This window comes from Lontra canadensis, unplaced genomic scaffold, assembly GCF_010015895.1.
Source record: "Lontra canadensis isolate GAN:19392208 unplaced genomic scaffold, GSC_riverotter_1.0 scaffold126, whole genome shotgun sequence".
Classification (NCBI taxonomy): Eukaryota; Metazoa; Chordata; class Mammalia; order Carnivora; family Mustelidae; genus Lontra; species Lontra canadensis.
This window is the reverse complement of record NW_022631120.1, coordinates 2146971-2218825: the sequence shown is the minus strand read 5'-3', so window position 1 is coordinate 2218825 and position 71855 is coordinate 2146971. Positions and strand designations below refer to the sequence as shown.

Here is a 71855-nt window from a genome sequence, read left to right as displayed (position 1 = left end):
GCCCGATTCAGGGCTCTATTCCAGGACCCTGAGATCATGACCTGAGCTGAAGGCAGAGGCCTAACTCACTGAGCCACCCAGGCGCCCCTCGTTTCTATTCTTGAAGCCAACTAATATTAACCAACTCCAGCCCCGTGTGAGTTCTTCCAAAGGTATGCTATGCATACACCATTAACACGTGTACATTGCTCCATATATTACACATGTACCTATCCATAGCTGTCAATCAGTCCATCTCAGAAGCTATCCCTTTATCGATACAGGAAGAGCTTCCGCGTTTCATTCTTTTTGTCGACTATCTAATATTTCATTGTTTCAATGGATCAGAGTTTATTTAAGCCAGTTCCTATTTATGAGCTTTTAGATTGTTTCCAGTCTCTTGCTCTTCTCATGCTCCTATGACAACCTTATACCTGTGAAATTTTGCACATGTATGAATGGGTATATCAGTAAGATAAAAGCGTAGTAGTAGGCTTGCTGAGTTAATGAGCATGTGTGTGTGAAATTTTAATAGATGCTGCCAAAGTTCTCTTCACGAAAGCTGCATCAACTTACATTCCCACCAACGTTATATGAGAGGGTCTGTTTCCCCAGGTCCTTCTGAGAGGGTCAGGAAACTTTGTGATCTTTGCCCATCTAATCGGTTTAAAAAAAAAAATAGATCTCAAAAGTACTATCTTATCCTGAAGTGTTAATTGTGTTTGTTTGTTTGTTTTTTAAGATTTTTTTTTTAAAGATTTTTATTTATTTATTTATTTTACAGAGAGAGATCACAAGCAGGCAGAGAGGCAGGCAGAGAGAGAGGAGGAAGCAGGCTCCCCGCTGAGCAGAGAGCCCGATGCGGGGCTCGATCCCAGGACCCTGAGATCATGACCTGAGCCGAAGGCAGCGGCTTAACCCACTGAGCCACCCAGGCGCCCCTGTTTTTTAAGATTTTTATTTATTCATTTGACAGACCGAGATCTCAAGTAGGCAGAGAGGCAGGCAGAGAGAGAGGAGGAAGCAGGCTCCCTGCTAGGCAGAGAGCCAGATGCGGGACTCAATCCCAGGACCCTGGGATCATGACCTGAGCCAAAGGCAGAGGCTTTAACCCACTGAGCCACCCAGGTGCCCCTTAATTGTGTTTTTTAAGAAAGAAAACATGGGTAAGAGTCTGGGTGTTCCATTTTTTGTGAACTGTGTACACTCTTTGCCCACATTTCTCTTGGATTATTGGTCTTTCATATGGCTTTGTATAAGCTCTTCATGTGTTGGATAAGTTAGCCCTTGTCTGTGATTGAAGTTGAAAATATTTTTCTCAGTGTAGTTTTGACTTTGCTTTGGGTAGTTTTTTTCCCCATGTAAACATTTTTTATTTGTAAGTGATAGAATTCATCAATTTTTTCCTTTATTTATTCCTTTATTTTTTTCCTGAGTTTTCTTTCCCTAGGGTTTGTTTGTTTGTTTGTTTTCATTTTTAGGAAGCTCTCCCCCATGTGAAGATATTAAAATTAAAATTATCTTCCTTTGGCATCTGACAGAGATCACAAGTAGGCAAAGAGGCAGGAAGAGAGAGAGGAGGAAGCAGGCTCCCTGCTGAGCAGAGAAAAGCATGTGATTCTTGATTTCGGGGTTGTAAGTTCGAGCCCCATGTTGGGTGCAGAGATGACCTAAAAATAAAATCTTTAAGAAATAAATAAATAAAATAACATTATCATCTGGTTTCGCCTAGCCCCTTTATGGGTTTATCATCCACATTGAAGTCTTTGACCCTTGTGGAATTTATTTTGGTGTCAGGTGTGAAGTTGGTGTAATAACTTTTATTCTAGTTGCTCTAAACATCCTTTTGTGATCCTCTGTCTCTATAATAGTTTTATTTTGATTTTTCATTTATATTTTTAAGATTTTTATTTTTAACTCACCTCTACACCCAACTTGGGGCTTGAACCTACAGCCCTGAGGTCAAGAGTCATGCACTCCACCAACTGAGCCAGCCAAGTGCCCCCACCCTCTCGGATAGTTTTAAATGCCATCCCTTCACCTTGTAAGTGTTCATGGATGTATTTTGGCCCTCTTCCTAGACTCCATAGTGTTTTCCATTAATCTGTCCATTTATTCACACCTACTTGTCTCACTGTTTCAATCATTGTCAGTTTATAATACGATTTAGCATCTGAGAAATGCTCTTCATTTTCAGAATTTTCTTCTCCTCTACTTGCATGTTTACTCTTAAAACATTAGTTTTAATAGATTAATGTTAAAATATGCTTATAATCCTGCAAAAGTCCTTTTGTTACTTTTATGAAGACCACATTATATTTATAGCTTAGTTTAAGGATGTTTGATATCTTGAAGATGGGTGTCTTCCCCTTAAAGAACATTTTATGCCAAAGAGGAACATGGTGGGTGCCTGGGTGGGTCAGTCATGGAGTGGCTGCCTTAAGCTCAGGTCATGATTCCAGGGTCCTGGGATCGAGTCCCACACTGGACTCCCTGCTCATCAGGAAGTCTGCTTCTCCCTTGCCCTCTGCCCAAGCCCCTGCTTGTGTCCTCCCTCACTTATTCTCTCTCTGTCAAATAGATGAATAATAATTTAAAAAGCCCTTAAAAACAACAACAAAAAGAAGCAACATAGATGTGCCATCCTGGAAACTTTTAACAAAAACGCCAACCAAGGTTTTGTGTACATTGTATATGTCAGAGTTTAAAACAGGTCTTGGGCTGGTGCACCAAAAATTTTTACTTTAGGACTTGGGAAAAACTTTTTAAATCCGTGTTTTGTGATTATGTCTCTAAAATTAATAGTAATCGCTTTAAATTTAAAAATATGAATTAAGAGAGGTGCCTGGGTGGCTCAGTTGGTTAAGTGTCCAACTTGATTTTTGGTTCAGGTTATGATCTCAGGGTCATGAGATCAAACTCTGTGTTGAGATCAAAGCCTGTATTGAGCTCAGAGCCTGCTTAAGATTTTCTCCCTTCCCCCTCTCCCCTAGCTCACTTGTTCTCTCTCTAAAAAAGAAAATTAATAAAAAGCAATAAATATATGTATTAAAAAACTCAAAAATGCCCATTCTAGGGGCTCCTGGGTGGCTCAGTGGGTTAAGCCTCTGCCTCCAGCTCAGGTCATGATCTCAGGGTCCTGGGATCGAGCCCCGCGTTGGGCTCTCTGCTTAGCAGGGAGTCTGCTTCTTCCCCTCTCTCTCTGCCTGCCTCTCTGCCTACTTGTGATCTGTCAAATAAATAAATAAAATCTTAAAAAAAAAATGCCCATTCTAGTAATTATGTTCCAAAGCAAGCAAATTATTAGAGATCTATAGAAAACATTGTGTATACTGAGTATAAAAAGATTTATTATAGTATTTTGTAATAACACAAATTGCAAATTATGTAAATGTACAGCAGTAGAGATTTGATTAAATTATGGTAATTCTTGTCTTGAAGTACCATTCCATGACTCAAATTTTTTCTTCTCATAAATATTTATTAACATAAAAATCCCAGTTATAAGCTTGAGTGAAAAAGGAAGAAACCAACATATATTTAGTATGGCCCTAATTTGCTTTAAAAGTTGACTGTAGGGGGAAAAAAGTTGACTGAGTATGTATTATATATACTTTGAAAAAAGATAAGAGTTTAGTAAACCAAAATGTTAGCATGAGCCACCTACAAGGTTGGGCAATTTTAATTTTTTCTTGGTGTTTTGTTGTATTTTCCAACTTTTTTCTAGGAAGCAATAGACTTTTATACATGATGTAATTGTACATGGAGATCTTACAATCTGCATGCGTCACAAGGTTGCAGTGGATAACGGTCATAGGAGGTGTATTGGTGATTGAAATATTTTCTGAAGTCGGAGCAGCCTACAAATGCTAATGTCCCTCCGTATTATTTATGATAGACCTGGCCTGCCTGAAGGAAATCTTATTGAAATCATGGTGCCATTAATTAATGGCTGATATGTATAAATCATAGCTTTAAATAGGGTGGCTGGCAGGAAAAAGTTTTTTCCCAGGAAACACTCTAGTAAAAGTAAATGTGCATAATTAAAATGAAGACTAGCCATTCAACAATTTTGCCAGTAGCTTGACCATGTGTTTGTTACAAACCAAAAAACAAAGAAAGAGAAATCAGTTATTTTTTAAAAGGATTTTATTTATCTGTTTGACAGAGAGAGCACAAGTAGGGGGAGCAGCAGAGGGAGAGGGACAAGGAGACTCCCCGCTGAGCTGGGAGCCCAATGCAGGACTTGATCCCAGGACCCTGGGATCATGATCTGAGCCGAAGGCAGACGCTTAATCCACTGAGCCACCCAGGCGCCCCGAGAAATCAATTATAGTTAGAGTTTTATTGTCCAAAGAAAAAATTTTAACCATCCTCAAGTCAACAAGAGGAAAAAGAAGCTAAAGCTGTGCTTTTGAGGGGGATTGTGAGCAGGGGAGGATGGCAGGATGGCTGCCTGATTTTCACTACCTCTGAAATCTCTCACATGCAGAGCAGCATCCGCGTCCCACAGTGCATCTCCCTGCTTTCGGGGTGAGTGCTGTACACTGTGGGCTCCACGTCCTGTGCTGAGGAATTACGGTTACTGTCCTCAGATAACAGGGAAACACAAGAACTGGAATGCAATGTTCGGAAATGAACATTTCTCTTAAGTTTGGTTTTATTTGAAATAGTTCTAGAATGCATTTTCCTCTTAGTCTCAAAGTATTTTACTGCCGAGTTTCTAAATGTTCTTCCTAATTTTTCTAAGAATTTCAAATTTATGATATATATGTTTTTTTTCTGGACACTTGAATGACTTCTTTGAGCTGAAATTTTGTAGACACACCACTATAAATTTAATCAATGAACATACATCAAGGTTTGAATTGAAAGAAGACTTATATACTATCAGCCTTTCCGTTTGTGGATTTGGGAGGATACAGATTTTCTCTGAACAAAAGAAGGGGCGCCTGGGTGGCTCAGTCGGTTAAGTGTCTGCCTTCGGCTCAGGTCATGATCCCAGGTCCTGGGATCGAGCCCCGTGTCAGCTCCCTGCTCCAGGTAAGCCTGCTTCTTCTTTTTCTCCCTGCTCCTGCTTTCTCTTGCTATCTCTCTCTCTCAAATAAATGAATAAAATCTTTAAAAATTTTTTTTTTCTCTGAACATATGCAGTTCCATTCAGTGCTGAGCCTCTCATGTAGATGTCCCCGTATATTTGTGATCACATATTTTTCTGGGAAGTGCTGATTTTTCTCAGGTTGAGAAATAGGACTCCTCCTTCCTAACTGTCATAGAGGGCTATTCCTACCCTCACCGCCACTCAGAGTCTTTTACTGAGCACATACCACATGCCAAACATTGTGCAAGAGGCTGAAAATAGAAAGATAAGGAAGATGTGGTCTCTGTTCTCAAGGAGCATTCCTATGAGTGGAAGACACAAGTCAAGGAGAAGTATGGCCACAGTAACAGAGGAAATGCCATGTACCAGGTACTGGGGAGGACGGAAGAGGAGCTCTTGGACTGAACAACCACCTGGAAGTCTCACCTAGCGAGTGGCATCCTTAGTGTGCTGTGGTGGTAATGCTGATGACTGATGATGAAGACGGTGATGATAACAGGGCCAGGCACTGTGCTCAGTACTTTGTACATCATCTACTTACTCTTCACCACAGCCAATGGAGTAGGTTAGGATAATAATAATAATTTATTAATAATCAAATAACTTATTTTTAATTAATTTTAATTAATCAATCAATCAATCAAATAATTAATGACTGAAGCCACTGATGAAAAGAAGCAAAGTTGAGCTACAAACCTGGGTCCATCTGACATGGCGTCCCAGCCCGTAAAGAGGGAGGGCTTTGGGATGCTACAGAGCTCGATTCGAATTTTAGCAACGTACCATCTACCCAGGTAGCTGAGGGTCCATTACTTCACCTCTTTGAGCTTGAACGTGACTCCCCTATAAAATGGAGATAATTGTAACACCTGGGAACAATGCTGCCCCTTTCTGACAGCTGCTGCCTCTCCCTCCCTCGCTGATGGAGCCCACCTCCGATTACTGAGGCGGAAAACTCTACATACTCCTCTTCTTGGTTGCCCCCTTGCCGCTGGTGTCTGGACACATGACCAAGTCCTGAGCAGTGCCACTCAGTGAGAGCAACAGTTCTTCTCTGATACAAATTAAAGCTAGAGGACCACCTGGGTGGCTCAGTCGGTCAAGCGTCTGACTCTTGATTTCAGCTCAAGTCATGATCTCAGAGTCATGGGATCGAGCCCCACAACGGGATCCATGTTGGTTTTGGAGCCTGCTTGGGATTCTCTCTCTCCCTCTCCTTCTGTCCCTCCCCTTTCATGTGGCGTGAAGCCCAGTACTATTCTAGCCAGCTTGTGGGCAAAAAGAGGGATGCCATCGACACATTGAGGAAAGCTTCAGAAAGCACAGGAAGCAAAGCCGTCCATCCTTGTTGACATCCTTGAGCCAATAATGTCACTGAGCACCGAGGACACCGTGAATGATACATTTCCTACATTTTTTAAACCACTTTTACTTGTTACTCCTAGATATAGCCTATTTATTGAGTTTTAGATGAGCTAAATTGTACAAAGCACTTAGTATAATATTTGCATGTAGTAAGTGCTCAGCAGTAGCCTTTTTTGGTCAAAATTATCTTCTCATGACTTTTATTTTGTAGCATTTGATTATTAGTATAATATGGAATTCTCTTTCTTTTCTTTTCTTTTTTTTTTTTTTTTTTAAGATTTATTTGTTTGTCGGGGAGGGAGACAGCTCAAGCAGGGGGAATGGGAGGCAGGAGGAGGAGAAGTCTCCCCACTGAGCAGGGAGCCCGATGTGGGACTCGATCCCAGGACGCTGAGATCATAACTGACTGAGCCCCCAGCGCCCCTATTCTTTATTTTTTCGTAACTAAATTGACCAAATCTAAGCATGTGTATAATGTATAAAGCAAATAGTCAATCCATCTGACTTCTTAAGGGATTAAACAGTGCAAAATAACAACTAGGTGAATTAGATGAGGACCCAAATCTATCATTCATTGCTTTCCAGACTCATTCTATGGTTGGCATTAAAGGATTACGGACATCCTAACTGATCATCAGGAATGCACCTGTAGCTCCACTCCTGCCATGTTAGGATATAGTGAGAGGTCAGCAGTCTACAACTCAGAAGAGGGCTGTCCCCCAAGTTCCACTGTGCTGATACCCCAGCTCACACTTCTAGCCCCCAGAACTGTAAGAAATATGTATCTGTTGTTTATGAGGGAAGCAAACGCTCCTGTAGTTAGTTAGACAGGTTGGACTTATTGCCTGCTGCAGACAGGGAGAACATACATTTTAGGGAGTGATGGAACATTTCATTCCGTAAAAGTGTATTTGAAAGAACCTGTTAGGGGCGCCTGGGTGGCTCAGTCAGTCAAACATCTGCTTTTGGTTGAGATCATTCACGATCTCAGGGACCTGGGATCAAGCCCCGCATGGGGCTCCCTGCTCAGTAAAGCCTGCTTCTCCCTCTGCGCCCCCCACCCCCCATCCCCACCCACTGCCCGCCGCTCATGCTCTTTCTTGCTGGCTCTCTCTCTCTCAAATAAATAAATAAAAATCTTTTAAAAGAAAAGAAAAGAATCTGTTATAGGATTGGGATTTGGAATGGGCAATTTTCAGGGGCACTCTAAAAGAAGGCAGGGCTTTGCTCTGGGTCAGATGCTCTAAGAAAGCAGGGCCTGTTCCATAATTGGGAATCAATAAATCTTACCTGTAGAGAGGGGAGGTTAAAACAAGGATAAAGTTGCCCTTGGCTAATAAGCGGCAGTCAGTCCATCTTAGCCAGTGTTTGGTATTTTCAGATGACACAGTGACTTTATTTTTATTTCTACTTAGACAAAATTACGGAGAGAAAACAAAATTACGGTGGGGTCTTATTTTGTTTCCACTCTATCATGGTCCTAGAGTGACACTGGCTGAGGTAGATGTTCTGTGAAGTGATTTATGTCTCGTAGAAGAGTAGCCCAGACCCATTATGAGTGTAAGGCAAGCTTCTGTCAGGGGCTATCATTTCTGTTCCTTCTCAGTGCCAAGTGCAACAATAGAAGACATGCCATTCTCTGTGTAATGCTGTCTTTCAAAATTCAGAATGAAAGGCAGTAAGGGGATGGTGCTTTAATATAAATAGAGGGAGGGGCACCTGGGTGGCTCAGTGGGTTAAAGCCTCTGCCTTTGGCTCAGGTCATGATCCCAGGGTCCTGGGATCCAGGCCCCGCATCAGGCTCTCTGCTCAGCAGGGAGCCTGCTTCCTCCTCTCTCTCTCTGCCTTCTTGTGATCTCTGTCTGTCAAATAAATAAATAAAATCTTAAAAAATATATAAGGAGAGGGGAATGCTGTGGTTTCTATTAATGGTTCATGCTGGGGAAATTCTGGAATTGTCTTTGGCTGGTTTAAGGAGGTAGCCTGGGGATACCCCACCAAGAGCATGAAACTTTTTCCTCGGAAGGGTATAGACTGGCCATCTCCTTCTTCCTGGTACCAAAGATAAAAAAGGAATTCCCACTATGTATACTATTCATCTAAGCTTAGTTTTTGGCAGTCAAATCTCCTTTGTCATTCCTGGTTAAAAAAAAAAAAAAATCCAGGGTTACCTTTTGGGAAATGCTTTGACTGTCTTTGGTTTCTCTTGGTATTTATTCTTGTTTATATATTTGACAAGAGATGACAAAAAACCATGGTACTAACTTGTTAATTAACATATGGGGACTGGTATTCTATATCAAGGATGAGCCTCAGTCGTTGCGAATTCAGTTCTCAGTCCTAGAAGTATTTTATTTTTTGAAGATTTTATTTATTTATTTGTCAGAGAGAGAGAGAGAGAGAGGGCACAAGCATGGGGAGCAGCAGAGGGAGAGGGGGAAGCAGGCTCCCTGCTGAGCAGGGAGCCCTATGCGAACTGATCCCCGGATCCCAGGATCTCAGGATCATGACCTGAGCTGAACGCAGATGCTTAACCCACTGAGCCACCCAGGTGCCAGGTTCTAGAAATATTCTAGAGCCACATGTCTACTTGCAAACGAAGGGTAAACTATGAAGACATAGCAGTAATCATTACAATAAAAGCAGCAGTTCGATCCTGGTTTGCAAGTTGGGAAATACATCGTGTAGGAACTATTCAAGGAGACCCTTAATAAAAGCATGTTGGCAAATGTCATTTCTGAAAAAAACATTTTTTAAAGATAGTACTTGGATAATAAAGGGAATAGAGGATTGCTGAATAAATGTGTGCAAAGTGGGCATCAAACTATCTCTCTCACGCATACAGCAACACTAATCTATGTGATTTTAACTTAGGCGGGATTTCCTTTCTTTTTTTTTTTTAAGATTTTATTATTTATTTATTTATTTGACAGAGAGAGAGACAGAGAGAGAGGGAACACAAGCAGGAGGAGTGGGAGAAGGAGAAGCAGGCTTCCCGCTGAGCAGGATGCTGGGGTCGATCCCAGGACCCCAGGATCATCTGAGCCAAAGGCAGACGCCTAAGGACTGAGCCACCCAGGCGCCTCAGCAGGATTTTATTTCTTACTTCATTTTTGTGGCAAAGACCATTTTCTTCATTCAGAGAAACTAAACAGCGCATTATAATTTTTTTTTTTTTGTTTTTCATGCGGGAGATCTCAAGGGTGAGGATTACCTTCGAGCTTTCTCATGGCTTTGCTTTTTTGTTTTGTGCCTGGCCATAGTAAGTTGCTAATTTTTCCCCCCCCCCCCCCCCCCCGCCCCCTTGCCTTCTGGATCATAATTCCGCTTAGATGTGTTCCTGCAGTAATCGTTTATGTTCCCCTATAAACCTGTCTGGAATTCATATGCATGCATTCACCTCAGTGACAGTCTGCTTTAGGATATGCTCAAGATGAAAAGAAAAATGAACAGCATCTGACTGCTGCCTTGCCCTTCCGTGTGTCCCGATAGAAAGGCTTTCATGGGAAAACAGAGGAAGCGAGGCCCGTGGCTTGGCTCTGCGGACCTCAAGTTGCTTGTCAGTGGACAGTAAGGGTGAACACACCGTTGTGTGGTTCTTAGACTTTACTGCACCCCGGAGTGCCCCAGTGGGTGTGTTAAGGTTAAAATGCCAGTTGCTGAGCCTGGCACCCAAGAGTTTCTGATTCCTTAGGTCGCAGCAAGCTCCCAAGGCCTGCTGGCACTGCGGATCCAGGGGCCACGCTTTAAAAACCTTCACTCTCTTGATAACTTTCTATCTCTTGAAACCCCCACCTCCGTGGGCTGTATGTTCCTCCTTTCAGGTCTAGCCTTCCACCATGATGAGATGATTTGGGGGGGCACCCAGTGTGAGGTCTCCTCCTGTGGCTAGTCCCCAGGTGGGCTTCTTGGACCTCCTGGCTAGAACCTGAGTCTTGAAGCCCAGTCTTCCTAGGCTGGTTCCTGACCAGTTTCGCAGGCTCTTTGCTCATGTCCCTGGGCCTTTCTTTCTCCAATATCTCACCTGGGGCTCTGGATCCTTGAAACGTCTTCTCTTGGCCTTCCCTCCAACCTGCCTCCTGCACCCACATGATTTGTGGTGCCTGTCCACCGCCCCCCCTTCTGTTGGCATGAACAATCGGTGGCCTGCCATGTTCTGCTGTCACTCAAGTCCTTCAGAAAACTTCTCACCTATAGAATGCTGACTTCGTTCAGTTCCACGGCTGGGATGATTATAACAAATTAGAATTTCCCCGAGGGATTTCAGGCACATGGGACTGTGTGCTTTGATTGAGTTTGGAAGTGGGGATAAGTGATGATTAGCTGTTGAGTCATCATAACTTCAGGACAATGAGCAATGGATGATTTGAGTAATAAATGGCTTGAGTTCTACAAAGGCAAGCTTAGATAGAGCAGAATCAATGTGGATTTAAGAATTGTGTTAGTTTTGTGGTGTCTGGGTGGCTCAAGCGTCTGCCTTTGGCTCAGATCATGATACCGGAGTCCTGGGATGGAGTCCTGCGTCGGGCACCCTGCTCAGTGGGAAGTCTCCTTCTCCCTCTCCCTCTACCGCTCCCCCGCTGCTCATTTGCTCGCTCGCTCTCTCTCAAATAAAATCTTTAAAAAAAAAATGGTGTTAGTTTTTTCTTGCTGCATACTGAATTGTCACAATGACTATTGTAAAGTAACACCCACCTGTCAGCTTCCAGGTCTGTGGGTCCGAGGTCCAGAGAGCAGAGCAGGGTCCCCTGCTCAACCTCAGAGGGCTGAACTCAAGAGTTTTCGCTGTCTGTGGCTCCCTCCCCTGGAGGAGGAATCTGCTTCCAAGCTCACTGAGAGTGTCAGCAGAAGTCAGTTCCCTTTGGCCAGAGGACTGTGGTCTTCATTTTCTTGCTAGCAGCTGGGTGCCACTATCTACTCCCAGAGACCACGGGCCTTCCCTCTCACAGGCAATCTGGGAACACGGCAGCAAAGGGATCCTTTGAGGCCAGTGAGACGCTCCCTCGAGTCACACCCTCTCTTGGTCTGACTCTCTCTGACTTCATCCCTCTCTGATTTCCACTAGCCAGAGGAAACTCTCTGCTTGGAAAGGGCTCATGTAATGAGATGAAGCCTGGTCACATCATCTCCCGGTGGATATTTAATGTCCCTTAATCATGGGAGCAACATCTTGTAGCGCTTACATGTCTCATACACACTCAGAGGTGAGATGATTGTGCAAGGTTGAGGGACACTGGCCAGGGATTGGGCTGGAGGGATTCTGTCTACCCTCCGAGCCCAGATCATTCACGTCTGTCCCACGTGCAAAATACACGCACCTCCTCCAAAGATTTCCAGGGGTTTTATTCCTTTACAGTGTTAGTTCAGAGTCCCAAATCTCGTCCAAAAATGGTCAGCTCAGAAGTCCAAAATATCACCATCTGAGTCAGATGCTGATGAACCTCCTGGATATAAGCAATTCTGAGTGTAATTCCTTTTATCTGTGGATCTGGGAAATTAAAGACACAAGTTTTCTGACCCCCACTTGCCCCAGAGATGACAGTTATGGGCATTTCTGTTCAACAAGGGGGTAAATGAAGACATGTAGGAACTATCTGTCTAAAGCAGTTTTGTGAGGTTTTTTTTTAAAGATTTTATTTATGTATTTGACAGATACCGAGCACAAGTAGGCAGAGAGACAGGCAAAGTAGAGGGAGAAGCAGGATCCTCACTGAGCAGGGATCCCGACAGCAGGACTCGATCCCAGGACCCTGACATCGTGACCTGAGCTGAAGGCAGACAGTTAACTGACTGAGCCACCCAAGTGCCCCAGTCTAAGGCAGTTTTGATATCCAAATGGGCCAATTTCATTGGGTTTCAAGGGTTGGAAGTAATCATCCCCGATTCTTTGTTTCACTCTCCAGGTTCTTGGTTTTTTCCTCTTAGCCCTTGGTTCTGCCTTCTGGGGGCAGGTCACTGAAGGTCATTCTTAGAATGCAGCCTCCCATAGCAATGATACGATTTTTTTGTGTAGCCCACACTTCAGCTACCTTGAGGAATTGATGGCAGATACATAGGAACACATGATACAGTGATAAGCATAACACAACCCAAATGTTTGTAAAGCTGATAAAATGGTCCTCCAGTTTTCAAGCACAGTGATATTAACCACCACATGTCAGATTATGAGTCACTCCCCCACCAGCAGTGAGCTCATACTCATAAGACAATAACTTCTTGAAGTAAGGAACTTCCACCAGGAACGGTCATCTTATAGGTGATTATCTCAAGAACGAAACAGGAAATCAAAGCACTTAAAGAGAAGTTTACAATCAATGCCTTAAACAAAGTCCACTCCCATTTCCTTCAGCCAGGGGTTCTCTAGAATAGTCAAATCTCATCAATAAGAAAAAGCCAACTGAATCTCATTTGTGTCTGGGTCGTTAACTTCCTAATATAAAATAAGAAATCACCAAGACCTACGCTAGGCACAGTGTCCCCACGTGGAAGGCTCTTTAGAGGGGAATTTGGGCAGTGGCATTAGTTTAATCCTAGAACGTTGGAGAGCACTTCCATGCAGAACATCTTGGGTGGGACCCTTGGACAAAGTCGTGAGAAGACTGATACAGGCCAAAAAGAGAGATCTTTAAGTATCTAAAACAGACAGAGTAAAGGGAAGGACCACCTAGTAAGTGAAACCTAGAGCATAATCACGATTCTGATTCAGAGGGAATCTTTGAGATTTCTGAATAGAGTAGAGGGGATAATGGTGTTGGAACAGCAGGCCAGAGATCACGTTCGCAACAGAACAGAAAACGGACTAGTGGACAGAAGGTGGAGAGGACAGAGAGGAGATGTGACAGTGATAATGTGGACATTTCGTTCTTCATAAAACAATGGTCTGGGCCCCCTGTCAGCACAGAATGTTCTCTGGGGCACTTCTCCAGTAGCAGTCGTGGACTGGTGCTAATATAACCATATTTTCTGGTCCAGTCTCTCCTGTGAAGGGGGGCAAGCATGACAGTGGGTCACTGTTGCAGCTACGACCGTGTGTCAGGCTCTGTAAGGATTCAGCGTGTGGTTGGAGACACACACATATTTAGCCAGCATGGACAGGACAAGAACTCTGGGTTTGGCCTTCTTAGATAATCGAATGGATACTCTTTATTGAGTCCCTCCTGGGTACAAAACACTACATTGAGTGTTTTGCAAATGTTAGCTCATTCAGTTCTCAAAGCAATCCCTTGGCAGTAGCAACTTTCAGCCCGTTGATCAGTTCAGGAAACTGAAGCTCCAAAGCTATCGCTGTTTGGCCCGAGGACACAGGATTAGTTGGGCGTGGTGGGCTCTGTAGCTCTCTGTATACTTTTCTTCATAGCTTGTTCATTAAATCCAAATGATCTGTTACATGTCTGTCACTCACACCAGACTGTCGGGCCTGAGGAGAGGGACTCAGTCTTATTTTGTACCTAGTACCCGCCATATGTGGGTGTTGACCTGAACTCTCTGCCTTTGAGGCCTGTGTTCTTGTCATCCAGCAGGTGTGCTAACTCCCCAAACTTAGTAGCCTTAGGAATGTTGTAAAAGTGTGGCAGGGACACAATTTTCAGGCCTGGAGGCAAGGAGAGTGCAGAGCTTTAGAACGCCAGCTAGAAATGACCTATGTTCTCTTCAGAGGAAGTCATTCTCGAAATCCTTCATTCACGAAAATTCTTTTTATTTATTTTTATTTTTTATTTTTTTAAATGTTTTAAAAAAGATTTTATTTATTTATTTGACAGAGAGAGATCACATGTAGGCAGAGAGGCAGGCAGAGAGAGAGGAGGGAGCAGGCTCCCCGCTGAGCAGAGAGCCCTGATCAGGACGCTGGGATCATAACCCGAGCCGAAGGCAGAGGCTTTAACCCACTGAGCCACCCAGGCGCCCCTCTTTTTATTTTTTTAAAGATGTTATTTATCTGTCAGAGAGCATAAGCAGGGGGAGTGGCAAGCAGAGGGAGAAGCAGGCTCCCCGCTGAGCAAGGAGCTCGGTGCAGGACTCGATCCCAGGACCCTGGGATCATGACCTGAGCCAAAGGCAGACTCTTAACCGACTGAGCCACCCAGGTGTCCCCGTTCATGCGAATTCTTGATAATGAGGAGAAACTGGACTCCATGAACAACACTATTTTTATAGAGACCCTGTTACAGAAGTTCTTTGTTCTTCTAACATCCTCTCCCCTCCACCTCCCAGAGCACACAGAATCACAAGAGAAATTGGGCAAATAGTTCTTTCATGTGTCCTGTGTTCTGGCATTCCTGCTCGTCACCAGGTAGCAGAAGGGGATGGGATGCAGGCCCAGGGAACGCGCAGATGAGCAGACAGTAATGAAGGCCTGACAGCAGCCAGGAGCGCTCCAAATTAGTCTTTCAAGGTAGATAAAGTACAGAGGAAAATTCAGAGGCCTCCAGGCAGCACGGTGAAGTAGGCATTCCCTCGGAAAGGGTGGTGTGTGAGGCCTGAAGCCAAGTTCAGAGCAAGAGTGTGTCAGGGAGGCAGGGTCAGGATACCAAGATTGTGGGTCCGGAGGCTTGGAGGAGGAATATGGTTAAGGACCAAGGGCGGGGGCAGATGGAGGCCAGATTCTGGAGCGCCTTGTCAACCACATTACTCCTTGTAGCTTTCTCCCTAAGATCAGCGAGAAGCCCCCGAGGAACAGCCTGATGTACGGGCCTTCCTCTCTGGGCAGCGGAGGGAAGCATGAGCTGAAAGACCCCAGAGAGCATGTAGGGAGTTAGGGGAGGAAAGCCTCCCCCTCTGTGAAGATTAATAGGACTGCCCTGGGAAGCCCTAGGACTACATTCATCACCCGGTTGATTCTCTGCCTGGCAAGACCTACTTTGCATCCATCATGAGTCTGTCTGGACACTTCTGAGGTTAGAGTGAGGTGGGTGGTGGGCTGGCTTTGCCTACTCCTGCGGCTTGTCCCATCCAGACTCTCTCCTCCACTATGTTCCACTCACGTTGGCATTCTTTGACTTTCCTGAGTGCCTTGAGCTCTTTTTCTTTCTTTCTTTTTTTTTAATTTAAATTCAATTAGCCAACATACAGCACATACTTAGTCTCAGACGTAGCGTTCAATAATTCATCAGTTGCATACAACACCCAGGGCTCTTCTCAGCTTTTCTTTTTGCTTTTAATTTTGCAACAGGCCCTTGATCAATGATGTTTGCTTACCCCCACCCCCACTCTTTCTCTCTGCTCTGCTCCTTCCCATCAGTTAACCCTCGTTCCTCCAGCTTTCTCCTCAGATGTCTTTTCCTCAGGGCAATCCACCCTGACGCCCGAGAACATGTCAGGTCCCTGTCGTGCTCGCTCACAGACATCCCGTGTTTCTCCTTCCTAGGTGCATATCGCTGTTCGTATACATTATGTTTAATTGTTCCTGCTGTTCAAAAATCTTTGAGTAGCGAATGAATGAAATCTTACTCAAATGGGCTGAAGGCCAACATAAAAGAGGTAGCAGGAGGGAGGCACTGGTTCACAGCACGGGGAGGCTGGGACAGGGATGGCATGACTGGGAGCATCATGGTCCATGGCCCAGAGCTTGGGTTCTGCGCTGAGACTGTCTGGATACCGACTCCACCTGCCACTGGCTGACTGCCCGTGTGGTCTCGTCCAAGTTACTCCACCTCTCCATCCCTCAGTTTCCCCCTCCGTGTCTCAGGGCGTCCAGTGTTAGGAAAATCAATAAAGCAACCAGCCTCGAGCTTTTCTGCACAGCCCCTTACACAGAGAAACAAGAGATAAATGCTCACTGTCGGGGCGCCTGGGTGGCTCAGTGGGTTAAGCCTCTGCCTTCGGCTCAGGTCATGATCCCAGGGTCCTGGGATGGAGCCCTGCGTCGGGCTCTCTGCTCAGCAGGGAGCCTGCTTCCCCTCTCTCTCTCTGCCTGCCTCCCTGCCTACTTGTGATCTCTGTCTGTCAAATAAATAAATAAAATCTTAAAAAAATTCTTTGAAAAAAATGCTTACCGTTTTCATCAGTGACAGCGTGTCCTAGTACTCATTAATGAGGAAGGAAACTGAGGAACGAATACCTGGTTCCATATTTCTGGAACGTCTTCTCCCATCTCTTCACGAGGCTACAACCTCCCAGCCTCATTTCGGGTCTTGGCTCGCATACCCCTTCCTCGAGGTTGGGGCTCCCCTTCTGAGGAGTAGGTGAAGAGGTGGGGATCTGCCCGCCCCCACATCGGGTTTGGTCTGGGAACTAGGGCAGAGGCTGAGTCTTCCTGCCCATGGTTCCGCGTGGGGCCTGATGTAGAAACAGACTCAGACTCAGTGGCAAGTTACATGATCCTAACTAGCGGACCCAGTATGGTGGTTTTACCCACCCCCCCCAAAAAAAAAACCAACACCCTGGATATTGTTGTTTATTCTAAGGGCAGAAGAGGCAGAATTTTGATGGGGAAGGGCTCTTGTGGGAAGGAATAATATGGGATTCTAGCCCCAGAACCTACTGAAGAGATGGATGCCTTGGATTAGAGGTAGGGTGTGGGTTTGCTTAGCGGCATGTTGTCGTTAGAGAGGAAAGTGGAATATGGACAAATCAGGCTTTTGACTCCCTGATCCGCAAGGCAGAGCTCGAGACCTGGGTGAAAGACTTGTATTCGGGATAGCCCCCGGGCTGTGGGGCCAGGGACTTAGCCAGTCATTCTTAGCATTCCCTGCTGCTGGCTCTCGGTAGAAACAGAAGTCCATGGTTACTGGGCAGCCCTCAGCCAGCAGAGGCTAATCGCGGCCCTGCCCAGCTTGCGCAGGAAAGCTGCATGGCCGTACCATTCAAGTTCAGCTTCTGTTGCGTGGTTTCCTAAGCTGCTTCACACCCTCACTTCTTCCGAACTCCACCTTCACGCCTCACCACTCCTCTGTCTGGGTTGTTTCCCAGCCACACGGAACTTCTGTCTGTTCCTCAGCACCCAGCCCCGCTCTTGCCTCTCGGTCATTTACTCTTCCTGGAACTTTTTTCACCTCTTCCTCTGTGACAACTTCAACCAACCCTGCCTCCAGAAAGCTCTCCCCCGAACCCATGTGAGCTGCTTCCGATGCTCCAGGAGGACATGTGGGAGGTGAACTCGCTCATGCGCACTGTGTCCCAGGTCTCATTGCTGGGCATAGCGCATATCAGCAAAGAGATGCATGTGGAGAGACGAAGAGACTGAGGGAAGCCATGAATGAATGGATGGGCGAAATATACCTATGCTCCATGAATGACTAATCTGCGGGTTGCTTTCAGTGGGGTGGGACCTGGAAGGTCAGTGTGTGTGGGTGTTGTTGGGCTGGGTACTCTAGACTAAGGAACTGAAAATTGTCCAAAAGGCCTGGGAGAACTCTTAGGTCAAATAATAAAGTAAAATAAAATAGCAGACTGATTTAGCCAAAATACAATAAATCCTAGGAAAGTGACTGATTGTCATGAGTGGCCCTCAGCTTCAAGGATGCATCTGCTAGCCTGCTCCCGAGGATTTGGTCCATACTTCTCAAGGGGAGAACATCTAGAACACAGACCTACCATCAATGTCGTCTTCAGACAGTTCTCCAAGGGCGCTCTGGTAGAGCGCTGAGCTCACAAAACTGACACTTAGGGCTTTCTCCCCTTCTGACCAGAAGCATCACCCAAAATTGGACTATAAGTACAGTGGGCTATCCTGGCCATGCGGGGGCAGGAAGAGAGGCTGAGACTTCACAGGGCGCCTACCGACCAGCATGGGCCAGGCTTTGAAGATCTAACAACTTCACTGCAGAAACTGATGGTGGTTCGAAGAGCCAGATGGGACCCACTCTTACAAGGCAACACAGCAGCTTTGGTTAAGGACTCGGGCAGCCTGTGGCCAGAGGGTTTCTAATCAGAAGAATGGGGAGTTCGAAGGCGTGTCCACGAGTGGCTTCAGCAAGTGTTAAAGGAGCAGAATCCTCAGCGTCAGGGTTGAGTTCAGGTCTGGGGTTGGCACAAGGTCATGGTGGATCTACCAGTTGGTGGCAGGAGAAAGAAGCAGGAAGTAAGTGGGAGGTGTCAGAGAAAGTGACTCTGTTGTAGCACAGGCCTCTTCAGAGAGAGGTCAGCGTTGAACCAACGCAGGCGCTCACAGGAAGGACCAAAAGATGGGGTGGCTGACCCAGAATCCATGGACAGGGTCCCTAGATGCTCAGGAAGTCACAGGGATGAGAAGTGAGGTGGGGCAGAGCTTCAGGGAGAATCGTCTTACAGAATTCTACACTAGGACATAGCGGATTCCACCAGCAGGACATAGGGTGGCCTGTGGTTTCTAGAGCTGTGAGCATCTGGAAGATGTTGCAGTCACTCTAGAAATCGGGTTGTCCCCTTGGCAGAGAGAGAATCATCACTAATGATTCAACCCAATGCATGGGGGGAAGGGGACCTTCCAGCTGAGTGTCCAAGGAGGCAACTGGGAGCTTCTGTATCGGGGTGCATCGGGGGTGTGAGAGAAGGCAGCTTTGAAGTAGATTCTGGAACTGAGACAGGATGTGAAAACACCAAAGGGGTGAGGGTTGTGAGAGCCAAATTCATTTCCAGGGTTCTGCACGAACTGAGGCACCAGAAGATCATTCGGGGGCTGAGGGACAGGTGTGGTAGCTCTGTTCCCAGGGTTGGGGGAGCAGGGAGGAATGCCCAGGACCCAGGGCGGGGTGGGGCATGCTACCGGATTAGAAGTGGTCTGACTCCTCCCTCTCCGTAAAAGTGTGGCTCCTAAGACATTGGGTGGAGTCTCATGTGTTCGCAACTGACAAGAACCCAGCCTATGTGACATCAGTCTGGGCAGCGACAGAATTCAGTGCCAGGATTTCTCACTTAAATTGTGGCTCATCAGGGTGTAAACCAGGTTGGTAAATTGCCCCATAAGCAATTCTTATTGGCATCGGTGGGGTCATCTGTCAGTCATGTAGCCAACATCCTTGGGCCTGGGCTGAATTTCCTCTTGGCTAAGGCTATCTTGGGTTTTCTGTCCAGTGAGTCCTACTGAGTAGATGCTAAGGTAATTGGAAAGAAACAGGGCTGGGATGCACACTGGTGATGTCATATTCTCTTCACAAAGTTGGAGGACAAGAAGCCATAAGACCATGTTCTCCACCTTAGAGGATGAAAGAATCATCTCCCGGATTTGTTAAAAACTCAGCCTCTTGTGTTTCACATTGAAGCTAGTGAATCTGAATTTCCAAGAATGGATTCCAGGACTCTGGCCCTTAAATAACTTTCCTAGGTGGTCCATATTCTTAAGATCTTTGTCCCATTCTCTAGGAAACAATGATGTGGAGGCCCATTTTGCTGCAGGAAGTAGAGATGGATTTTCATCTTACGAGGACTTTATGAAATCCCCCCCCCCCCCCCCCCCCCCGCCCCGTTTGGCTCAGTCATGATGGCCTGGATGCTGTTGTAAGGTGTCTGAGAGAGGGGTGGTCTTCAGACCTGAGCCAAAATCAAGAGTCAGGGGCTCAACCAACTGTTCCCCCGCAGGCATCCCTCAGAGTTCACCAATTTTTTTTTTTTTTTTTAACATCATCCACCTGGGCAGTATGTCTTGTGGCAAATGGAAGAATCCAGTGGGTCAAATTTCCTATTACTCGTCATTTATTTTGAAAACAATCTAAGCATCGTCCCTCTACCCTCATCCCTGACTCTGCGTTTTAGTGGAAGACCTCAGCAAAATCAAAGGTCTATGTGGGTGCATCTGTAATATTTTTCTACCTGCTCCCTTATTCACAGGAGCCAAGACTCATCCTCAGAGCAAGTTTCCGAAAGGTAAACACTTTCCCTGTTCACCAGTCCTTGGTCAGCGTGCATCTGGTCTACCCGTAAATTAGCCAGCCTATCATTTGGTCATCCCATACTTTGTAAATCAAGATGTTCTGTATATCCTGCCTTTAAGGACTGGACTTTGGGCTGCTTCCTAAGGAAAACAATGTAGGAAGGTGGTTATTATTTAGAGTTTAGAAGCCCGTTGTTAGCACCTTGTATTATGATGTCATTTTGCTGAAGATCGCAAGACTCTGTCTGAATCCCTAGAGGACCAGAATGCCTTAGTTTAATTCTGCTTCCTAGCTTGCAAAAAGGGACGTATTCAGATATTCAAAAGGAATTAAAAGGCTGACATCTGGAAAAGAAAAAAGAGGTGAGATGGATAAATGTTCAGGGCGGATAATTGCTAGACTCGTCCGCGGGACTGGGGCTGAGGCCAGTGAATTCCTGGTGAGGCAGCAGCTATTCCTGGTTGATTAATGGCCACCCACACAGGCATGGGCGGCCAGGCAGGGGCAGGGACAGAGGTCAGGGCAGGAAGAAGGTCCGAGACTAAAGGTCATGAACACACAGGGATCATTGCCAGCTGCCCTTGATGGACAGGACTGTGTTTCTGACTATGGCTTCATATCTGGGGGTGACTCTGGTCTCTATCATCTGCCCACACCTGGGAGCCTCTTTGAAGCTCTTCGAGATCCCCAGAACAGATTTCCTGCTCTGAGTGACCAATTACATCCTTACCTCCTTGAGAAATCTGGGCTGCTGGGTCAGAACTTCTGGACAGTGTTGGGTGGGCTGGGTTGGGATGTATCAGGGGGAGACTATCAGGCTGGAAGCCAGTTCTGGAGAATCTGCAGGCTTTTTCTCATCTATTGCTCGTAGAGAGCTGGAGTCAGGGCCCTGACAACTTCAGGAAATGGGCTTAACAGAGGAAAGAAACAGATACTTTTACAATGACACAAGATTTCTAGCTTGTGATAATGGGATGAGTAAGATGATGGCACCATACCAGCGAGGGAGACTGTGCCAAGAGAAGATGATCAGAATTTGGTGATCAAGTTGCTGCCTCCTCCTCTTGCATTGTTTCAGGAAGGAAAGAGAGGCTAGGCCAAAATACACAGGGCGAATCCGGAAATCTCTGGCTGAAAGAATTCTGCTCTGTCTTACTTCTACCACCGTAAGCTTCATTGGAGCTCATGAGTTTCCTTTGGAAAAGGTGAGTACCCCTGGATGTATTCTTGCTTTAAGTAGATTGCATCCACCCAGCCGAGCTCCTCCAAAAACCTGGAAATGGTGAGCTTTGATGTACTCTGTGGGAGGGGGGGAGTGAGGGCTTTCCACATTCAGAAGGTTGCCTAGGGTCCCACCCTGTGTCTGGGGGGTGAGTGGGGAAGAAGGGAGGGGCCATCAGCTCCCTGCTTTCTCCATTGGGCTCCCTCCCTTCTCCCACTGCCTTTTGGCTGGGTCTACTCCCACTCATGCTTCAGGATCCGGTTTAACCACACCTCCTTCCCAGACTCGCCCAAGGAGTCTGGGAGCCTTGGCAGCTCCATCCCTTGGGCCCTCGTGGCTGTTTATATACATATCTCATTCACTCCGATCTGTTTATAGCTACATTTCTCCCACAGACCATGAATTCTTTGAAAGCAGGGATCATATATTCACTCAGCCTCCAACAGAATACACAATACGATTCAATAACTATGCACCCGATGAGTGGATTTATAACAATTAAAATCCTTCGCACCCTGGTCAGACACATGATCGGTGTTGATTAAATAGGTTTCTCAATGGCGTGGGGCGCCTCCGTGCTATTTTCGTATTACTTTTCTATGCATTGAAACAGGTTCCTTTCATGCTTTTCTGAATTAAACTGCTGCTCAGTTCGTCACTAAAAACAAAAAGTATCTTCTTTTGTTCACCCAAATCAGACCAAATTAATGAAGATCACCAAAACCGTGCAAGTGGACTGTTTCATGGAGGTTTCTGGTTTAAGCAGAGGCCAGCAAGAGGTAAACACTCGAAAATCCCCAGGAGAGGGGCGCCTGCCTGCCTCACACTCAGCGAAGTGTGTGACTCTTGATCTCGGGGTCATTAGTTCGAGCCCCACGTTGGGTGTAGAGATTATTAAAAAATAAACTTAAGAAAAAAAAAATCTCCAGAAGGAAAACTATAAAAGGAATACCCTACTAATTCCAGGAGATTATATGGACACCCCCCCCCAAATCACAAGGGTGGCCAAGCAAATTTGGGGAAATTTGATGCATCATTTTCCGCATTCTAGCAAGAATTGAAGAAACGTAATCTGCAGTGGGTGCCCGGTTTGGCGAATTCAGCATACTCTTTTGCTGCTGGCCCAACTGTTTGGGAAAGCGGAGTGACAATATATATGAGAAGCCAGAAGGAAATTCCATAATGCAGCCCCTGGAAATTTATCCCAAAGCAATACATGAAAAGAAGAAAACCTATACGCCTGAAAGTGTGTGGTGTTCTCGTAATAAGGGCGCCCTCCCTCTGCTAGTCCAGTTGGTCGCCATCACCCTTTCAGGCATGGGGTCGTGCTGCCTCGGGGCTCCCAGTGTCCTGGGGGCCTCCTAGGGAGGTACCCTCCCAGGCATTTGTAGTGTTGGGTCTCCCACAAGGCCGATGAATCAGAGCTGTGGGTGCAGGTGACACCAGGCTCCCCTCAGAGCAGACCAAGTATTCACCTTGGCTCCTGGCAGTGGCTCCTCATTTTATGCCCCAGCCTTCTGGGTCCCTTCCCATTTTTCCAGTCCGCTGATTCCCACTGCACCATCTGAAGGCTCCTTAGAACTTGAGTCCAGCGTTCTTCTTGGTATATAACCCCCAGAGCATTCTGAGGCTTTTAGGAAGACAATAATTGCTGATTAAACCAGAATCCAAAGCTTTAGTAACCAAACCAATCCCTATCCAACCAACCCAGCCAAACCAAAAGCTTTTCCTCTCCATTCAGAAAGGGTTGAGAAGAGGCAGGTGTTTCAAAAAAGAATGTAAGATCATTTAACCACAACAAAATAAATAATTTTAGTTGATGTTCTTTAAGAAAAGTAAAAACTAAAAAAAAAAAATTAGAAGAACAAATATTGCTGAAATCTTTAGAAACGGAGACGACTTCCAATAGGGGATTGATGAGTAAAATTAGGGGTCCTTAAACATTTCTGCTTACTATAGGACATACTATTTACCCTCTTGCATATTTTTAGGTTAACATTTAAAATATTTCATTGGAAGTTTAAGTAGTTGCAAAGAATGCAATTTCCTGCATACTGTAAACATTGACATTTTAAAATGGAATAGTCACTCTCTTGAATGAATCCAATACAATCTAAACACCATAGACATTATGCCTACTACTCACCGTTTTAAAAATATAAGAAAAGCCTCTTCTTTACCTACAGTATATTTTACCTAGTTTATTTTTCTCTTTACACTATAACTCCATTTCACATTCTTGCCCTTGAGGATTATATCCTAATTTCATGCATTTCTGTGTTTGAATGTATTTTTTCTATCACCCTACTATATTTCTCTGCAGTGAAAAAATATATACATTTAAACTTCAGTTTTTAATTTTCCTGTGGCTAAAAGACTGTAAGTGCATATTTATTAGTAATAATCAAGTATTCAAAATAATATGAAATATATTACAAAGTTTTAAAATTAGACCTAAGTATTTTTTTTTTTAACAATTACTGCATGTGTTTGTTGTTGAATACTACTTCTTACAAGAAAGAGAGATAGTTTAGCATCAGGGTTTTCTGTTTTTCATTTTTGTAAATTCTAAGACCGTTTTTACCATTAATAAGTAGATGGGATTGTACGGCATTTTGAACTTTTCAATTCTTTGAACTCCTTCTAACTTATACAACTCATTTAGTGATCTCAAGGCCATCCTTTATTGAAAGCAACTATTTGGAAATCATATGACTTGTAGAAGAATTTGTTACACAGCCATTAGAAGTATATACTTTCTCCACACAGTCCAGTCTTTTCAATGGATAAAAAATTGACACAGTTTCCCTGAAGTTTTTACACCTTGGAATAAGGCACCCTTTTAAGATTCTCAGTGAATGAGAGTTATGCCTCCCTCTCCCCCACTTCCTTTTTTTGCAATTTGGAAAATGTGTGCCTGTGGTGATACAGTTGGGAAAGGAAACAGGCAGACAACTTGACTGCATTCTTTAAAGCAGCAAATCAGTTTCTGGAAGTAATATGGATGCAAGTTGAAGATTGAAAAACAAGCAATCTTAAAATGATCTTAAGTGTGCACTTGCCCCTTGAAAATCCCCCAGGGGGTGCACATCTCAGTTTGCGGGTCACTTACATCATCTTAACTGAATTTGTAAGAGAGACAAATCAGCTCAGGCTAGGTCTTGGTTGGGGTTTGTGACTGGCGTTTATCGTACCTTGGGAGTATAGAACTGTGACATGTACACTAAGGATAAAACAGCTAGTCCTCTGGGCTGGTTGATTGTTAAAGAAGGCTGCCCTGATCCTTTATATTCTGTTCTTCTATATTTTCTTCTCAATGCTAGTAACCTGAATTTTGGGGTACCAATGTAGAGCCTGTGTACTGACTACCTAAATAAAAAATGATTATTAAGACTGTAAAAACACGAGAAATCTTTAGAGTATGGTAAGGGGAAAAAGCAAAATATGTAGTTATATGAAAATTAGACTTCAGTTATGCACTGAACTATGTCAACTACAACTATAACTACAACTACAACCGAACTACATCAATTACAAAAGTACATAAATTTATCAACAACACTGTGAGTCAGTAAGCAAAAATGAAGCTGTGATTTTTTTCTCTCTGTGTGTGTGTGTGTGTGTGTGAGAGAGAGAGAGAGAGAGAGAGAGAGAAATGTCTGACTTCAAAAATAATGATTACTTTTGTGAGGCTGGGGTCAGATAATCTGTCTAACCTAATATTCTTTTTCCCCTAGTGGTACTCAAGGAACTGGGTTTGAGTTTAAGTTCCCCAAAATAAAGTGTTCAAGAGATTATCAGTTTTTTTCCCTTTTTAAAAAAATTTTTTGATCAGTTTTTCAAACCCTCTTTACTCATCACGATTCACTACGGTGTCATTCCTAACATGCTTACACTCTTCTTCAAGCTAGTTTCTTACATCCCATGTCTTAACGTCATAAATGTGGTAAGTTTTCTTCCTGCAGCTTCCATGTGCTGGTTTTACTGTTGTCAGGAGCTCGACCTTGCTGACTTAACACTGCTCTGAAATTTTACCACTCTTCGTAAATTTTGTACCTTTTAGAGTCCTTACTTTAAAAAAAAAAAAAAAGAACAAATCATGTCTGGCAGCCTCCCCAACGGATCTTTTTCTCCTATTTCTGTTTCCAGTGTTTTTCTGGTCTTTTGTTTTTCCAAGATCTGAGAGCTCGGTGTGTTTCTACCCAAAGGAGAGAAAGAGTAGTCCGAGAGCATTTATGGGTGTGAGAGAGGAACAGGAACTGCCACCCTTCTGGAAGTTCTGGCCGTGGGAGCCGAAGGTCCCGCCAACCAGCCTCCCGAGAAACAGGCGCGGGGAAACCCGAGAGCAGAAGCCCGCGACCCGCCCGCACCACCTCCACCGACCCGGGCAGACGCGAGGCGATGGGGCCCCACGGCCCCGCCCCCTCGTGGGGCCACGCCCCCCGGCGTGCCTCACGCCGGAGCGTCTTCCGCCCCGCTGGCCTCCCCGCCCCGCCCCTACGCGGTTGCTCGCGGCGGCCGCCGCCCTCCCCCGGCCCAATGGCGCGGCTGCCGCGTCAGTGATGTGAAACCTCGCTCAGGCTTGCCCGGCCCCCGGCCCGCAGCCCATTACACCATCCGCCGCGGCATCCGCTGCAGCTGCTGTAGCCCGCGCGGACGGGGAGGGCGGGAGGCGGCTCGGCGTGGCGGGGCGGGGCGAACGGCGCGGCCGGATTCATTCCTGTGGGGCGCGGGGCATGGAGGAGCTGTGCGGCTGCAGGCGGAGCAGGCCGGCCCGGGCGGCGGCGCGGACAACGGTTTCCATTTAAGGGGGCGGCCCGAGCCCCAGCGGCCGGCGGCGGCGGAGAGGACCAGCTCCCGGGCAGGTAGTGGCTGCGGCCTGGGGCTCCCGCGGGGAGGCCCGGGCGGGAAGGGGAAGGAGGGCGTCCCCGGGCCGCGGAAGGCGGGCGGCGGGCTGGAGGCCCCGGGCTCGGCGGCCGGCCGGGCAGGGGTCGTGGTCGCTCGGGGAGGACGGGGAGGAGCTACCCGGGTCTGGAGAAGGTGGCGGTGAAGGTTATGGGGGGCTCACGGAGGTCTGGGGAACCTGCGATCCCTGGCGGGGGGTGCGGGGACGGATCGAAATGGGGCGGGCGAAGTTCTCTAGAAGGCGGCCGGATTTCCTGAGAGCCTCGAGTAGTTTGTAAGGAAAGAGAACCTTTAGTGCGAGGGCTCTGGCGCTGGCTGGCCGCGGTTTGTTGTGTCCGACCTTTTTGTTCCTTCGCGAAACCCATTCTGGCCACCGCGAGGCCTCGAGCCTGGCGCCCTTGGCTCGCTCTCCTCTGCAGATGTGAGAGAGAGAAACACTGCTGAACCCGCGGCTCTTGCCTCTTTCGGTTGTACTCTCCCTGGGCGTGTGCAAAGCAAAAACTAGAACAAAGCTTGGCTGCTTAGGAGGCGAGAAAACCGGTTGCTTGGAGTGTTCAATTTACCGCATATAGAAGAGAAACTGCCTGCCCGCGGAACATTGGGGTCGGTGTGCACCTTTTTGTGTTCTTTCCCACCGTGTTTGGGTGGCTTGAGTCGTCCCTAAAGTACGCCACCCGCCCCCCCCAACCCTTGCCACCTGTGAGTAAGAATTAAGAAAACCCAGTGTTTTTGCCTTCACCTCTGGAAAATTCGAAACTGCTACTTTTCCTCTTCCTTTTCCTTTTTCTAGTTTGGTGCTCTGGTGGTCAGATGTCGGAAGGCAGTAAGGCGACAGACTCTCCGTGGTTTTATATCCGTTTGGGGTGCAGCGGTTGACGTTGAACTTTGGTTCCTGTCACTCTTGCCTGTGTCTATAAGAGTTAAGCCAGAGCTTTGCTTTGAGGGATAAAGAAAGCGCAGCCTTTCCACTGGACATAAATGGATCTAAAGACAGCAGTGTTTAACGCAGCTCGGGATGGCAAACTGCGGCTTCTCACCAAGTTGTTGGCCAGCAAATCCAAAGAGGAGGTTTCCTCCTTGATCTCGGAAAAAACAAACGGAGCCACACCACTCCTGATGGCCGCCAGGTATGGGCACCTTGACATGGTGGAGTTCCTCCTCGAACAGTGCAGTGCCTCCATAGAAGTGGGGGGCTCCGTCAATTTTGATGGCGAAACCATCGAGGGGGCTCCCCCGCTGTGGGCTGCTTCTGCAGCAGGACATCTGAAGGTGGTGCAGTCCCTGTTAAACCATGGAGCGTCTGTCAACAACACAACTTTAACCAATTCCACTCCTCTTCGAGCTGCCTGTTTCGATGGCCATCTGGAAATCGTGAAGTACCTCGTGGAACACAAAGCCGACTTGGAGGTGTCCAACCGACACGGGCATACGTGCTTGATGATTTCGTGCTACAAAGGACACAAAGAGATTGCTCAGTATTTGCTTGAAAAGGGGGCAGATGTTAATAGAAAAAGTGTGAAAGGTGAGTCCAACTTCTTCGTTTTGGCTTTCTAAGTGTTTACCATTATTTTCAGGAAGTCTGGTCCCTAACTATAAACAGCAGCTGCTGAGTCAGCCAGCATTGACAGACCTGTTTTGATGAGGTGTCCCTTCCAGCAAACCTTGTTGGTCGTTTCTCCCGTGTTTGAGAATTCTTTGCGCAAGTGCGGTACAAGAACCTCGGTCACGATGTTAAGGAGCATTTTCTGTCTCTGATTTGGAGGCCCTTCCAATTCCTGGGCTCCCCAGAGTTACAGGGCATGTTAGTGGCAGTTGATCGGAGCCCTTAGGCTTGCACTGAATCCACTTGAGAATATACTTCAGTGTAATGTATTTTCTTAGCTTTGATTTTTTTTTTTTTCCCCTAAGAACACCGGTGGAGTAGAAACTACTATATTTAGTGAGTCATTGTCTTATGTGTCTTAGCTAGGCATTTGCGTTTGTTATTCTTTCGGGGAAGGCCAGGCCACACTGACCTGAAAGGATTAATACCAGTGGAAAAGGAGAAAATCCGTTCCCTTATTCTCTATTTATTGTGTGGCCAATAGAAAATCCTTTCACATTAGAACATGTATTAAATATAGCAGGAGAGAAAAGAGATTTTAAAAACTGCTACAATCCTGAGAGCCAGACAAGCGCTAGGTTAGACAGAAGTGGATTTGTTGGCTAGCAACAGTGTAAACACCTCTGTCCAAAAGAAGAGCTCAGGTTTACAGTTGTGTGTAATTTTCAGGGATTGTAATAAGCCTAAAGCAGCAAAATGATAGTTGAGAGGTTTTTTTTGAAACTTTTAAAAACAGGTGTTTTGATTGCCTGTTTTGATACTTGGAAATCTTTTTTTTTTTTCCCTTCAGCGTATTTATTTATACAACAGCAAAGTAATTCACTGCCCCATTAAAAAAAAGAAATCCCTTAAAACTTAAAAAGTAGGGGCGCCTGGGTGGCTCAGTGGGTTAAGCTGCTGCCTTTGGCTCAGGTCATGATCTCAGGTCCCTGGGATCCAGTCCCGCATCTGGCTCTCTGCTCAGCAGGGAGCCTGCTTCTCTCTCTCTCTCTCTCTCTCTCTCTCTGCCTGCCTCTTCGTCTACTTGTGATCTCTCTCTGTCAAATAAATAAATAAAATCTTTAAAAAAAAAACCAACTTAAAAAGTAGCCTACCTATATGGTAAAAAAAAACAAAACTCAAACAATATAAATTGATTGATGGTGTTCCCAATGACAAATCTTACCACCTCTGACTTCTAGACCTCCAACCCACTGGCAGCCACTCTTTATAAGCCCTGCTTATGGGGTTTTGTGTGTCCTGGAGATGGTCTGTGCAGAAACTTGTCTTTTTCTTCCCCCTTTCCCTTCTGTTAGTTGATACATGCAGTTTCAGTTGTGTTGTTGTTGTTTTTTTTTTAAACCTTAGATTATCTTGGATGGCATTGAACTCCAGCACACAGAGCTGCCTCATTCTGTTCAGCGGCTGCACGGTATTTCATTGTATGAATCTACATAATTTATCTAGGCCCTGTTGATGGACAGTTAGGGCATATCCAGTGTAAGCCGTGCTTCTGTAAATATTCTTGAACACAAGTGTGTCTTCGCACACTTGGGTGAGAAGAGCTGTAGGGTAGATACTGATAAATGGGATTGCTGACTCAAAGAGTGCGTTGTCGTGATGGTGTCTGATTGCCTTTCGGAGAGGCTAAAGTACACCATTATGGGAAAGGACATAGTTATTGGACAGAATTTACTCAAATTAGTAGAATCTTTTTTTTTTTTTCTTTTAAAGTTTTGATGTAAAATGATGTCGGCTCATTGTGATTTTCTGTAAAAAAATTTTTTTTTTTTTTTTGGAGAAAACATTAAAAAATCTCACCAAATGCCACTTAGAGGTAACTGATACATGTATGTGTTTTATTTTATATGCTCTTCTATAATCTTTTTTTTTTTTAGCTTAATCAGTAATGTCTTTAATGGCATTAATTTTGGCCCCCAATTTCAGTAGCCGCATACTCTCCCAATGGAGTTCTTTGTTGCTTCTGTTTTTTCAGTAGCAGACAACGTGTTTCCGTAGACATTCCTTCTTAGACATTTTTTCATTTGTTCCTGATCATCTCTTTGAGGTGGGTTGTTGGCTTAGAGTACAGCGTGACATTTTTGTTTGTTTTAAACATTCATTCCTTTAAAGAATGCTAGTCTTACGAGAACAGTTACTGTTTACATGACCATGTTAACTAAGAGGAATGCTTTGAAATCGTAACTAGTAGAGAAAGCATTAAAAGGTACGGCCGTTTGTTGAGGCATGTTGGATATTTTGTTCCTTTGTTTTGGGCTTTTCATTCATTAGCCTAATAACATACAGATTGTTGAGCTTACATATTTAGGTGAAGTTGTTTTAAAAACTCTTGGGTCATTGGAGAGCTAACTAGTGGTACTGTTTCCCTGAACAGTAGTACTACTTCCCTTTCCTCCTCCTCTTTCCCCCTAATGAACTGAATGGTTTCTAACTAGATTGATTACCTTTGCTTTTTTGGACGAATGTTCCTTTCATCACCATCCTCATACAGCCTTGTATGTGAGGATGTGGTCAAATGATCTAATTCTAGAGTCGTTCCACCCGCCTCCCCCAGCCCCATCAGTGTCTAGTACTTGTGTCTTTCGAAAAAATTACACATAACATGAGAAAACAGTTTTCAAAAATTATTTTCAGATAGTCTCAATTTTATGGACATACAGATATATGATATATGTGTGTGTGTGTACATACATACATATATACATTTACACACACACATATATATATATAATTTTGTGTGCAGTGCTTTTACCTGTTATGGTCCCTTTTAATTTCACCAGTGACTCTTAATTAAATTGGAGGCAGATTAGGATGTATATGCACCCACCCTCACTCTGATCCCAAAGCTTCCATTCTTTGATAATCACTCTCTCACCGACTCTAGATTTTTTTTTTATAGGTTAATGTGTAATAAAACAGCAGGAACCGGTTAAAACTGAGGCAGGAACACTGGCGAAGGATTGATCTGATAGGGCAGCAGGAAAGGAATATTCCCCCCCGCCGCCCCCGCCACACACATTTTCACTCTATCCAAGAATTAGAAAAGAGTGATGAGATGAGGGATGAAATGGAACTGTTTCTTAGGAAATGGTACATGTCACCTGTTGGAAATGGTTGTGAAGAAGGAAAACCCCAGTAGATTTTGCTTGGTCTGCTTAAATACCAAATGCACGTGACTTCTACATTCCATTACTTTTTAACAGGCAGTTGGCATTTGAATATACTATTTAACCTTTTTTCCCTTCATGACTTTTTAACAGGCTGTTGGCATTTCGAACAGGTTTTAACCAAAGGTGGAATTCATTCCCTAATTGAGGGAGCACTTCCTGAGTCCCTCAGCGTACCAGGCTGTTAGATTGAGGATAGAGCTGAGTAAGACCACATAACCAGTCCTTGTTTCCTCACTCTCCAGCTCACAGCTTCGTCGCAGAGACAGGCTCCTCCTCAGGTCCTTGCGCCACAGTATGCAGAGCGTGGCCCCAGTGCTTCCTTGTGTTTGATTTTTGGAATTACCTTATCCCCAACCATCCCAGTACTTGAGGGGACTCTGCACTCACTCTTTTCCCCTGGCATTCACAAAGAGGAGAAAACCTTGGAGATGTTTACCAGTACTTCTCCAGTTGAGTACAGTGGTTGATTTGTGAAACAGGAGAGTGGGGTTGCTGTTTAAAACCGTAGACCCCAGGGGCGCCTGGGTGGCTCCGTGGGTTAAAGCCTTTGCCTTCGGCTCAGGTCATGATCCCAGGGTCCAGGGATCAAGCCCCACATTGGGCTCCCTGCTCAGCGGGGAGCCTGCTGCCCCCCGCCCCCTCCTGCCTCTCTGCCTACTTGTGACCTCTCTCTGTCAAATTAATAAATAAAATCTTTAAAAAAAAAAAAACAACAAAAAACATAGATGCCAAATGAGAAGTGATTCAGCAAGCTCATCTCAGAGCTTCCACATTGATTTCACCACATCATGGTTACTGTCATGTTCCGCTTAGTTTGTTGTTTCGTTTTTGTTGGTGGTGGATTCAGAATAGGATCCGTGGTAAGAGACTTCAGCCCTTCAGTTCTGTTTTTGCACCCAGATTCTGTTGGGAATTGAGCAGCTGAAAGTGATTTGAGTACCAGAGACCAGCAGAAGAGCTGCTCTGGCTTGGGTTGGGAAGACTGGCCCTCCGAGAACAGGCTACCCTCCTGCATGGGTTCATCTTTTTAAATATCCAGAGGTAATTAGGGTATTAGTAATAAGACAATCACTGTGCATTTTCTGTAGGCAGGACACTGTGGTGAACATTGGAGGCTGTGAGAAGGTACAGGACGTCGCGTTTGTTAACTGCTGAAGGAAGAATGTGAACCTGTGCGGGATGGATTTTAGGGGTGTGATCTTTATGGGGACGTTGAACTGGGCCTTGAAAGGATTGTCAGGGTTCAGACCTGTAGAATGCACTGGATACAGTTTTAAAGGCTTAGGAAATGGCCTAAGGAAAGGCACATTGAGAAAGATGCATGGAGGGCCAGGAAGTGGAAAAGTCGGCATATTTGGACCCAACGGCACTCAGGGCTAGATTATGAAGGACATTGACTTCTAGGTAAAGAAGTTTGATTCTTTATGCTGGGGTAAGCTAGTGAAGTTTTCAGCTGAGAAATAACTGGGATCTTTCTTTTCTTTCCTCCTTCCTCCCTTTCTTCTTTCCTTTTAACTGCATTCTAATTCTATTACATTGTGAACTCTTTAAGGCTAGAGACCTGGTGTTTGTATCCATGTGTTAGAGTGGCCGGCCATAGTGGGTTTTTGGTAAATGAGTTTGTTGAATGAAGTAGGTTGGATTTATTAAGAGGGAAAGGATTATAAGCTCCTTGAGGGCAAGGACTGTTTTGTTCTTCTTTCACTACAGAAATAAAATCCGTACATGCAGACGTGAAGTAAGAAGTTAAAGCCGTAATCGTGAAAAATGAGCATTACTAGTCTTCAGAAATGGGAGAATTCATGTAGGCCCATAAGTAGAGCTGGCTTTAAAAGGGTTTGAGAGAGAGCTAGGTCAGGCAGTTTATTTGCCTTTTTATTACAGAAATTTTCTAATTTCTGCATAAGTGGAGAGAAGAATATGACTGGAACCACTATGAACTTACCACCTTGCTTCAGTAGTTACCCGCATTTGCCAAAGTTTTTTAAAACTTTGTTTCTAAAAATTTTAAACATATCTAAAAAATACATTTCTCTCTCCTCTCCTTTTGTTTTCTGCAGTCATTTAAAGCAAACCGCAGGCATGTTATATTAGTTGTCTCCCATAGTTTAGGGATTTTAGAGTATGGTTGTATTTCAGTCAAGAAAATGTGAAAAGAAATCCTATTACTACTTTTTTAAGGCACTGTAAGTGCAGAGGAATCTCAGGTAAGAAAAATCTCCCCTCTAAATTAAGAACGGTTGGTGTTAAGATTAGGGACAAAGAAAATGACCTTTGTCCCATTAGTAGGCTTCACTATACTTGAGGACTCTGTGTGTGTTGGAGGCAAGTTGTCCATTCTTTCTTGACTTTCCAGTGTTCTCCGCTGCTGGTCAGCCTCCACACAGTTACTTTCAGAGAACAATTAGAGAGACGGCCTTAAAACTTCTTCTCTTCTGGGGCCTGTGTGTGTTTTGTTTTGATAATAATGTTTAAATGACTTACTGGTTGAAGTCATTGACATTTTCATCCTGCCACATCAGGTTGCCCCTCCAAGGTGTGCACGTTCATCTTTTCTGTATCCCTGCCACACTTCTCCATGTCCCCAGGGTAGAATAGAAGGTGTGTAGACTGGGTGCAGTAGGGAATTACCCTCCATGTCCCACTAGGCCTGGAGATTGGATTTGGAGCTGTGAATCCTCACAATTGAGCTGGAGTTAGAGAAAATAAGTAGTCCCTGAGCCCTCCTGTCCTTTCAACTGCATGAAGTGTGTTTCACTCACCATTGGGGACAAGTGGTTCCCTCACCGAGTTCATCTTTATCAGATTTTCGTAGATTACAGTTGTTTCTTAAAACACAGTTCAGTAAAAGTCAGTTCAGGAAGCCCTTGGCTAATGCTATTGAGACATTAGGAATGTACGTGATGGAAGCTGGAGGTGAGGAAAGGCCCAGGTAAAGAAGTCACATGAAGGCAACTCTGCCAGAAACGTCTGTCTTGCCTTTGTCCCCCACGCTTGGGGAAGAATGGCCAGAAAGGGAGTTTTAATGAAGTCTGAATTACAATGTTGATGCTTTGACATTTTGTAATTTTCACCCAGTTACACTATATATTGGCTGCTGTAGTCCTGATCCCTTAATTCAGTTCCTCTTGGCCTTAAAATTCCACTAGATGTCAAGACCCATCTCCCAGGCGCTTTCTGATTTCCCTGAGTCATAAGAATTCAGCTTACCTCTGGTACCTCTGGATGCAGATGTTTTTAGCGTTTAACTTTGTTATGAGCGTCAAGGGCCTCAGTTGTTAAATTGCCATATGCTCCCAGCTCACTGCCTCACACAGAGAATGAATGAAGGGAAGGCACATGGTAACCGTGGCACAGTTCGTATTTGATTCTGTTCTGATTCCTTTTTTTTGGAACTCCTGTCCTTGAGTGTCTCTGGTGTTAAAATACATCCTAAGTGGAGGAGCCTTCTAGTGCTCCTTGCATATCTTGAAGTGTTTCTCTCTACCCCTTCTCACTTCTTCCCTTAACACGAACCATTTAGTTATTCCAGAAGTAAAATGCTTGGGATCAGCATTGTTCCGCAGTTGAATCGCAGGCCCCTCCCCGTCTTTAGAAGTGGCCTCTTAGAAGTCCCAGCTAGAGTTGAAGAAGAATGGATGGCAAGCACAGTAGGCTAAAGAGGAGAGGTGAGAATTCTTTCTATGCATTTCCAGCAAGTCTGTTACAGCAACCTTTAGTGGTTGCTTCTAAAGGTCAAAACTTGCACTTTTACCAGAAACACAGGTACCTTGATTTTAAAACAGCTTTGAGACACAATTCACATACCCTTCACCCGTTAAAGTGTTCAAATCAGTGTGTATTCACAGGGTTGTGTGGCCGTCGCCTCAGCCACCTTTTTATCACCCCCTCCCACAAAACCCATATCCAGTAATATATACTCTCATTTCCCCGCCTCCCCCACTGCAACTGAAGTAACCTCAGGCAACCACTAATCTTTCTGTCCCTCTGCATTTGCCTGTGATGGACATTTCGTGTAAATGGAAGCATAGTATGTGGTTCGTGGTGTGCTTCTTTCTCTTAGTGTGATGTTCTTGGAGCTCACCCATTTTATAGCACGCGTCAGTACTTGATTTCTTTTTATTGCTTTAGTCTTTTTATTGTATAAGCTCTCGTGTAGATAGACCACATTTATCAGTTAACAGGCATTTGGATTGGTTCTACTTTTTGGCTCTTGGGAATAAGGCTGATAAAAATATTCATGTGCAAGTTCTTGGGCGGTTGTAAGTTTTCATTTCTTTTGGGCGTACGTGGAGGAGTGGAATTGCTGGGTCACATGGCAGTTTTCTGTGTAGCCTGCTAAGGAACAGCTCGGCGGTGCCATTTCACATTCCTGTCAACAGTGTGACCAGAGTCCCAGTTTTTCCACACCCTCACAAACATGGGTTATTACTCTTCTCTGGGAGTAGCCGTCTTAGTGGGTGTGAAGTGGTATCATTGTGGTTTTGGTTTGTATTTCTTCAGGGTTCTGATGTTCAGCATCTCTTCATGTGTTTATTAGCCATTTGTTTATCTTCCCTGGAGAAGTGTCTTCTTGTTGTTTGCATGCTTTAAAATTGGGTTACTGGGGCGCCTGGGTGGCTCAGTGGGTTAAAGCCTCTGCCTTCAGCTCAGGTCATGATCTCAGGGTCCTGGGATCAAGCCTCGCATTGGGCTCTCTGCTCAGCAGGGAGCCTGCCTTCCCCCTCTCTCTCTGCCTGCCTCTCTGCCTCCTTGTGATCTCTGTCTGTCAAATAAATAAAAATAAAATCTTTAAAATTGGGTTATTGTTTTATTACTGAATTGTAGGAGTAATTTATATATTCTGACTACAAGTCCTTTATCAGATACATGATTGGTAGAGATTTTCTCCCATTCCGTAGATTGTTTTTTCACTTTCTTTTTTTTTAAGTAAATATAATTTTTTTAAGAAAACGAGGGAAGTTAAGAGTAACAGAAAGAGTGTCAGATATACAAAAGAAGAGGAATGAGTGAAATGAGTACTGGTCACCAACTTAATTTTTTTGGTAAAACCTGACATAATTATGAAATGTTTCTCCCATTTCTTTTCCTTCCTTCCTTTTTATCAAAGTATAGTTGACATACAATATTGTATTAGTTTCAGGTATACAACATAGTAATTTGAGTTAAACATATGCAGTGTTCACCATAATGAGTGTAGTTACCATCTGTCACCATACCATGTTATTACAGAATTATTGGCTATATTCCCTATGCTGTACTGCTGTACTTTTCATCCTCATGATTTATCTTATAGCTGGAAGTTTTTACTTATTAATCCCCCTTGCCTATTTCACCCATCCTCCCTCACACCCTCCCTCTGGAAACCACCAGTTCTCTGTATTTACGAGTTTCTGTTTTGATTTGTTTGTTCATTTTTTTTTTTTTTTTTTAGATTGCACATACAGGCGAAACCATATATTTGTTTTTTGCTTGACTGACTTATTTCACTTATCAGATACCTTATGGCCCACCCATTTGTCTCAAATGGCAAGATTTCATTCTTTTTATATTTGAATATTAATCCATTGTATATATATACACCACATTTTCTTTATCTCTTCATCTGTCAGCAGACAATTAGGTTGTTTCCCTTTGTTGTCTGTTGCAAATAATGCTGCCATAAACATAGGGGTGCATGTATCTTTTCGAAGTAGTGTTTTTGTTTTCTTTGGGTAGAGATACTCAGAAGTGGAATTACTGGGTTGTGTGGTATTTCTATTTTTAACTTTCTGAGGAACCTCCGTACTGTTTTCCCCAGTGGTTGCACCAGTTTACATTGGTTTTTTTCCCTGCTCTTTTGAAGGTATTGGTTACAACAACTTGGATTTTATTTTACAAGATGATTTTTTTGAAATATGCAACTGTAGCTCATTTATAAAATCGTTAAGAAAACACTGCAGGGTTTACTGCTACCCTTTACTACCTAGACAGGAACGTTTCTGTGGGTCAGACTGTGGAATCTAGTTGTACAGCACACCCTTTTCATGCTCTGGCATCTGATGTTCTCATTTAGCATAAAGAGGAATGGTGAAGTTTCATTTTCTGTGTGGTGTAAAACAGGCTGTGACCTAACCTTTCTTTTAACCTTATTATCGTATTACATAATATAGCTGTTAGATATTCCTCATCTATTTCCTTAGTGCTCCAAGTAACAAAGACCAGCAGCACAGGCGTCCCTTGGACCCACCATAGATCGGCTGAGTCAGAATCCACATTTTACTGTGATCCTCAGGTGATTGTGTACATTAAAGTTTGAGAAGCACAACTGTATTTAACTAAAACACACACACACAAAACTCAAACTGTGTGAGGACTTTACGAGGTAGCTGAATCTGTTGAATTGATATTTCTAGAAAAAGCAGTTTAAATTATAATAGACATTTTGTATTTGTAAAACATTTTACAGCCCTTGCGAGAACATTTTTGTATCATTAAAAATAGAAATTGGGAGAGGTTTAGAAACTGACTTAATTCTGATCCTGGAGTATCTAAGTAATCTTACCCAAATTGAGATATTTATAAATTATGTGTTGACGTTCTCATATGATTTAAGCAGTTAGTCGATTGGTAACAATGTTATGCAAACAATCATTTACTTACTGTTTAGTCAAACCCAAACATTTGGTTTGGAGCAATGGAACTCTTAGGGCTCCAACTAGTTATTACTCAAAATACTGGTGTGTTTTTGGATTACTTATTTTAGGAAAATCTTGATCCCTTTGTTAGGCACCTACATGAATCCCTGTCTCTTATGTGGCTGCTGTCAAAAGATGACAAGTCTCTTTAGAATTAACAGCAACTGAGATTGGCGCTTTCAGATGGGTCTTCTTGAGAAATACTACCATGTTTTTTGTTGGTTTGTTGTTTTACTAAGTATTTTAATTCCAGTATAAACATACAGTATAATATTAGTTTTGGATGTATAATGCAGTGATTCAACACTTTCATCCATCACCTGGTGCTCATCACAAGTGCATGCCTGAATCCCTGTCACCTGTTTCCCCATCCCCCACCCACCTCCCTCTGGTAACCATGAGCACTGGTGTCATTTCCTTCCCTTAGTATCCATCCCAGAACCATCTCCGTGAATATGGCTACTTTTTATTCTTCCATATTTTCTTAGCACTATTTCAAGGTTAAGTTATGTAGTTGAAAATTAGTATATTTAGATCTTACTATTTTAACTTTCTGTGTAAGTACTTTAACGGAATTAACACTTCATGGACCATTAGCTTGGTTTTTTAAGACATGTCCATTTAACAAGCATGTCTTTTGAGAAATCATGAGAATTTTCCATAATGAATTCAGTGTCAGAAATTTTATTTTTTCTCCAAATGAACATGTTCTGAGTCAGATGCTGAGAGTTGTATAAGATAGTGTTTATTTTCTTTCTTTTTTTCTTTAAGGGATTAATTAAATTTCAGTGCTAAATATCCTTAATTTCATCTAAGATGCCTGGTAGTATTTATTTTTGAACTTTATGAGTTCTGTTTTTAATTATCTTTCTAACTCTGAGGATACAAAATTAAGACATTATGAGGTAGAGCTACTGAATCTTCCATTATATTGTGGAAACATAGAGGCACATAACTGAGGAAAAATGCTCGAGTTGAATATTCAGTAGTATTTGACATATGATATTATGCACCAAAAGTCTAAATCACTGATGTTACCTAGCAAAACTAAATATGATTTTATTGGTCTTTGGCATGTAACTTAGCACAGACTGGTCACAAGAACATAGTAACTTGATTTTTAAATTCATCTTTTTACATTTTTTCACGAGAACTCGCATTTCCTCCTGAAAGCATATCCCTCTTGAGTGAAATAGTTAATAGAGCAAATATAGCAGATAACTGATGAAACTCAGACTAATAACTCCAGAAACTGGAACGTAAATAGACTTGTCATAAAAAAAAAAAAAAAAAAAAGTTTGTGAACAGACATGGAAAAATGTCCTATATACCTAGGTACAGAAGTAATGTAAATTAAAATTCAAAATTAACTCTAGTGCCAGAAAGAATACTGTAAAAGTGGATTTTTTAACAGATTGCCTGATTCCTTTGGAATGATTTGGAGATGTATCTTATGCTGTCATACACTTGTGATTTTGTTCTAAATTAGGCATTAATTTTTTTGTCATTTAGTTATTGAAGTATAATTTTCTTTTTAAAGATTTTATTTATTTATTTGACAGAGATCACAAGTAGGCAGAGAGAGAGCGAGAAGCAGGCTCCCTGCTGAGCAGAGAGAGCCGGATACCTCGATCCCAGGACCCTGGGATCATGACCTGAGCTGAAGGCAGAGGATTTAACCTGCGGAGCCACCCAGGCGCCCCTGAAGTATAATTTATACACAATAAAATCCATCCTTTTTAGTATATAGTTGTGTAAGTTTTGATAAACATACACTGTAGTTTATCCACCAGTGCAACAAAGATGGAGCAGAAAGTTCCTTCATGCCTCTTTGCAGTCAGCCCCTTTTCCAGAATCCACCCCCTGGCAATCACCTGTTACCTGTCGTTAAAGGTTTTTAAGCATTCATTTTAGTAGTGAAAATTTTGAAGCAGCGCAGATGTCCATTGGCCAGGGGAGTGTTCGTGTGAACTTGGCCATGCCTCCTTACTTGAACTTCTATAAAGCCATTAAGAATGATGACATAGTATCTGTGAAGTTCATGGAGACTACGTACTTGTCACTTAACAGGAGAAAATGACCAAGATGTGGGAGAAAAGCAGGTGACAGTCGTCTGTGGACTGACTTTAACTTTATCAAAACATCTCTATAGAGAGACTTGGACCTGAGACAAAAGTTATAGTTGCTTTAAAATTAAACTTTTCGTTTCATTTTCATAAACGTTTTTTCGCTTGTTTCTGAAGCTTCTCTTTTCTAAACTTTGGAGTCAAGGTCTAGGCTATAATTCAGAAGCACTTTTAAATTTTTTATTATTTATTTTTATTAACATAATGTATTATTAGCCCCAGGGGTACAGGTCTGTGAATCATCAGGCTTACACAGTTCACAGCACTCACCATAGCACATACCCTCCTCAGTGTCCATCACCCAGCCACCCTTTCCCTCCTCCCCCTCTCTCCAGCAACCCTCAATTTTTTCCTGCGATTAAGAGTCTCTTACGGTTTGTTTCCCTCCCTGATCCCATCTTGTTGCATTTTTTCCTCCTTACCCTCATGACCCCGTGCCTTGCCTCTCAAATTCCTCATATCAGAGATCATATGATAATTGTGTTTCTCTGATTGACTTATTTTGCTAAGCATAATATCCTCTAGTTTCATCCACGTCGTTGCAAATGGCAAGATTTCGTGGGGTTTTTTGATGGCTGCATAGTATTCCACTGTGTGTGTGCGTGTGTGTGTGTGTGTGTGTGTGTATATATATATATATACACACACACACATCTTCTTTATCCATTCATCTGTTGATGGGCATCTAGTTTGGCTATTGTGGATCTTGCTGCTATAAACATTCAGGTGCATGTGCCCTTTCAGATCACTATATTTGTATTCAGAAACTTTTTTCAGGCTTCGAGGGTGTGAAAGTGTGATGGTCATATGCTTGTTAGAGTAGTTATGATCTCTCTCCTAAGACTTTGCTTTTTAAACTTATTTTATTCTCAGAAGCTAAGTTTGAATCACTTTTTGTGATAATGAAGTATTAAAAATTTAAGACTCTTGCCTTAGCCTTAATAGTGTGGTAACGGCTGGTTGGGATATAAAGGACAAACTATATAGGATCTGTGGACTTTAGGACTAGAAGACCAATTTAGGTAAGAAAACTGATGTGTGTGGCAGTAACATTGTACTGTTAAAAGGTATTACATAATATCATCATAGTTCATGTAATAGGAATAACCACCAGAATGAGTGACAACATTTATTCACTAGGCGTCCTCAAAATGCAAGTTGGTGTGCTATAAACAATGAAGTGTCTTGAGGCCGTGGAAGTTGCTGTTGAAACTTGAAGGACAAGAAGTTAAAATGGTAAAGAAGAAAATTACAGGAAAACAAGAAGAGTACAGAAAAACGAAGAGCAGAGGTGTGGAGGTGGAAGTGAGCAGGCCTGTCCCCAGTGCTGGGAGGGACACTTAGGATGGAGTGACAGGAAGTATAAGTAGGGTCTCAGCTGTGTGATTGGCAGGTATTGACGATGTCTCCGAGAAGGTGTTGGCCCACTAGGGCCCAGGAGGCAAAGCCTGCCCACCCCCTATTCTTGTTCTGCCTGACTGCTAAGATGTTTTTGTATTTTAATGGTTGGGGGAAAAAAATTAATGAAGATGAATACTTTATGGCACATGAAGATGCCCTGGAGGCCCTATTTCAGTGTCCATAAGTCACATTTTGTTCTAACAAGGCCATCTCCATTAATTGGATGTATTGCCAAGGATACTCCTGGCCATGGCTGGGCTGAGTGGTTACAGTGGGGACATTACAGCCTCCTAAAATGCCATCAGACCCTTCATAGAAAAAGTTGGCCAGCTCCTAGAGAGATTCACAGTGCAGCATTCACTTTGGGCACGATGAGACGTGAGGCTGGGCAGGTAGGGTAGGCAAATAAGATCTCAGTCTTCTCAAATCCATTTCTGATAGTGTACTTGTGTGGGTTCCCACTAACTGAGATTAAGCTTTACTCACATAACATTTTCTGAAGCTCTGGCTTTCTTCCTCATTGCCCTCCCGCCTTACAGGGATAATGCTTTGAGAGGCAGTGTTGTAGAATTTTGAAAGCCATCTTGAAGGTTTTCAGTTGTATCTTTAGAGGAAGCACGGAAGGAGTTGAGTTGGAAAGGCACATGATGGGGGAGTTCCATTATGAGGTTTGGCTTCTATTAGGTAGAACTTACTCATCAGATTCTAGTACGACTAGCATTTAAAATATGACCCCAGGAATGCACAGTACACTGCATTGGCAATTGGGAGACAAGGGTTTCTGTTTTACTGCCAACTTCCCTGCTTTCTATTTGTAGAAGTATTTTCTCTGCTTTGTCTAGTTACAAATATAAGATAATGAGGGGGCAACTGCTGATACGTAACTCAGGAAAAAAGAAAAAAATGCTGTGCTAACGTATGGATACCTTTTTCTTCTCCATTATGTTTGCTTTTATGATTTGCTTCAACTTTCTCTGGGTTTAATTTAATGTTTTTCTCCTTTAGTATCTTGAGATGGAATCGGAGCCATCTTTTTTTTTTTTTTTTTTTTAAAGATTTTATTTATTTATTTGACAGACAGAGATCACAAGTAGATGGAGAGGCAGGCAGAGAGAGAGAGAGAGGGAAGCAGGCTCCCCGCTGAGCAGAGAGCCCGATGCGGGACTCGATCCCAGGACCCTGAGATCATGACCTGAGCCGAAGGCAGCGGCTCAACCCACTGAGCCACCCAGGCGCCCCCGGAGCCATCTTTTTAAAGCCCTTCTTCTCTAGGGTGCACGTTGAAGCACAGGTTGAGCCATGTCACACAGGATTTGTTACTTAAGGTTTTCATTTTCATCCGGTTACAAATATTTTCTCTTTTTCCATTGGGTTTCTTCTTTGACCCATAGGTTATTTAGCAGTATGTATTTTAATTTTCAAAACTGTGGAGATTTTTCCAGTGTTTTGTTGTTGCTGCTGTTGTGGTGCGTGTGTTTTCTACCTTGCATTGTGGACCTAGAAGAGAATCAGTAGTATCAGTCCTTTGCCGTTTCTGTGCATCTCACTTTGTGGCCAGAATGTGGTCCCTGTGTCTGTTCTTTCATATATCCTAGAAAGAAAATGGCATTCCACAGGTGTTGAGTCCAGGGTTCCTTTATATACCTCGGTTACATTAAGTTTGTTTATGGTTTCACATCTTCTCTACCAGTATTGGTTTTGTTCTTTGCTACTGAGAAACGTGTGCTCAAGTGTCCGGTGATGGTGGGTTTGCCTGATTCTCCTCGTAGTTCTGTTGATTCTTGCTGTGCATAATTCAAACCTGTGTTTTAGGTAAAAACGAATTTGGAAATACTGTATCTTTATATTGTTTTGGATTTTATTATATCCTTGTAAAATGTTTCCCTATATCTCTAACCATGCCTTTTGCCTTAATGTCTCCTTGTATCAGACAGCTTTCTTATTTATGGTTCGCTTCTGCATAGGGTCTAATAAGGTATAATTTTTTTCTATTTTGTTCACTTCAGCCTTTTTCTATCCCCGTGTTGAAGGTTTTGTCTCCTCTAAGCAGTTGTACATATTTCTATTTTCAGTCTTACAGTTTGTGTCTTTTAAGGAAGCATTTAGTTTGCTTGCACTTCATGTAATTACTGATCTATTTGGGTTTTAATCTCTGACTTTCTGATTTTTATTTGTCCTACCTGGTTTGTGTTCTTTGTCTCTGATTTTTTTTTGTCTGCCTTTGAATTATTTTTTCTTATTTCATTTTTTTCTCTGTATTAGAGGGTATGTAGTGATGAGATGCATATCCTCTGTTATTTGAGTGGTTACTGTACTACTTTGAATCCCCAAAGGAATAACATAAATTTCTGAGTTTCCTTCTGTCCAAGCAATGCTAAAATCTTTAGAATACTTTAATTCCAATTGCCCTCCTTACCTTGATGCTCTTGCTGTCAAGCATTTGACTTGTCTGTGTATTTCAAGCCCTATGAGACGCTTGCTAATTTTTGAAGTCATTTCTTTTCCCAGATTTACCCCTCTCGTTGATGCTTATGCCGATATCTCTGTGCTTCCATGTGCCTCCTCATCCTTTTGCCAGTACTAGGTCGGCTGGTAATAAATACCTTGGGTTTTCTCTTTCGTTCTCACCTGAAACAGTACTTCATTCACATTGATTCTTGCTCTGGGTATAAAAGTCTCAGTTGGCAGTTATTTTCCTTTAGTGCTTTCAAGTCTGTTGGCCTCTGGCTTCCTGTTCCCGGTGACAGCTTTGCCACTGGCCAAATTGTTTCTCTTGTGTAGGTCACTTCCACCTGTTCTCTGGTTGTAAAGTTTTTCCCTTTGCCTGAGCGCTGAGCTGTTCCGCTGGAGTGTGACTCGAGGGGATTTTCGTTGTATTTCTCTTTCTTGGTGTTTGTAAAACTTACTAAATTTATATGTTAATACTTTCCCAGCTTCAGAAAATTCTCAGACTTTATCTTTTATGTATTGCTCTGAGCCCATTTTCTTCCTCTAGAATTCTGGTTTACACGTATTAACCCTCTGACATCGTTCCCTCTGTCTCTCACTGTCTCTGCTTTGCCAGCCTGTCATCTCCATGCTTCTCTCTGTATATTTTCATCTGACGGATTTTTCCAGCCACTCATTCTCTGTTCAGCTGTGCGTAATCTGCTTGTAAAGCCACCCACTGAGGTTTTCAGTTCTAGAACATCCATTTTGTGCCTTTTTGTAGTTTCCAGTGTTCTAATTCTCAGAATTGTTTTTTAATCTCTCTTACTTAGCTCAGCATAATTAACTGTTTTAAAGTCTGTGTCTGATGACTTGTATGATCAGGATCTTCTGTTGGGCTTTTCCATCAGCTCTTACTTCCTTTGGTTTTGTGTTGGGGTTCCTTGATTGGGTATCAAACATTAGATAGAATATGAAAAATAATTTGAACCCTAGTAAATAGGTACTGTCTAGATAATATTTTCTGTAAGTAGCATTTGTATTTGCTTTTGGCTTTTGTCTGTTTTCAACTAGCAATCCTGAATTTCTTTTTTTTTTAATTTTTTTAAGATTATTTATTTATTTATTTAGCAGAGAGGGATAACAGTGAGAGAGAGAACACAAGCAGGGGGAGTGGAGAGAGGGAGAAGCAGGCCTCCCGCCGAGCAGGGAGCCTGGTGTGGGGCTCAACCCAATCACAGCTCAAGCCAAAGGCAGACGCTTAATGACTGAGCAATCCAGGTGGCCCCTGAATTTCTTTAGTTCAGTATTGATATGATCTTAAATTGGGTTTTGGTTCCTCCAATAGCTGGTTTGTAATTTGTCTTTAAAGACTAGGGTGCAGTTCTTCAGAGCTCTAACTCAAAGTATATGGGGGGTTTCAAAGTTCCCTTCTTAGTAGGTTCTGGACTCTAGTTTTCTCCTCTGGCCCTGCCTAGCTGTCAAAAGCTCCACTCAGTGTTTTAGCTACTGGTTCCAGAATCGGAAGAGGCCATTGGAGGAAGCTTCCCTTAGTTCTGGACTTCTCTGATTTTCTTTCTTCTTCCGGATGTTGTCCTCCTTTTAGCTCTTTACATGCTGTCAAACAGATTTTTCAAAATAAAATTTTCAGCTTTTTAAGTTGTTATGGGGGAGGGTGGTCATACCACTTCTGCCATTACTAGATATGAAACTATTCTGTAGGTTTTTTTTTATCTTAAGAGAAACCATTTCTTTTTTTTTTTTTTTTCCAGTGTTTGGTGTATTCTAATACAGTAGTTTTAAAAAACTGGCTTATAGTCGTTTAAAGAAACTGGCTTCTCTTGCATTCTTACTCTTGATTTTATGTGATTGTACAGAGAAGAATGCCTTCTAAACCTCCTGTTTCTCTTATATTGTCTCTTAGAGGAAAAGGGATTCTTAATTTAAAAGAGCTTTAAAAACACATTTCATTATAGCCATGTTTACTTGAAATTACTTCGAACAAATGAACATTAGTGTTAGTAGGGAGAGGCTCTGGGCTCTCACAGTGCTTGCTTACAGATGCATGGCTAAAACGTTCCGTCCAGCACCATTCCATTATAGAACTTTGAAATCCTGAGTCAGAGTAAATGTGTGCAGGTAGTGCTGTAGTTGTGTAGGTGCTGTGTAAGTCTCCACGGGATGACCCTGGGGAGAGTCAAGTCCCAAGGTGCAGTAACTGGCTCTTTCAAATTTCAGTCACAGATTTGTTATGGGAAGTGGGCAGGTTTCAGCTACTTTCTAGTCCCCCAAGGCCTTCCCTGTCTCTGGAGGTGAGTCAGCTGGTCATGGGAATCACGGTATGATAGGGACGTGGAGCTGGATCCTAAGGGGAAAGGCACTGTGGGGCTTAGAGGAATCTGCAGGCTTTTTCTGCCCTGGGGGAGACCCATTAGGAGACGCCGAGCTCAGGGTGGGCACCCTTCCTGGAGATACCCCTGGGAGGAAAGCAGGTAGTAAGCACAAACTGTATTGTTTGTACAAACTGTGATTCCCCCTTATCCTGGAGGGCAAGTTTTTGGAACAGACGAGTTCTCTGATGTCCACCGAGGGCTGGCCCCGGGTAGGCAGCTCTTTCTAAAGACACCAGTGCCAGCCTGCGAGAACTCTGCTGCACTCAGCCTCTGGTGACTCACTGCTGAAATTTTCTGTAAACACCGTAGGGTGATACCAAAGGTCTATGTGATAATTTTTGTTACGATAAGTAGTAAGATGTTTGGCATGAAACTTTGGCAGCTAAAATACTCGTGTGCTCAGAATGTCTTGGTATGTTGCATACGGGCGTTTCCTGATGTGCCAGGGTCTGTTGTCCATTTGAATCCACGTGTGGGAAGAGCAAGACGGCATTGGAACATTTAGTATGGCTTCAGAGAATGTTTACAAAATTAAATTACAGTGGGAAATTATCCATTACAAAGGACACTTCACATGGTTCCTTTTAAATTTCCAGTTGAACCACCCACATATTTTTTCACATTTTACCGGACTTGTTTTTCTCCTGGGAGCTTTCTGAGGAAAAGTACTCTGTCACCGAGAATTTTGACTAAGGCAGCTGAAGTTCACTTAGCAATCAGAAATATGGAAAAAACAATTTCTGACTCCTGTTAGAATCAAACTGGAGAATCTCAGATGTTACAGATTAGATTTCTCACTTATAAACGTGGACCCTTACCCAGAAAGTTACGTGACAGTCTGCAAAGCTGACTAGCTGGTTAATTGCATTTCATCACTTTTTAGTCATAGAATATGCACTTGCAAACACTACTGAAAAAACCCCAAGAGGACATGGATTCATGTTGAATTTCATTAGTGACTTTGATCATCTTTTCATGCCTAATTTGGTCATTTATTCAACAAACTTAATAAGTATTTATTTAAACCCTGCAATGTGTCACGCTAGTCCAGGGGCTGTGGATCATTTTTTTTTTCTCATTTGTTTTTAAATTTAAGTCCGATTAGGGGCCCCTGGGTGGCTCAGAGGGTTAAGCCTCTGCCTTAGGCTCAGATGATGATCTCAGGGTCCTGGGATTGAGCCCCGCATCAGGCTCCCTGCTCAGCGGGTAGCCTGCTTCCTCCTCTCTCTCTGCCTGATGCTCTACCTACTTGTGATCTCTCTCTCTCTGTCAAATAAATAAATAAAATCTTTAAAAAAAAAAGTCCGTTAAGGTCAGCCTGGAGCTGCCTGCTTTTCATGAGGTTCCTAAGCTACATATATGTACTCCATTGTCTCCTGCTCCCTCAAAATCTGTTATCTCTTTCTTTCCTCTCCTTAAGGTAATACTGCATTGCATGATTGCGCAGAGTCTGGGAGTTTGGACATCATGAAGATGCTGCTTATGTATTGTGCCAAGATGGAAAAGGATGGTTATGGAATGACTCCCCTTCTTTCGGCCAGTGTCACCGGTCACACAAATATTGTGGATTTTCTGACTCACCACGCACAGACCAGCAAGACAGAACGGATCAATGCTCTAGAGCTCCTGGGAGCTACGTTTGTGGACAAAAAGAGAGATCTGCTTGGGGCCTTGAAATACTGGAAAAAGGCCATGAACATGAGGTACAGCGACAGGACTAATATCATCAGCAAACCGGTACCGCAGACTCTGATAATGGCTTATGATTATGCCAAGGAGGTGAATAGTGCGGAAGAGCTAGAAGGTCTTATTGCCGACCCCGACGAGATGAGAATGCAGGCACTATTGATCAGAGAACGTATTCTTGGTCCCTCTCATCCCGATACCTCTTATTACATTAGATACAGAGGCGCTGTCTATGCGGACTCTGGAAATTTCAAACGATGCATCAACCTCTGGAAGTATGCTTTGGATATGCAGCAGAACAACTTGGACCCTTTAAGTCCCATGACCGCCAGCAGCTTGCTGTCTTTTGCGGAACTGTTCTCCTTTATGCTCCAGGATAGGGCTAAAGGCCTGCTGGGCACCACCGTTACGTTTGATGATCTTATGGGCATCCTGTGCAAAAGTGTCCTTGAAATAGAGCGAGCTATCAAGCAAACTCAGTGTCCAGCTGACCCGTTGCAGTTAAATAAGGCTCTGTCCATTATTTTGCACTTGATTTGCTTGCTAGAGAAAGTTCCTTGTACTCTAGAACAGGACCACTTCAAAAAGCAGACTATCTACAGGTTTCTGAAGCTGCATCCGAGGGGGAAGAATAACTTCAGCCCCCTTCATCTGGCTGTGGACAAGAACACGACCTGCGTAGGGCGCTACCCCGTGTGTAAATTCCCGTCTCTGCAGGTCACGGCCATACTGATCGAGTGTGGCGCCGACGTGAACGTCAGAGACTCTGACGACAACAGCCCCCTGCACATCGCCGCTCTGAACAACCATCCCGACATCATGAATCTCCTTATTAAATCAGGTGCACACTTCGATGCCACAAACTTGCACAAGCAGACTGCTAGTGACTTGCTGGACGAGAAAGAGATCGCGAAAAATTTGATCCAGCCCATCAATCACACCACCCTGCAGTGTCTTGCTGCTCGCGTCATAGTGAATCATAGAATATATTACAAAGGGCATATCCCAGAAAAGCTAGAGACCTTTGTTTCACTTCACAGATGATAATCTGCCTGGCTCGGCGCACTGTCGAAAGCACGGATCGCGGACAGTTGCCTCGTAAGTGAGCACTGTTGTGAGAACACCAGCATTCACTTGGCTTGACACCTCGTGCTCTCATTGGCTAAAGCATTAGAAGCATCAGCTTTCCAGGATTGGTTTCCCAGTATTTAATATAAATACACCATATAATATATTGTTTGTGAATTATTGAGAAATGGAATGTCCTACTCGAATTTCTTAAATTGTCTGCCAAAGGCTTACCTGTTCTGGTTCTGTTTGCTGTTGGGTGTTGGGGACAAAATTCACTGTTCTTCAGTGGTGTCTTTATACTTTACTGGTTTGTGAATTTTATACAATTGAAGGTCTTTTTTTTTTTTTTTCCTCCTGCTTCTTCCTTCTCTTGTCCAAGCTTCTTCACTCTTTCCACTTGATTTTTTTTTCCTCCCCATTTCTACTTACCATCGTTTTCCCCCCTTACGGACCCATGCTAGGTTGTACACCCTTTATGGACCTGTTACCATTTGCAATTACCATAAGTGCTTTATCTTCTCTATGCACCGGCTTAAACTTGACTGTTGTATGTTAGCACATTTTTCTATGCAGCAGTTGGTCAACTTCAACTCAAAACCTGTTACATTTGTTACAAAGTTCCTTTTTCTGAAAGTAGTACTCTTTGTAGCATGACAGTCTTTAGAGCTACAGGCTCAGGCTTTCTGTTTATTTGTTTTTGGGGGGTTTTTTTCTTTTTTTTCCTTCTTCTTCTGAGGTTTCTCTCTCTAATCCACTGAAATTATTGTGTGCTAAATTTGGGAAACAAATCTCTCCTAACTCATTAACCCAGTTGGAATTTAGGTCTGTTGTCTTAATATATCCTGCAGTAAAAGGAAGACTCTTGACAAAGTGACCCACCTTTCATGCCGCCAGCGTTGTCCTGCTCGGGCCGACGATGTGATTAGGTGTAGAGAATTCACATCAATTTAACCTCAGAGTGTATCATGCAGCTTTAACGAGTCACATTGAACTCTTCCGCGATCGGACCGCAGATCACTTTTAGTTACAAAAAAGAGCTACAGCATGTCAGTGGCATGGTGCTTGCCAAGCCCGATCTAGGCATCTAGGATAATTAAGGTATTTTCGTATGCAGTTTACCGCCGTAGTATCCAAGGTCAGTGCCAGTGTCCGTCCGTCCTTCCAGCTTCGGTATACCTTTCCGAATAACTTGCATGGATTACTTTGGTCGTGGTTTTTCGTCACCCTAGTTGAACACACAAGGTTGCAGTGCTTCCCGTCCCCTTCCTGAAGGTTAGCTTGGCTCCGCTCTTCTTTCCCTACGGTTTTCTGTTTTGTCTTGTTTTGGGTCGGGTTCTGTCGGTTCCTTCCACACAGTTTCGCTAATGCCACAGAAAGGGCTCTTTCAAGAAAAGATTAAGGGAAAAGTACTAAAAAAGATTCAGGTAGTTATCCTTCAGCACTTTATTGTTATTCAGGATAAAATGTATGACGGCACATTTGCCCTTCAAACGTCTTAAGGAAATTGTTCTGAATAAAAAGCTCCTTATCTGTTTGAGGAAAAAACAGACTCAAGTGTACTTGTGAGTTGAATGAGCTGGGTCCACTTGGGGTTTTGCTTGCATTTTATCCTGAGGGTTGATGTCATGGTCTTTACAGAGTCGTCACTGCAAAGAATCGCCTTAGGTTTGTTTCATCTTTACTCAGTAAAACAAAAAACAAGAAAAAAAAAAAAAACTTGTGATGAAAAGTAGTAAATAAAAAAGCATTACACTTACTTTCTGGTTAAGTAATTGAGGTTTAATTTTTTTTTTAAGGTATCCTGTTTTTACTAGGTTCTGAATTGCATTTCACTGTCGAAAAGGGCAAATGGGATGTAACTGATCATGGTTGCTCTCCAGCCTTTTGATGAAGAGTCTCGAAACCCGTATTTACCGCGGGCAAATTTGGTGAAACGTTTGGACTGCCACATATATTAACCATTTGTGATTTAGACACACATTCTAGAAATAGCAGACATCAACATTTTGAAATCATTTGCTTCTAACCCTCTGGTACGTATGCATGGGCAACCTTTTTTTTTTTTTTTTTTTTTTAAGGGAAACTCTGTATGTGCAGTAAATCAACACTAGTGGATCCCAGTAATTTGGGGGTAAAAGATGAGCAGTGGAATTTTCCAGTGATTTGACGTTTCCCCTTCCTTTCTCGGGCGGGGAGAAGAGGGCTCACGTGCTCGTTTGGTACTGCACACCTCACACTATCCAACGGGTGAACCGAAATCGTGCGGCTCTAGTGGAACTCAGGATTTCTTCACGTAGCATTTTTCCACCGCTAAAGATGGATCACTTCAAAGTGTTCTTCAGTCTCAAGAACTGGAATGCCTTATTTCAGTTAGGATACGACTCTCCTCTGTTTGCCATCTCCCCAGATGCTGTTAGGAGCTCTTGACAAATCGAGTGGTTTGATAGCTCAGAGTGGTCCACAGTTTCATTCTGGAGGAGGTTGGTTAATAAAAGGTGACCTCAGACATCGTTAAGGCCTTTATCAGAAAGTATTCTCACAATTGTTGTTGACTGAATTAAAAAAGATATGTCCGTTTGTTACTTTTTTTTAACCACAAGTGAGTAATGCTTAATGAGCTACTTGTACTGGTGTGAGTGGAACTAAACCACACTGTAGCGAGTGATGTTGGCTGGAGTTTCTAAGTTCTGATTCCCTTTCTGTAAAAATGCCCCGTGAGGCCTGCTGAATTTTAGATGCTCCACTAGTGATCATTCCTGGAAAAGAAATGGTCGTTTTGCTCAGATGAGATACCAGTCTACTTTATAAAGACAAGTGGATTCTAGATTTTTTTAAAAAGAGTCATTTTCTTACCTGTAAACCGACAGGGGCATAAAACCCAAATCAGCAAAAAATAAACCTGGTGCCCATTCTGACTCTGAAGTTACGTGCTCACTTGTAAAGTGACTACCTTACTGTATAATATTTTAGAGACCCCCATCTACTGTGACTTGGGAAAATTCTTTAAATTATATATGAAAAGGTCGCTCTTCAAAATCCTGTCACCCAGCTAAAACCTTAGGTTGACTTTTAGAGGAAAAACGATCCTTGTAGTTATCAGAATTGTGGGGGCCAGATGAGATAATAACCATCTTCTTGGACACTGCGACAGCAGCATTATTGCTTGGAACTTTAACCATTTTAGAGTTAGATCCTAAAGAAACTAATTGGTCCTCATCCTTTTTTCATTTTTCTTTTTTCTTTTTCTTTTTTCCGCCTTCATATATCACTAAACAACTAGTTTCTCCCTTTTGTCACTTCCCATTGTGTATTTTTCAGAAGTACTGTATTCAGATGCCAGCCAATAAATTGTCACATAATGGAAAATGATACGCCAACATTCATTGTAAGGTCTAATAAAATTAAATTTGCACCAAATACAAGCGTATTTGTATTAACTCTTTTTCTTTAAAGTTTTTATTTATTTGAAAGCTGTGTGTGGGGGGAGGGGTGGGGGGGCAAGGGGCAGAGGGAGAAACCTCAAGGAGACTGTGTGCTGAACATGGAACCCTACGTGGAGCTTGATCGCATGACCCTGAGGTCATGATCTGAGCTGAAACCAAGAGTCGGGTTTACGACTACCTGGGCACCCCTCGCATGAACTCTTCATCTTTGATTGATGACATCTTAATGCTTTGATGGTGTGCTTCTGTTTTAAAAGATACCTACTTGGTAATTTACGGTCCGTGAGAAGTGTTAGAGATAGCATTTATTGTTCATACTTATATGTAAAAAAAGATGGTTTTTGTACAGTTTGTTCTGATTTCTTTTCCAGTGAAGACCACAGAAACTAAGTTACAGAAAGACTTCTGTTGTTCAGTGCATGGGAGAGTGGCTGCTTTTAACTCTTAACTCTTGTATTTTAACTGGTTTGGTATTAGGTATCAGAAGTATGTCAGAAATACATATTTAAATACAAATACGTAAATATATTTATAAAGTATTTATAAAATAGGTAAATACAATTTACCGTGAAGGTAAATTTCATCAATTCATTTCCACTTTTCAGTGGTCAAATCTGGGTAGTCCTTGCCGTCTTGTATGTAAATTTCCTAATACAAAAAGTTTTAGTAGGTCAAAAATGCTCCGACTAGAATATCTAACCTCTAACCATAAACTGAAATATCCAGCTGTATAGGATTTTCCTGCTTGAATCATTAAACTGCTTTACCAGTAACAAGTACTGACTTTGTCATCTTCCCAACAGAATCCTTTTAAACCTTAGTCTTCCATCCCTTGGTTCTATGGGTGTCCACCATCAGCGTTCAAGAGGAAATCTTCCAAATGTGTAAGGATAAGAAAATTACATTTTTGAGAATTTGATAAAGAAAAAGTCTTCCGTCCTAAGGATATTGTTTCTTCAAGATACTTTCTGTCCTTTTTTTCCATCTCTGTACTATCAGAATGTCCCTTTTTTTCTTTCTCCTTAATCTTTATCCATTTTGCCCATCCCCCTCTCCCCCCAGCAACCGCCAGTGTGTTCTTTGCATTTAAGAATCTGTTTTGTTTAGATTTCGTGTGGAAATGAAGTAATATGGTATTTGTCTTCCTCTGACTAACTCCACTTAGCACAACACCCTCCAGAATGTTCGTGCTTAAGTAATTTGGGGTTGTGGGAGTTGTAAAATCATTGGTTCCTGGATGCCACCATGTTATTGTAAACGTACTTTTAAGATTTGCTCTCCTAAATTGAACTCAGCTTAATATAATTACCTCAGTTTTATTTTCCTAATCTAATAATTATGTCTGATTTGCAAAATGAACACAGAGCCCTGCCTTAAAAAATTGAAAATGTAAACTTTGGGCGCCTGGGTGGCTCAGTCGTTAAGCCTCTGCCTTCGGCTCAGGTCATGATCCCAGGGTCCTGAGATCGAGTCTCACATCAGGCTCCCCACTCTGCGGGAAGCCTGCTTTTCCCTCTCCCACTCCCCATGCTTGTGTTCCCTCTCTCGCTGCGTCTCTCCCTGTCAAATAAATAAAATCTTTTTTTAAAAAATTGAAAATGTAAACTTACAAAAGCATACATTTAAGACACACATTCATATTGAGGAAGGATTTGGTGTTTAGTTCCCCTAAAACATCTTGGATGGTTATTAACCACTGTATACTTTAATGTGAATCAGGGAGTGGAGTGGTTTAAAGTATTTGTCATGATTGCCAGAAACTAATATGGAAAAAAAAATGATTGTGTCTGTTACAGGAAAGTTTTATGCACAACTTCTCAGTAATCAGTCTCTTGTAATGTGAAGTCTCTCCTTGGTTATTTTAGATCTATGTGAGCCTTATCTATTATTTTATTCTTCTCCAAAAGACCAAATACGGCTTTGTTCATGGCCGGTTTCCTTTGTTTACGTAACAGATAACCAGGACTAATTGACCCTAGGAGTGATATTTTTAAAATCTTTTTTTCCTTATAATTTAATGTCTCTGTAGATGATACCACTTGTGATGATAATTATTTCTAAAACTTAGCAGGCACTGCGGGGCACTTGGTGGCTCAGCTGGTTAAAGATTGTCTTGATTTGGGCTCAGGTCATGATCTCAGGATTGTGCAATGAAGCCCTGTGTTCGGCTCTGTGCTGAGCGTGGGGCCTGCTGGAAATTCTCGCTCTCTCTCTCTCTCTCTCTCTCCCTCTCTCCGTTGCTCTCTCTCCATGCCCCTCCCCGACACAGGAGCTCTCTCTCAAATACATTTTTTTTAAAGATTGTATTTATTTATTTGACAGAGATCACAAGTAGGCAGAGAGGCAGGCAGAGAGAGAGGAGGAAGCAGGCTCCCTGCTGAGCAAAGAGCCTGATGTGAGGCTCCATCCCAGGACCCTGGAATCATGACCTGAGCCAAAGGCAAGAGGCTTTAACACACTGAGCCACCGAGGCGCCCTGCAAATAAATCTTTTTAAAAAAGTAAAAAACTTGGCAGATACCTGACACCTTGATTATCTTGTTTTTTAAAAATATATTTATTTAACATAGGGGCGCCTGGGTGGCTCAGTTGGTTAGGTGGCTGCCTTCAGCTCAGGTCATGATCCTGGAGTCCTGGGATCGAGTCCCGCATCGGACTCCCTGCTCAGCAGAGAGTCTGCTTCTCCCTCTGACCCTCTCCCCTCTCATACTCTCTCATTCTCTCTCTCAAATAAATAAATAAAATCTTTTAAAAATTATATATATATTTATTTAATATAGTCATTACGAGGGCTGAACTGGAGACTATTAAAAAACCAAAGAGAAAAAATTGCACCACACCTTGAAATAACAGAACATCTAGGGAAAAATACAAAGACAACATAAGGAGTGAGGCCAGACAGCCAGGGTCAAGGCTCTTACACGGACACCTGCTCTGAGGACGTTTCTTGCAGGTACCTCAAAGTTGTGGGTGTTTCCAGAATTTACCACCCTATGTTCACAAAGGGCTGCCAGTGTTGGGTCCTCCCAGCAGACTCTGCTTGGAGAGTGGGATGGTTCTTGACATTACACAGGGCAGTTCCCCTGTCTTCCAAGATGTCCAGGCAGCTGTGACCACGGTGTCCCTGTGGTGGGGAGTTGCAGGGCTTGGAGGCTCCCCCCACGGGCACGCTGTGACAGCGGCCACTACGGAACCCCAGGAAAAGCTGCTACCTCAGGGCTCCCCAGACTTCTGTGGACGCCTTCCACCCATTTGCAGAGACGAGGCTGAAATTCCCTTGTTGGCAGACTTCATGAGGATCATCAGCTCCCACTGGAGCCTCTGGTCCACAGAGCCTTGATGGCACCCCCACTGGGCCCCATCCTTTATGGCTGGAGGCTGGGGCACAGTTCTGGGAGCCATCTCCACCTCGATTCTTTAATAGTTCCTGCCACACCAGTGCACTGTTGAGTTGATAATATCGAATTTCTGCTGTACCAGGCACTATGCCAAATGATGATGATTATATCCACTCACTGTGGAAGACTTGGGGAGCTAAGCAAAAAGAAAACCACCCCTCTTGCCTCCCGTTATACACAGTTAATGTTAAGTTGTGTTTTCGATCTCCTGTTCCGTTTTAAATCTCAAAATTCTTTCAGGACAAGCAAATTCTTAAAATAGTGGGTGGTAGCTAAAATTCAGGAGATGCTGAGAAGAGAATTAGGTCAAGAATGAATTTAAGTGAGTGTGACCTGTTTATACTGGAGTGTTAAGGGAGAATTAGGGATAGTCCTCTCAGGGTCTCGGTACGTAGTCAAATTGTGACTTGTTTATTTCACAGGTGACGTGTACCAATTAGTAAGGATTATAGGATATTTTGGATATATAGGATGTTTTGGAGTAATTTGTATTTACAGAAAAGTTGAAAAGGTGGTAGGCAGTATTCCTGTGTGTCCCTATGATGTAGGTTCCCCTAACACTAACATCCGATGTACGCGGTACCTGTTTATGGAAACCTAGATTGTCAACACTAAGAAATTAGCGTTGGTACAATACAGTTAGCCAAATCTATGGACTTAATTTGTATTTCAATTTTTCCGCTGAAGTCCTTTTTCCGGTCCCTGGACTCAGTCTAAGATACCACCTTTTCTTTGTTCATCATGTCTCCTTTGTCCGTAACAGTTTCTTAACCTCTGATGGTTTTCCTAGACCTTGATGTGATTCAAGAGTACGGGTCAGATATCTTGTAGAAAGTGCTTCAGTGTGGATCTATCTGGTATTTTCTCATGTTTTCCTGGGGGTGTGATTTTCTAGGGAAGACCACCACAGAGGTGCTATACCATTCTCATTATGTCTCATCCGGTGTTACGTGATGCCAACATGGTGATATTAACCTTGAACACTTGGTTATGATGGTGTCTGCCAGATTTCTTTCTCTGTTGGACACCTTCCATTTTTCCATTCCATAGGCTATTTTTTGGAAGTGAATTGCTAAGCTCAAGTCTTGCTCAAGGAGGAAGGGAACTAAGCTCTACTTCCTAGAGGGGGATATCTACATATATTATTTGGAATTCTATCTCTCTCTCTCTCTCTCTCTCTTTTTTTTTTTTAAAGAAGCTCAATGCCCAGCATGGAGCCCAAAGCGGAGCTTGAATTCATGACCTTAGATCAAGATCTGAGCTGAGATCAAGAGTTGGACACTTAACCAACTGAGCCACCCAGGGCGCCCCTGTTATTTGGAATTCTTTTTTTTTTTTTTAAGATTTTATTTATTTATTTGAGAGAGAGACAGTGAGAGAGAGTATGAGCGAGAAGGAGGTCAGAGGGAGAAGCAGACTCCCCATGGAGCTGGGAGCCCGATGCGGGACTCGATCCCGGGACTCCGGGATCATGACCTGAGCTGAAAGCAGTCGTCCCTGGAATTCTTAATAGAAGGGAAATTTGTCCCTTCTCCCTCATTTAGTCATTTTTCACCATAGTCTCATGGATATGTATTTCTGTGTGTTACAATCGCATACTATAATTTATGTTTCATTGCTCAGATCGTTCTAGCTTTGGTCATTGGGAGCCACATCTTTTTGAATTTCTTTTCCTTTTGAGCCTTCCTTCCTTCCTTTTTTTTTTTTCTTTTTTAAAATTTTATTTATTAGAGAGAGAGCGCGCGCACAAGCAGGGGGAGTGGCTGAGGGAGAGGGAGAAGCAGGCTCCCCTCTGAGCAGGGAGCCCGATGTGGGGGCTCGATCCCAGGACCTGGGGATCATGACCTGAGCTGAAGGGAGACACTTAATGCGACTGAGCCACCCAGGCGCCCCAAGGCTTCCTTACTTTCTGTCATGACAGAACACACCAGGCTCGTCTTGCATTTGTTCACCCCAGCCCTAAAGAACCCGCCGTTTCTCCAAGGAGCCCCGTTCCTTTTATTGGGGAATGGTATTCAGAACCCAAGACTTGATGGTCAGAAGTGCTTAAGTATACATCGTCCCAGGCACACACCCCGATCTACAGTTACCTCTCCATCTGTAGTGCTGAAAAATAAATCTGAGTTCATGCTTCTGTCTGCAGCTGCTCATCCAGCACCCCAGAATTCATCCCAGCTTTCTCCCTTCACTTCTTTGCAGCTTCTTTCTCTGTCCGTGAGAAACCCGACTCCTATTATCTATAACGTATTATTTTTTTCAACCCTGGTGTACATCTAAGGCAGTTTCAGAAATGCTAATCCAGTACCCCCTCAAGAAATCGACCTCACAGAATACAGGGCTCAAGTGCATTTCTCTCTCTTTTTAAAAATTTCTCTCTATCCTCGGCCTTGCCGTCTCCAATCCGACGATCATTCTCCAAGGTTACTTAAGGCAGCACCCTTCGTGCGCAACAGAACTTGTGCACGATGGAAGATTCTGCCTGCAAAGCTGTGGCTCACCATCCAAAACAAGGAAACGGAGAAGAGACATAATGTACAAAAGTAGAAATATGAGCATTTAACCTGTTGCCAGCCCACGCTGTTCTCCCTGTGCCAGCTGATCTGACTCTGGTATCTTCTCCCTGCTTTTGCCCATTGCCCCGCTTTTTCGGGTTAAATTTAGACGCTGTGATTCCTGAAATAGAATCACATGTTCCACTTGCTGAAATTGGTCTCCCAGCCACTTGAATAGGCCTTACAAACGAAGTGATGTTCGAGGGTGGCTGGCCGCGGGTGGGGGGCAAGTTTAGGGAGGAGTCTTTCTTTGAATTAGCTTTTCAGGGGTGTTTATTCAAATGATATTGTGCTCCATGATTGCATACTCCAACCCCTTAGGCAATTTGTGCTGAAAGCCCAAATAAGGGAACTGGTAATAATCCTCACAACACATGGCTTTTCTTTAGGCCCCAACTAAATGTATCGTGCACACACTACGACACGAAGGGACCCTTGGGTCCGACTCGCAGAACTTAAACTCCTCCAGCCTGTCAATGTATCAGAAAGTTAAGAGAAACAGCATTTATGGCAGAAGGAAAATAAATTTGGGGGCACTTTACACATAAAGTCACACATTCAGTAAATAAGTTGACCGTCAAGCCTGATGCAGTGAGCCAGGGATAGAAACAGTCTTTGGGGGAGAGGCAAACAAAGCCAATTTTCAACAGATCTGGAGAGCACGGCGGTTGGGGTGGGGGGTGTTTCTGACTTTCAGGTTTAATAAAAATGGAGATTTTTCTTTTTAAGATTTTACGGATTTATTTGACAGAAAGAGACAACAGCGAGAGAGGGAACATGAGCAGGGGGAGTGGGAGAGGGAGAAGCAGGCTTCCCACCGAACAGGGAGCCCAGGGCAGGGCTCGATCCCAGGACCCCGAGATCATGACCTGGGCTGAAGGCAGATGTCTAACGACTGAGCCACCCAGGTGCCCCAAAACTGAGAGAGATCTTGAATGAAAATTGCTTCTATATTACTTGTGCCCCTTCCCTCCCCGCTAACCCCCGCCCCCCACCCCCATCAAACCCTAGTTCACACGGTGGTTAGGACTGGCTCTTTCATTTTTTGATTGAAATGAGGTTTAGAGGAAAAGTACACAGTGCAGCTGAATTTCTTCATCTTTTTGACATCATTATTGTGCTAAAATTTGTACTTTATATCTTATTTGCAATGTGTACTTCTTCTTACATAAAATCGTAGGAGCTGTCCTTTGAATGTGTGTGTGCGTGCATGGAAGTGACCTTTTTTGTATTCCGAACTCGTTAAATCTGGCCCATACTGTGCATTCAGAATGTGTGCTCACCACGGTTGAAAATCAGTCAGAGTCTACCCGGCTCAGTAACAAGATCTGTTCTCTGTAGCCTGGAATTTCAGAGAATTTTTTTTTTCTTTCTCTTAACTAAGATGTAGAATTGGAAGAAGAATAAAGATGAGTGAGGGATCAAAAAATAAATCTCACAGCTTGAACCTTTTGTTAATCTTTCAAGCCATCTAAAACTACTTTTCAACAATCCTGAAACTGATCCAGAAAAAGTGACTTCTTAGCTACCGTTAGAACGGGGGGAAGCAGAGTTGAAAGCGGTGTTTTTCCTTTTTTTCTGTTTTGTAGCCTCTGTTTCTAGTCTGTTCTTTTTTTTTTTTTTAATGATTTATGATTTGAGAGAGAGACAGTGTGCAGGGGGAGGGGACAAGAGCGAGAGGGAAAATCTCAAGCAGACTGTGCTGAGCAGAGAGCCTGACGCGGGGCTCGATCTCACGACTCTGATACAACCTTCTGAGCTGAAATCAAGAGTCAGATGCTTCTCCAGCTATGCTTCCCGGGTGCCCCTATAGTCCGTTCTTCATGTTGACCCAGGTAAAAATGCTTCTAGGACCTTAATCCAATGAGAATGTAGTACTTCTGCGAAGCTATGGTGCCGACAAGATAGTAAAGAGAGTATTACCCAGGTCGGTAAATATTTTCATTGGCAATGGTATATGTTGTTTTGGGTTTGTTCATTTGTAACCAAATCTGAATCTTTTAACATTTGCGTCTCAAATTACTTACCTTTAAAGTAATTTCTCATTCATTTGGATTTCGACCATCATCTTTTTTTTTTTCTTTAAAGATTTTATTTATTTGACACAGAGAGAGAGAGAGATCACAAGTCGGCAGAGAGGCAGGCAGAGAGAGAGAGGGGAGGAAGCAGCTCCCTGTGGAGCAGAGAGCCCTATGCGGGGCTCCATCCCAGGACCCTGGGATCACAACCCGAGCTGAAGGCAGAGGCCTTAACCCACTGAGCCACCCAGGCGCCCCTCAACCATCACCTTTTGCCAAACTTTTACTTGGTCTTTATGTCTCCTTTCCTACCTTCAGGGGGATTGTTCTCTTTATTTCTTATTCCCTCTATTTGTTTAGAATTTTTACATTCCACTTTAAACAAAACAGAACAAAACTTCGTTAGTGACTACTTTTACATTTTTCTTAACCGGTTTGAATTGTAGTCCACAAACATATGTCCACTCAGAACCTCAGAATGTGACCTTGTTTGGAATAAGGGTCTTTGCAGATATATTTATAGGGCAAGGGTTTCAAGATGAGATCATCCTGGATTAGAATGGGCTCTAAATCCAAAGAAGAGTGTCCTTATGAGAGACAGGAAGCCATGTGAAGCCATGTGAAATCAGAGCCACACGCAAAGGTCATACGAAGATGGGGGCAGAGATCAGAGGGCGGTAGCTACCGGTTAAGGCTTGCCAAGGGCTGGGGGCAGCCCCCCAGAGCTGGGACAGGGACACGGAAACAGATTCTTCCTCAGACCTTCCAGAAGGAACTAATCCTCTTGACATTTTGCTTTTGGACTCTGCTTGCCACAATTGTGGTGGTGGTGGTGGTGGGGGTGGTCTATCGCTGTGGTTGGAAGCCAAGCTTGTGGTTAATCTCTAGCAGCCCAAGAAAACCCATATGACATGCACGCCGGCTTAACAGGGCTCTGCACGCCCTGGGATGTTTGCACACCTGTCCCCTCCCTCTGGAATTTCTGGTCACTGCCCACCTCCAAGGACGGGTCAGCTGGGATTTAACATTCCTCCCATACACACGAATCACTTTCTTGTTCTCCTTTATGTTCCAACGTGCTTATTTACCAGTCTTGCAAACAGTACTATTCATTACCTGCAGCCCATTTTTTTTCCTTTTGGGGAAAATTCTTTCTAGCTTACAGGAGACACTTTTTTTTTTTTTTGAAGATTTTATTTATAAGAGAGTATGCACATGTGAGAGAGAGCAGGAGCAGGGGCAGAGGGAGAGGGAGAGGGAGAAACAGACTCCCCACTGAGCAGGGAGGCCAGTATGGGGGTGGATCCCAGGACCCTGGGATCATGACCTCAGCCGAAGGCAGACACCTAACCGACGGAGCCACCCAGGCACCCCATGCAGAAACACTTTAAACATGTATATTAACAGCTTTTCCATGGACAGCGTTTCCCCTCCTCTGCATTTCTAAGATACTCTTCCATCATTTTCTGGCCTCTAAAGTTATGCGAGGTTCGGTCATTCTTTGTTCCACTGTGGGTGATGGATTTGGTGTCTTTTTCTCTCACGTTTACCCTGTTATTTTCTGTCTTCAGCATTTTGCAGTTTCTTGACAATGTGACCAGGTTGGGACTTCTGTATTTATCCTGCTTGGGACTCAGTGTTGATTCTTCAACCTGTGGACTCGTATCTCTCTTCAGTTCTGGAAAATTATTCCCTGTTCTATCTTTGACTTGACTCTTCCTCATTCTCTGCCATCTTCCCTCCTGGCACTCCTACGGGACCTGTTCGACTTTTGTGATCTCTTCTTCGCCTCTTCTCTTACCGCTTCACGGTCTCTGGACTAGACTTTCATTTTCCTGAACCGTTCCTCCCTTCACTACTTCCAAGGTCTCCTAGATACACCTGCTATCCAGCCTGTGCAGCTCTTAAATTTCACTGCATCTCTTTTTGTTTCTAGAAGTTCCCTTTTGTTCAAGTATCCTTGTTCCTTGTTCAGTTTCTCCTGACCCCTGTGTTAACATTCCTACTTCATGATTCCTTTTCGTTAAATTGTCTCAAGTTCGTGGGCGAATTCTCCGGTCTACGGTGCTTTCTCTTGGTAACGCCTCTTTTCCTTCCGAAGGGGGTAATGTTATTTTTACAGCTGTCCTCAGCAGGTGATAGTTCTTCAGGTGTGAGACTTCTGCATCTAGGAAATACCCCTACAGAGCTACCAGGCTCCCGGAGGTTCCAGAATTCATTTTCACATTGAAGTTTCAGCTGGAGCGCCCTCTAAGAAGAGGGTGAAATTAATTTGAATCCTGTGCACGGTGGGTTGGCTTCAAGTTAGTTTCACGGGAGAACCTTTTGTTATTTAACCTGATGCGGAGTAATGAACACACCACAAAGGCTCCTTGAGGCTGAGGTTTTCTTGGTCCCCTATACTTAAGGACTAGTCTTCCAGGGCTGCGGACATGATGTGAAAAATTCAGATCCAGTTCCTGGTCTGAATGGGACTCAAGGAGCTGCCTTCTGTGGGTGTGGAACCCTCATTCCCCAGCCATGAAAACCCCCTACCACCATCCGTGTTGGTGTTAGCTCGTGCATTTAATCTCTGGCTTTGCATCCCCTCTTTATTTCTGAAACTTAAAGAGTTTTCCTTCTTCTCTTCCTCCTCCTCCTTCTTCTTCTTCTTCTTTTTTTTTTTTTTTTGGATTTTATTTATTTATTTGAGAGAGCGGGTGCACAAGCAGGGGGAGTGGCCAGCAGAAGGAGAAGCAGGCTCCCAGCAGAGCAGGGAGCCCAATCCATGTGGAACTCGATCCCAGGACCCTGGGATCATGACCTGAGCCATAGGCAGACACTTAACTGACTGAGCCACCCAGACACCCCGAGAATTTTTCGGGCTTGGCTATATATTAAAAAACAAATTTTTTTTGAGGTGGGGAGGGGTGGTAGATTTATCTGCCGTCGATCTCTAGGTGCTTGTAATTAGAGAACACCTGCAGTAAGAAAGACCACCAGCCTCATCTTCAGCCTAATGGGCGGCAAGTCTGAGGGTGGTCAGCGGGGGTCCCATTTTGTAAATTAGAGGTAAGTCAAGGTCATTCTTATATTGATATTCTCGCTGGCAGTCAGTTACATTTGGTCAATGGATCAGAAAAGCACGGAATTATAATTGTGCTGAGAATCCTAGATGACCTTGGGCATGCCCATGGGACTCACTTCTGAATGAGAACATCATTTTCCCTCCTCCACCTTAGAAAACAGAAGCTGCTTAGGGCAACCTGTAATGAGGCCAAGATCTGGGGCTGAGAATCTTTTGCCCCACAGAGAGGTACTAGGTCCTCATTTTGTCGTCACAGCCCATAGACTTCATTCCCGTGAGCCTGCCTGCAACGTCCAGGGCAAAAGAGGGGGTGAAAGTTTCCCATAGCGCGTTTTCTCTCCTTTACTAGAAAAATTCACTCGTGGGCTGTTTGGGTGTTCAAAGTACAAGTTCTGTTTTTATTCTGATTTACATGTCTGTGAAACACTGAGCATTTCATGACCCTTTAAGAGAGTGTCATATACCTCTAACAGTGGGCTGATATCTCAGGGTAGCTGAAAGAAGGAGAAATGTGTATTTAATGGATCTTGCATCATTCCACTGGGCCGGAATACTGGAATTCTGGGATTCTATTTTATATAATATATATATCATATAATGTATATATATAATTATATATAATTATAATCACACATAATAATATAGAAATACATAATATTTATATAAATATATAAAATAAATATATAATGTATATGTATATGATATAATATAAATACATATATAAATAAATGTATAAATTGTGTATTATGTTAAATATATACACAAATATATTAATATAATAAGTATATAAATATATATTTATATATGATATATACTATATACACACGTTTTTGTTTTTGTTTTTTAAAGATTTTATTTACTCATTTGACAGACAGAGATCACAAGTAGGCAGAGAGGCAGGCAGAGAGAGAGGAAGGGAAGCAGGCTCCCTGCTGAGCACAGAGTCCGACGTGGGGCTCCATCCCTGAGATCATGACCTGAGCCGAAGGCAGAGGCTTTAACCCACTGAGCCACCCGGGTGCCCCTACACACATGTTTTATATATTAGAGATCTACAGATATATCTACACACACACACACACACACACACACACATAAATAGAGAGAGCCCTCTCAAGACACTACTGAACGCAGAGCAAAATGGTAACATGCTTGTTGCCCTGGGTCGACAGCAACCAGAGAGTGTATTTGCTGGCGTATTTGTGCTGAAGTTAAGGATGGCTTATTAAATGATAATCACAAGGCTGTTTTTAGTCATAGAATATGATAGCCATTCAAACGTCAGGTGTCTAAGAGAAAATTAGACCCATCAGATGGGAACACACTTTAAATAATCGTGACCACATTTGTTTTGCCGGTCTCCTAGCTACCCAGGGGACATGACAGAATCGCAGACACAGAGAAGACATAGTAAATTACCCTGATCATCAAACAGTTGAAAAAACGCCTTGGCGCTGGTGGCCGAGAAGCTGGTTGGTTCAGAAAATAAGGCAGAGCTCATTGGAATTTCTTGTTTTGTTGGCTGGTTGTTTCCTGGGTGGGATTCATTCAGTATATCCTCTTGGTTGCGTCCAAGTGCAGCATCAAAGGGTTGAGTGGTAATTACAGATGTGTTCACGTGCCCTTAGCGTGCACAACTGAACACTTCCTTTTCTAGAAATGTAAAAATCCCACATGGGTTTATTTATTCCCTCGATCGGATGCCGCAGACTAGGTAAAAGGCAGCGATGAGCAGAACACAAAATCACAAAGGGAACTAATGAGTAAAATACGGGAGAGTAAAGATTAACGTTATCACTTAAGTGAATGAGTCTCCTACTTGCTGGGTGACCTTGAGCCGGTTACTTAACTTTTGGAAGCCTCAGTTCTACAGTTAATGAGAATTGATAATAACGATCTCACACGGATCTTATGAGGAGGAAATAAAGCCCTTGAGGAGCTAAATAGAGAATGCCTGGGACATAATAATTTGCTCATACGTAGAAGCTAATATCACCAGCTGGTGGAGAAGTAGGTGAGAAGATAAATACTAGATTTGCTTGAATTTTAACCTTCAGGTGAACTGGACGTGCACGATGAGCTTATCCTATACTTGATTGCAAGTGTAAAACTTTTATTTTCTGAAATCCAGACTATAAAACTGAAGAGGGCTGCTGATATCGGCTGCTAAGAAAGCTGTTATACTTTCCTGGAAGATGGACTTGGAGGTAGTAACGGGAAAGAGCTCAGCACCAGAAAAGCTTCATTCTTAATTTTGAATCAGGCAGAACAAGGCTCAAACTCATACACTAAAATTCTGTAATCCTTCTAAAAAATCGGCCCCCTAACAACAGGGACCAGGATGAGAAATGTGCTAAGCTTTTCAAAAGCTTTCCTTTGAAGGGTCCCCGCTGTATTGTCTTTCAAAGGTGGCCGACTGATTTCTGATTCTGCCTCGAAGGGGAGATTGGCCACATTTTCCCTATTCCAAGCCGACTCCCAAGGCCCAGAGGGAATTATGTTCTGTCTTCCCTGGCCTGTGGGAGGGGTGTTGCTAAGAAACAGAATTCCTGATACATTCTGAGGCAAGCAGCTTGAGCTGAGAATAAAATGCAGCAGAGGCAATGTGTTTGCACAATCGAAAGCTGTTACTATCCAGAGAAGACCACATCTCTGGCTGATTAGGCATAACTCATCTGATTATGTGAAGCTAAGAAAACAAACCTGAAAAGCCTAGATATCGATGAGAAAGCATAGAGGGCATGCTGCCAGATCCTTCTTTCTCGAGTGTCTGAAGGACAGAGGGAAAAGGGCTATGGGGTCTGAAGGATGACAAGGCACTGCCATGCGCTGAGCTCTTGGGCTCCGGCCGTGGGCTGGGCTCCCCCGCGGCCAGATCCTGCCGGCGCCCCCGCAGAACCTGCAACATGGGTGGCATCATCTCCCCTGCCTGGCGAAGGGAATAAGCTCATTGGACGTTTGGCCAAAGTCACCAGGCTGGGAGTGTCAGTGCTCATGACTTCAAACCTAGATTTTCTGACCCACAATGCAGGTTTCCTGCCATGGTCCTTCCCACATGATGGGCTCCCGTTTGTAGAGTTTGTAGGGTCAGGGTGAGGCGCCAGCAGCCAGGGAGGGCGGACAGAGTCTGTGACGTCCGAACTCGGGCCTGGAGTTCTGGTTTCCCTCACCGAGGAGCAGGTGCTCCCGGTGTGTTGTGTTCTCGAGTGAGTGTGCATTCTTGCCAAAGACCGTTAGGGCACAGGCAGTAGGGGATTGCTGGCATGGTCACCGTCTCAGTGACCGTGCAAGTCTGCTATGACAGAGGAGCCTCAGTGACACGATTGGGACCTCCAGGGTCCCTTCCCATTAGACACCCCTCCTCACCTTCCAGCCTTCGAGAGAGAGTCTCCTCGGGGAGGACACCTGGACTCCTAAGTAGCTCACGGGAGAAACCCTTGTCCTCAGAAGCTGGAGAATCCGTTCCTCCCACAAGTCTTGACCAAGAGCATACCATGTGACGGGCAGCTGCAGCGATGTCCCCAAAGCTCCGATCTCGGGGCACTTGTCTTCCAGGGGGAGACTGACATCCATACAGTAATTTCAGATAGATTACATGCTCTGCAGGAAAAATTAAGAGCGACGTAGAGGGATGGAGAGTGAGTAGGAATGGGACCGTGGTGGCAGCTCAGGGTGGGCGATCACTACAACCAGAGACCAAAGACAGGGAGAGGGAGAGACCGAGAGAGACAATGGGGAAAGCTGTCCAACCTTCAGGAGCCAGCATAGCAAGGCCCTGAGGGGGCTCTGGCTTGTTTATTTAAGGAATGGCAAAGATCCAGCCCATGAGTGGGAGAGGTGGTCAGGTGCTCTGTATCCAGACTTGGTGGCCGTTTTGGTGGGGTGGGGGGAGTAAGGAGTAAGTTTGGATTTTATTCTGGTGTGATGGGACACCCTTAGAAGGGGCTGCCCCCCAGTTGACAGGCTGTGTGTTACTGAAAGAGAACTCAGCTGCTGCCCGGAGCAGTGGTGGTTGAGAGTGGCGCTGGAGAACTTCGAAGGCTCTTGCCATAGTCCAGGTGGGAGATGGTAGCAGCTGCGCGGCAGGATGCGGGTCACGGGGTGCGAGTCACGGTGGCAGCTGTGTGCAGGGTGCCGGTCACGGTGGCGGATGGGCCCAGGGTGCCAGTCACGGTGGTGGGTGCCTGCAGGGTGCGGGTCAGATGCGTCCAGGAGGCCGGTCACTGTGGCAGATGTGCCCAGGGTGCGGGGCAGGGCGGTGGCTGCGCGCAGGGTGCCGGTCCCGGAGAGGGAAGTAGGAGGGTGCAGGCGGGCGTTCACACGGAGCCCCTAAAGGGTTGCTGATGGGTTGGATGATGAGTAGGCGGGGAAGAGGACTCGCGGGGACTCTAAACATAGTGCTTGGCGACTTGTCACTTCCTTAGCTGTTACGAAACCAAACCCACCCTCGCGGATGATTCCTCCCCATCTCTGCTCCTCGCGCACCGCGGAAGCACAGCCCCAGCGACTGGCGGGGTGCACAGGGACGCACAGGGGCGCACAGGGGCGTACAGGGGCGCACAGGGGCGCACAGGGCGGCTCTGCGTGACGATGGGATTTTAAACATCCAAGCTTGACACTGTTTTCTCTTAGAATTACCACTGTAGTCTTGTCTCAAAAAGGGAAGAGCAACTATTCCCTCAGCTGTCAGAATCTTTAGAAAGAGAGAAAGAAAGAAAGAAAGAAACCCAAAGGCACAAATAAATGAGCCCTACAAATGCCCTTGGCTAACACGGAGAATAAAAATAAAACCCACAAGGAAAAAGCCAATTTAAAGAATTGTTGGCCCCGGGGCATCCGGGTGGTTCAGCCAGTTGAGTATCCCTGCTCTTGATCTCAGCTCAGGTCCTGACCTCAGGGTTGTGGGTTCAAGCCCCGCTCGGGGCTCCTTGCTGGGTGTGGAGTCTGTTTAATAAGTAAATAAGTAAACAAACAAACAAACAAACAAATAAAAAAATTGTCCTACTGAGAGACTCACGGGAGACTAACGATCCACATGTGGAGTACATCTTTCTCCCTAAAATAACAATAGTGCCAAGAGGGGAGGGGAGTAACTATAGTCAACTTAATGGGTCTCTAAGGAGTGCGTGCATGAGATACACCTGAATCATAAAACAGAAAAAGAGAAACACAAGAGAAGTATGCGGTATGCATAGCATGAGAAGTCAACGAAGAGAATTTTCCAGGTAATGAGAGGGGTTGGGGGAGGGCAGTATCTTCAGCAGCACCCAGCTTATTCTGTCCAGTACAAATTCAGGACCGTCCCCGAGCCGAACAGCTGTTCCTGACTGCTAAGCCAAGGCATCACGCAAGAGGCTTTTCTTAATGTATTAAATGAGTCACTGTCCTGAAATTAATACCTAAAAACTACCTGATTAAGTTGAAAACATCTTCCATCCGTAAAGTCCCTTGGGGCTCTGGAATGGACCTTTATGCACCTCTCCCCCATCCGTACCTCCCACGGCTTGTCTTTTGGTGGCAGCCTCCTGATGACGTTGGGTAGACCCCCTGTCACTCCTAGTGGGACTGTTGCGCTGACCATTCCCTAAAGGAGGGCGATCGGACGCTCTGTCTTCATAGACTGAATACAGAGGAGAAATGACTAGAACGTGCTGCACTCAGTCACATCAATCCCCAGAATAGCCTCATTCCTGTGCCCATCGCTGAGATCTAGTGTTTCCTTCCTGAGTATCCGCTCCCTTAGCCTCTCAATAAATCCCTCTTCCCTGCTAAGCTGGCTGGTGCTCGTTTCTATGGCTTAGGATGGAGGAATCCTAGCTGAAACACAGTGAAATTGTTATCTTTTTAGTCACAAGTCCTGGTTTGAGTCAAACCGGGGCTTGACCACCGAGCAGAAGAAAGATAGAAAAACTCTCGGGCTCCTCAGCCACTCCGCTAGAGGTGAGGCCCGAACGGGGATGGTGTTAAGAATCCCTGTGTTTAGAAATGGCTTGAGATGGCAGGTTGGTTCCCAGGATGTCCTCAGGCAGACGTATCCTCACTCCACATAAGGCTGCTTTCTTTCCTACACGTTTTCGTCTCATGTGCTTTAAAGCGGCAACTCCCTGCCTTGTGCAGTTTTTGGAAGACCCATCTTCAGTTTATGTTGCTCTTTCTGTCTTCGAACGTGTTCACGGTTCGTTAAAATGCCCCCTCCGACCTGTGATTTGCTGTCAGGAGACAGGTGGAGATCTGGAGCAAACACAGGGCACCGATCAGGCCAGGGTGACCCCGGCCCTGCAGAGCCACTGAGCGGGGCCCAGCATCGCGTTCAGCACGGGGAGGAGGATGAAGGTGCATTGGGGAGGATGGAAGAAGGAGAAGGCGTTTTGTTTTCTTCTTTTTCCTTTTTTTTTTTTTTAACTTTTTTTTTATTAGCACCTGCAACATGGTACCGTTCAGCCCGGTAAGTTGTTGCTTCCATCTTGCTTCCTTGGTTGCAGTCACAACCTACAGTTTCAGCGAGGTATTCACAGAGGTGCAGAAGGATAATAAAGCCATGGAAGAGAAAGGCAAGTTAATTTGTGAGTGACGTGAAAGACAGGAGAAGTAGGAAGATCATTAACTTATGTAACCAAATTCCTGTAAAAGAGGTGTTGGGGGTGAGGGGAGGGCATGGTGAGCTCTCACCCACTGTGAGTAAGACCCTGGTGAGCTGTGAGCAATGCTCCACCGTGAGGGGGGCACGCCGCCCCCCAGCCTGCATGTCTTCCAGCACCGAGTCGTGATAGAAGAACGCTGTTCTGGAGATAAACTAGCCAACTTAGCCAACTTACTTGCTTTTCAGGCTGTTACCTCAAACAGTTTTTTGTTTTGTTTTTTTTTTTAGTACCTTTAATTGAGGGCTCCTTCCTCCCCTGGCCTCAGGTTTCCGTGAAGGATCTGTCACTAGCAGACCTTTTCTCCATCCCTTACTCCCAACAAAAAATAGTCTCTGATTATAGAGTTGGTTAGGCTTGCCCCCTCCACCTTGGCCACCCTGCCCTTAAGATGGGGGCGCTTTGCTTTCACTCCTGTCCCCGTGCAGCAAGCATGCCTGGGTCAGGCCTTCTGGAGACCCATGTCGCCTTGCCCTTCCTGTTGAGGTGCGGAAGGGTTACGAGGCAGCCATTTCCCATGGCGCTCCCTGGATGAGTTTGGGGTGGTCTGGAAACCCCATCTCTTGTACAGGTGGGTCCCCAGATCCAGACGTCAACCCGGTTCAGGCCAAGTGTAGGTGCTGTGGAGAAATGAAAGCAGTGTTTTGGGGTGGAAGGTGGGGAAGAAATGGGGACCGATCCTGGGTTAGGGAAGACCTCTAAAGAGACAATAGTGAAGCTAAGGCATGAATGCTGGGAAGGAGAAAACCATCATGAAGATTTGGGGACAGAGTGTTTCAGGCACAGGACATGGCACAGGTAAATTCCTCATGGTGGGGATAAGCTTGAATGTTCCAGGAACAGCAGGAAGGTCAGGGTGGGAGAGCCAGAGGACGTAACGTCAGGGAGAGGAGTGGAGGCACCCTTTGAGGCCCTGGGAAGGAGTTGGGATTTTATTTTGAGAGAAACAGGAAACCATGGGAGGGTCTTGCATACAGAGGTCGTGTGATCATTTTCATGTTTTAAAAATGGTGCCACAGCCCCAAGGAGAAGAAAGGGAGGGAACAAAGAGTAGAAGCAGAGCTTGATAGTAAGGATGATGGGAAGTGGCTAGAGGTGGTGACTATTTTAGAATAGCTCATAGGTCTTGTTAAAGTTTGGAGGTTGAGTATGAAGGAGAAAGAAGGAAAGCCAACTCAGGTACACCATCCCCCCTACCCCTCGGAGAGTTCTGGTTCATTGTAGGGTCTGGGTCAGGGGGAGAGCTTTGTCAGTCCTGATACACAAGGCTTTTCCTCCCTGGAGCACAGATATGCCTCCCAAGTAGCTGGATGCAGAGGGATTCAAGTGTTGTCTCTCTGCAACTGCTTACCCCTTGATGCTCAGGCCTTATTCCAGAGTCTGCAGGGCTGCTGCTAAATTGTGAATCTGCTCTCAGAGGCTTCTCTGACCCCGAAAGCTAGCTCCTCTCAGAGCCTGGGGTCCGTCAGCCCTATCTGTGTATGTCTGAACCCAACTGTAAACATGCTTCCTATTTTTTTTTAAAGATTTTATTTATTTATTTGACAGAGATCACAAGCAGGCAGAGAAGCAGATAGAGAGAGAGAGGGAAGCAGGCTCCCCGCTGAGCAGAGAGTCCGATGCAGGGCTCGATCCCAGGACCCTGAGATCATGACCTGAGCTGAAGGCAGAGGCTTAACCCACTGAGCCACCCAGGCGCCCCATATATATATATATATATATATATATATATTTTTTTTTTTTTTTTTTTTTTGGTCAACCTACATTTAGATCAGTAGATATAAACTCCATGTAGTTAGTATTAAGTAAGTAATTTAACATGATTAA

The 71855-nt window shown here is 44.1% G+C and overlaps 1 protein-coding gene across 1 annotated transcript; it reads left to right on the top strand.

Moving 5' to 3' along the window:
- Positions 1–25978: 25978 nt before the first annotated feature.
- FEM1C (fem-1 homolog C) lies at positions 25979–49143 on the top strand. The gene is made up of 3 exons (XM_032842288.1): positions 25979–26319; positions 27150–27881; positions 47577–49143. The coding sequence occupies exons 2-3, from the start codon at positions 27338–27340 to the stop codon at positions 48884–48886; spliced, it is 1854 nt and encodes a 617-aa protein (XP_032698179.1). The 5' UTR covers positions 25979–26319; positions 27150–27337; the 3' UTR covers positions 48887–49143.
- The last annotated feature ends 22712 nt before the right edge of the window (positions 49144–71855 follow it).

Excerpts from the sequence above, each read along its gene's own strand:
- FEM1C (XM_032842288.1), top strand. The coding sequence starts at position 27,338 with ATGGATCTAAAGACAGCAGTGTTTAACGCAGCTCGGGATGGCAAACTG. Across the intron at positions 27,882-47,576 it reads TAATAGAAAAAGTGTGAAAG|GTAATACTGCATTGCATGAT; the intron begins GTGAGTCCAACT and ends CCTCTCCTTAAG.